Source organism: Silurus aristotelis (genome assembly GCF_946808225.1).
Source record: "Silurus aristotelis genome assembly, chromosome: 19".
Taxonomy (NCBI): domain Eukaryota; kingdom Metazoa; phylum Chordata; class Actinopteri; order Siluriformes; family Siluridae; genus Silurus; species Silurus aristotelis.
Window position 1 is genome coordinate 2725985 of NC_139592.1, and position 72089 is coordinate 2798073.

Genomic DNA, 72089 nt, shown 5'->3' on the forward strand with positions numbered 1-72089 from the left:
TTGAAGTTGCACAAGTTAAAGTAAAGATGTTTGGGCTCTGACATGTACATCAGTAAAAAGCATTAATTATTACTACCTGTTTTAGTGTCACGCTGGTAACTGAACCTCACGTCATATTAACATTAATATTAATATGACTAAATACAAAATAAAATCAAATGTTATTACTTAATGAATTTAACCGGTCTTAACATCCACCATATAGAACACAAGCAGAGAAAAGATTATGATGATCAGGTGATCAGGAATGTCACTGTTCTCAGTCATGTTTACATCACTGTCTCCCTCTGTCTCATCCACGGTAACCCCAGACTTCTTGTTGCCCTCTGCTTTGCTTGTTGTTTGCTTTGTAAACTAGTCAACATCTGTGATGTGTGACAGACAGGAAATGATACACCAGTGGATTAAAAAAGATTGTTTGGACAGTCATTAGAACGATTATATAATCTGGAAGACTAAAAACTGGTCCTAATATGTAAAAATGCAAAGAACTCGAATTCTAGATACTGTCTAGGGAAGAAATGTGGACACTAGACCTAATATAACAATCTGAATATAAATGGATTTAATTAATATAAATTTAAATCTTAAAATGAAAAATGCAACAAAGAAGACCCAGGACTGTTGAACAGCTAAAATTCTGTATCAGATACAAATGGGAAAGCATGCTTCTTTTAAAACTTTAGCAACTGCTTTTTTTCAGTTCCAAGATGTATATACAGTAGACTTGTGTTAAAAGAAAAGGGGATTCTAGACAGTGGTAAAAATCGCCCTGTCCCAACTTTTTTTGTGGGCATGAAATACATAATTATCTTTTTTTTAATGAAAATAGTTCATTTCCTCAGTTTAAACATTTAATATGTTTTCTATGTTCTACTGTGGTATAAGTTTTGGCATTTTGTTTTTATTTACGATTAAAAAAATTTCCCAACTTTTTTTGGAATTTGTGTTGTATAGTGGGGTGCAAAAGTCTGAGACTAAAAAAAGCTGTCTCTCTATGGTATTTTGATTATTTTCCAAGTTAATACAATTAAAATGTGATTGAACTTAGAACTTATTAGATCTTAGAAATGTACATATTGATCATATGATCTTCCTTATTGCTATTTGCACTTTTGGTTAGATGCTAACTGCATTTCAATGGATCTTATTGTCATCTAATTTGCTGAAATGTAGCAAAAAATTATGTAGAATCTTTTTTGCTTAAATGACAAACAATCCCAGATATTTGATGTGGTCTCAGACTTCTGGACCCCATTGTAAATCAGTTGTTCTTTGTTATAATGTAGTCTTAGATGATAGGTCTTCATTCGGAAAATCCAAAAGGCAGTGGGAAATCTTCTGTGAGATTCGGGAGGTGGATGAGAAGACTGGACTATTTCCGTCTAGAGATTTGCAAAAAGGGAATAGTAATATCTGGAGTTTCTGCACACTAGAACTAAAACAATCTTTTTTCCCTTTTCAGCAATGTCTAAATTTCATTTGCATCCTTTTTTCCTACACCTACGCATGCTAATTATATTTTATGCCATTTTCTATGATTTTTATGCCATTTTTTCTCCTTAATCTCATTATTCACCTTTACATGAATCTTCCCCATAGTGAGAGCCTTGTATACATGTACATTATCGTCAATAATCTATTAATTGTATGTTTAGATACAGCCAATAATTCGATTAAATCTCTGCAGAAAGATATAGGAGGCATTCCAAACAATACAGACTTCCTCAACATGAGCCTATCATCCCCTCATAGCATATTCTCCTATGAAAAATTGGCCTTGATTTTTATGCCCTTGAAACCACGTATTCACCGCTCGAAAGAGAATAAAAACGGGCCTTTTGATCAGATCAGATCTGATTGACCGACTGTGGTGTCGCCCTGTGTTTCAGGATCGCAGTACATGGGTCAGGAGGAGTTCTACGGAGAGCAGTATGGACACACTCCGAGCTCCAGCGAGCCTGTAAACCAGCAGTATTACCCAGATGGTAATCACACGAACCCCCACACTCATTTACACAAGCAACTTCCATGGTTATCCGCCCCCTAAAATATCTACCATACCTTCTACCTCTGCCTTTTTCCTATCTTTTTTTCTTTTTGTATCTTTTTTTTTTTATAACTGCTCACACTTATTTGCAGTTCATTAACGTCATTTCTTTCATATTTTATATGTATTCATTTTGTATATAAAATATCTCAGACAGTATCTTTTTTTAATTGCAAATGCCTTTGGTGTGTGGAAATTTCAGATCTCACCTTGTAATCGTATTACCTTTGTTTTAATTGATTTTTCTCGGATGGTTAGTGATCAACTGTACATTGTCGTATTTGCTTATCTTTTATCTGCCCAAGCGATCCTTTTGCCGCACTGTATGTCAGCTAGAAGTCTGGCTTTTGTAAGTTTGTCAGAAAACTAGGTCATGTTAGGCGAATTTTACTATTATTTTACATTTAAAAACTACAATAATACAATTATTTATAGGCGCCTCACATGACACTCAAGGACACCTTACATACAATAAAAAACTAACAGGATGAGGACATTGATCCGAGATGTATAAAACTTTTTTACAGCAAGAAAATTCGACTGATCATTTTAAATTGAAGCTCTATTGTTGGTGTCTGTTGACCGAGGACTAATAAAATTAGGTGGAAACATGTCAAAATAGTGTCCAAACTGTGAATATTGTGTGTGAGCACCATCGTTATCCAGCACTGAATTAATCCTACTGGGTATGGAATTCATCAGAGCTGCACAGGTTGCTTCTGGGATCCTCTTCTACTCCTCCATAATGACATCATGGAGCTGCTGGATGTTACACACATGATGCTTCTCCAACTTCTGCTTGAGGATCCCAACACTGCTCAATAGGGTTCAGGTCTGGAGGCATACTTGGCCACTCAATCACCTTTACCTTCACCTTCAGCTTCCTCACCAAAGCAGTTGTCATCTGTGTTGTGTTTTTGGGGTCGTTATATTGTTGGAAAACTATCGTTGTGCCCTGTTTCTAAAGGGTGGGCATCATGTTCTGCTTCAAAATGTCACAGTACATGTTGGAATGCATGTTTCTCTCAATGAACCGCAGCTCCACAGTACCAGCAGTACTCATGCAGCCCCAGACCATGATGCTACCACCACCATCTCCTCACTAGGACGTCACCACACATGCTGGACACCATCTGAGCCAAACAAGTTATTAGCCAAACTTAGTCTCTTAAGACCAAAGGACATGGTTCCAATAATTCCTGCTCTTGGACAGTAGAAAAAGCTTCCTTCTGGGACGGCGGCCTGCACTGACAAGCAGACCTTCCGCTTCTGCATCCTCTAAAAGCAACTGGCATCACTCAAGTATCTGTTTTTTTAATTGGGTCATTGGATCGGCATCACAAGTTTGGAGAATACCTGCGTACAATTAAAATATATGTCTTTTTTCCTCTACAGGCCACAGTGAATACTCATATCAGCAGTCCACGTATGGAGAGCAGAGTTATGAGAGATCTTTCGAAGATTCAACGCAACACTATTATGAAGGCGGTGAGCTGAAAAACGGGACACACATCGTGACACTTTACATGAATGTTGCAAATATTATATATTAGTTTTGGTGTTGTAGGAAACCCTCAGTATAGCCAACAGCAGTCACAATATCAGCAGAGCTCCGGTCAGCAGCAGACATTCAACCAACAGCAGTACCAATCACAGCCAGGATACAGCAGCCAAGGGCAGGGTTATGGTAAGAACACAAACACACACTAAAGACTAGAGGCAGAATGTATCCCAGTGAGTGAATGATTCAAATTTGTGTCTCTATTTGAGATTTTTTTACTTAATTTACTAGCATTTACTAGAGAATACACTTAGACACACATACATTTTTTTTCTCAGGTCCAGGACAGGGCACTCCATCTCAGTACTCTCAGTATCAGCAGGGGCAGAGTCAGCAGTATTCCTCATTTCGATCCACACAATCAACTCCTGGCTCTCAAACACAGAGATCTTACACTTACGAACAGGTACAGCATGCACTCGCACACATATACGGCATACTCACACACAAAATCAAGCCTGTGACACTTGAGTACAAGTACAAGTGTCAGCTGTTTCCTACATTATCAATTGTTTATGTCATGTTGATAAAAATATATTTGACTGTTTCTCAACTGAATAGTTTAACCCCCCAAAACGTCAATGCATCAGTTTATTGCAACAGTCAACCAGTTCTCATAATCTACCAAGCGTCTCTTCTTCACATTTCTATTAAACCTTTTTTATTTTTTTGTAAATGTGTCTTGAATTGATGAACTGAGCAGTCGAATCTTGAATGTCACTAATGAAGGCGAGTGTTCGGCATCAGATCAACCAATCGGTTCTCTAAAACAGGTCAATTCAATTGGTGACAAAACACCGAATTACAATTTCTGAAAATGGAGGAACAACCAGGAAATAAACGAACACTAGTACAGTACAGTAACAATGTGAATCCTGTTCGGTCTCTTGCAATCGATATACAGTAACGTGAACATGTCTGCTGGTAAACTTTAAAGAAATTCCATACAGAAGAACTTCAGCCTTGTGCATTTTCGATTCAAACCGTAGTTTATTTTTTGTAAACAATAACAAAAGGACTTGATACTTACTTATATATATACTGTATATGTGTAATTCAAAAAATGCACAATGAAGAATATTTTGGATGTTATGTTATAACCTTTTGTTGGACTTCTGATCAAAAGGTCATGAGTTTATGTCCCACCACAACTAAGCTGCCACTGCTGGGCCCTAGAGCAGGGCCCTTAACACTCTACTGATCATTTGTACTGAATGAGATAAGTGATGCTGGATAAGGGCGTCTGCCAATGTGCTGTAAATGTAAATGCATATGTATTGTGTCTTTGCAGGGTCAGTATGGAAACTATCAGCAGTAACAATCGACCAAGTTGACTACTGGACAAACCAATCAAATGAACGCGATCGTGTATACTGTGTTCTTGAGCTGACCGTAGTGTCGCGCTGACCAATGAAAGGAAAAACAATTGGGTAAAATTTAGCTTCCATCTTTATATGCGGACTGAGATTGAAAAGCACTCTCATTGTCTGTCTGTTTAACAGTTTAATATCCTGGCGACTTTCTTTCACCTACCTCCTCTTCATTATCTCACAGGGATTTAAAGCTTATATCTCTGTACAGAGATACGGTATCTATATATCAGACAAAACAAACCAGACTTAACATTACAAATTCTACAAAACAGGTTCAACGTCTGTTTATATTAAGAGTGTATAATAATTGTGTGTTAACATTCCTAGTGTCCATCAGATGGAGTTTTGTGTTACGTGTTAAAGGTGCAGGAGTTTTGCTAGTTTTGTGTACGGTTAGCAACACCTCAGTATTGTATTATTTTTTTTTTTTTTTTACCAACTTTTCTCTATGTAATTCTTTCTATTTTTATAGCTGTTTTTACGGTTTAAAAAATAGTAGTTTATGAGGGTGCCCCGAACCCAACAATGTACCAAAAATTTCCTCCTTCTCTTATCAAACATGCAACATTCACAATTGCACGCCATCGTCCACCAAACAACAGGATTCACCACCGACATCTAACAGGCAAACTCATTAAACAAATTCTCCATTTACCATCATTAAATGCCACAATTCTCCATCAGAAATCAATATTTTTTTCTCTAACAGCATCAAAATCAACACATTTGATGCCATGCTTCATTAAACACTGGTATTCACAATCCAACATCAATAAACTAAGTAAAAAATCTATTTTACTTAACTAACGGAATCGAAAACCAACATTCTTGAACTTAAATCTAATGTGCAACATTTACAATCACACAAGAACTTCCAGTAAAGACCAGTATTCTCCACTTACCACCAAGATCCTCATATTCAACACTTCAAACACCATCATTCACTAAGATTCTCCTTCGGGAAATCAATATTTCTTCTCTAACAGCATCAAAATCAAGACATTTCACGCCAACGTCCTTCATTAAACACTGACATTCAGCATTTCAACATATCAAACACCATTGAATTCCAATATTCACCATACAACACTTACTAAACACTAACATTTACACATCAAATTTCACCCAACAGCATCAAACATCAACATTCACCAACATTCTTCATCACAAATCAAGTGTGCAACAACCACAATCACACAAGAAGTTCCAGTAAAGACCAGTGTTCTCCACTTACCACCAAGATTTACCAATCAACATCTACTGAACATCAAAATCCTCGATCAGACATTATTTAATCCTGATATTCAACACTTCAAACACCATCATTCACTAAAATTCTCCATGGGAAATCAATATTTCTCCTCTAACAGCTTTAAAATCAAGACATTTCATATTATCGTTCTCCATAAACACCATTTTCTATCAAAAAATCGATTTTACCTAACTAACTAAATCAAACACCAACGTTCTTGATCTCAAATCTAATGTGCAACATTTACAATCACACAAGAACTTCCAGTAAAGACCAGTATTCTCCACTTACCACCAAGATCCTCATATTCAACACTTCAAACACCATCATTCACTAAAATTCTCCATCGGAAATCAATATTTCTCCTCTATCAGCATCAAAATCAAGACATTTCACACGAAAGTTCTTCATCAAACACTGGTTTTCACCATCCAACCCCATTAAACACCAGTAGTCACCATTATTCCTGCTCAATCACCAACATTATTCTACTGTATATATACTTTTACCTGTTCTAATTTGAAGTGAATGTTCAGGATATCTAAATGCCAAGTGAGAAACGCTGTAATGTACTGAGGAAATATGTTATATTGCTCACACTCTACATTAAAACTCGTTCGTCTCTGTTCCATAAAAATCTGTGCATAAAATGTGAAGAAATGTTGAAATATGGAGTTGAGTCATAGTTGAATTATCGCTCATATATACGTGCTTTATATGTCCATTATTGCTGATTCGGTGTTCTTTTGGTGTATTTAATGACAATATTACATTCTCTCAGCGGAGTATCCAGGGTAACGTTTCCAGGGTAACGACTTGCACAGGGACTTGTACAATGGATGTGGATGTTTATTTAGTATTTTTTCGAAGGCGTTTTCATGTGTCAGCACTTTGTAAAGCTGCGGCTTTGAGGTTTTCAGACACGAGGACGATCTCGACTGAGGACGCCTTTCGTAAGCGGGTTTGGGACGCTGTCGAGGAAACTAGAGTTTTGTAGCTGCTATTGCTTAATGTTTATGGAAATGGATATAATTATGAAATGTCATGCTTTAATAAATAACAATGCTGTGGTATATGAGAAAGAAAACCTCTTTAGAGACATGCAGTTATCAGGGAGTAATCAAGACTAAGGTGGTGATAGTAACAGCATGTGTTATATTCCTTCCTTACTTAATACATAACTACCTGCAACCAGATAAGTCTTTTTTTTTTTTTATCGATTTTTATTTACTTGATTGTTTTACACGTATCAATGTGACTCATTTCATTTGCAACTTATTTCAATATTATTAATGACTGAACGTATCTATGGAAACCAGACATTGTTCGGCGTGATCTCATATTTCAACTCTTTCCCAGTCTTTTTTTTCCCCTTATTTTAAATCTGTATATTTTGACATTATAACCGGACTCTTTTTATTGCTTGCTGGATTCCAGGGACACGAAACGTTATATCTGTGACCAAATATAGCCAAAGCTTTCAACCTGTATGTTTTATATTTTGTACATATTTTGAATTAAACATTCTTTTCCAATGTATTTTCATTTTAGGATTGGATTATTTCTTTGAATATACAGTTATATTCTGGTCCAAATCTAATATATATATATAAGGGAGACTAATGTAAATGTATTATTTACGTTTTGGAGACAAGGTGAGGGAGGTTTGATTGAGATGGTTTGGACATGTGCAGAGGAGGGACATGGGGTATATCAGTAGGAGAATGCTGAGGATGGAGACACCAGGAAGGAGGAAAAGAGGAAGACCAAGGAGGAGGTTTATGGATGTGGTGAGGGAAGACATGCAAGTAGTTGGGTTGAAAAAGACAGATGTAGAGGACAGGGGGCATGGAGATGGATGATCCACTGTGGCGCCCCCTAATGGGAGAAGCCGAAAGAAGATTATTTATTTTTATTTATTATATCCAATATAAGATTTATATGTAACAATGATTATGCATATAGAGTCAGAATATTATTATATTTCCAGGCTGTCAAATAACTAATGCAAGAATATATTTAAATATTAGGGATGTCTTGATAATAGGCAATGATGCAAAATATCAATAAAGCTGCATACACTTTAGGACCAAAAGTATGCAGACATCTGATTATTGACACCACATTTCTCTATAAAAATATCAATTTGGTCACTCTTTGCTGATCTAACAGCCACTCTTCTCTGAAGGTTTTGTACTAGAGATTGGATGTGGAAACCCGTTCAGACATAAAAAGTTGGTCGCTTTTGTCCTCCAAGAAGTCCTGGCACAAATGTCGTGTTTTAGTTCATCCCAAGAAGTTCAGAGCAGATCAGGGCTCTGTGCAGGATCCTGGATTTCTCCAATTTAGCCTCAACACACCTTCTTAATAGAACTGTTATGAATGGGTTTGACAGGCATTGCCTTCCTGGAACAGGATTTACTCTGTAAGTTCCAGTGAAGGGAAACAGTGATGATGTAGAAGAAAATTCAAGGCCCCTGGCCCCCGGGGATCCATTATATAATAATATCATAGTGTATTTCTGGGCACTGCGTCATGTTTGCAAGTATATACATTTCTCTGTTAAGGAGATAAACAAAAGCACACACACGAGTCATCTAACTGATAAACATCTATCTATCTATCTATCTATCTATCTATCTATCTATCTATCTATCTATCTATCTATCTATCTATCTATCTATCTATCTATCTATCCGTCTGTCTGTCTGTCTGTCTTGTCTGTCTGTCTGTCCGTCCGTCCGTATAAAAATAAAACTCAAAATCGTTTGCCTCTTTTTAGTCCCCTTTCGGCTGCCGTACTTGTAGCTCCGCCCACCAGCCTGTGTATTGAAACATGCTGCGTATGAATCAAGGTGATTTCAGTGGTTTTTTTGCCGAAATATTCCAAGAAATTGGCTGTAAATTTATCAGGAATAAAAATGTAGAAAATGACAAAGCTAAAACGGACAGTAAATAGTGGCCTACATTGCTAGATCCTGTTTAAACTATTAGCATAACGGCTAATATATTCGATGCTAACTCTTTTTTCCTACTTGTTGTTATTATAAAAGCACGATTATTTTTTGCGACTTTATGTTCAACATTACGATATAAAAGAGTTTCTTTGCTTAAGTCCGAATCATTTCGGTTTATAACGTGTAATGGAGAAGGTCAGTAGCAAAAGGACCAAAGGTTTGGATGATTATCGTGAAGTGCGATATTACCGCGATATTATCGTTCGATATCGGTACACTGGACTTTTTTTATTTACTTCAAAATTAACGAATCTTTTAATGAGTCATTTAGTTCATTGTGTTTCTTTGACTGGAAAGTTTTATTTTCAATAAGCAGATCCACCAACACGTCTACATACACCAATTTAGACTATAGTTCCATTAATGCAGTTATTGACAAATAGATAAACAGAATGAGTAGCTTCACCTCTCATATCTTCTGATTCATATCGTTGGTTTCCTTTTTCACGTGACTCCCGTAATTATTGTAACAATAACATCAAGATTCTGACCAAAATAAAAACTCGATCTATTGCATTGTGTTGCATCTTTGGGAGTCACGTGATAAAAGAACAAACTACTCAACCCTGCTTAATGTTTATAACCTACGGAGATTTTATTTTTTAACACTTAACAGTAGAAAAAGAACGAATCACTCTTTAAGACGACTCGTTCTTCTGAGTCACAATAAAGAATGGTCCTGTTTCTTCATCGACTCAAAATGATTATTTTACTTTATATTATTGAGTCAGTCTGCAGCGTCACAATACGAATTGGTGCCTAGTTTTCTAATTTGTTCTCTTTTGGTCATGGGACTAATTATTTTTTTTGTTTAATGTAGCATATAGATGAAATAAGGGGGGGCATGCAATAACATAAAAGTGGTGTAATATGCATATTAATAATATTACTATATATTATTATATATGAGATAATTTACTCATTAATTTGTAAATAATAAATATAAAAAATAATACATTTAAAAATCTTTGGTTTGTTTATTATTTATTTTTTTTTTATTTTACATTTTATTTGGCTCAACAAAAATGCAACTCAATTTAACCCTAACCCAGAAGAATTTTATTTATTTTAATTTTTTGTTAATTTGTTTTCTGCAGACTGCAAAAATGCAAATAAAATACAAGTTAAAACATTTTCATTCTTTCTGTGTGGCCCGTTAACAAATGCGCCCCCCAGTGGTTGCCTGATATAGTCTGTGCCTTCGACATTGTGCCGCTTCAAACGATATGTATAATTATTTTTTATTTTATTTTAATATGACTACTGATCTGTGAGTAGTTTTTTATAACACACTAATCTGAACATGCTTTGGTAATCAGGGTCTTGATGACAGGAATATCCTCTTTATCATTTTAGATTGAAACGTGAGTAACAGCCAGAATGAAGCCGGCGATCTGGAGGGTTCTGAGCGAGGCTCTGGCTGTGCCCTCGGGGAATACAGTCGTCGAGGGGAAACGCCTGCGCCGGTGTGCTGCACTGATCTTCCGAAACTTCTCGCTGAGCTGCCGGCTGTGTGACAAAACTCAGGGAGTTTCCAAGAAGAAGGAGATGTCTGAAAAGAAGCTGGTATGTGGAAAACGTCGGTTTAGATACTTCAGTTTAGAGGCTTCGAAAGAGTGCTCACGGTGATGTCAGGTGATCAGGCTGAATCAGAGGGTAGTGCTGTGACGGTGGAAAAGATCCGTGAGTGAAAAGCTAGATAAACTCCAGACAGAAATACAGTAGTTGTGAAAGGAAGGGAGAGCTCGCTAACTCCAGTTACAACAGAAATCATATAAGCACAGAGAGTTTTCCAAAACTCGTATTTTTTATTTTTCTTGGCAACAGCGTTACGGGTTAGTCAAAGAAACTTCGAAATCAGCATCAGAAAATAATGAGCACATAATCCTCAGTCTTACACGAACACACCCGTGACATGCTTTTCCCAAAATGCCGCTCTGCTCTTAAAGGAGCCACAACATATTTCACCCGTTACACTGTGTAACAGACACTGTCTTTCGGTAAAGCCTGTGTAAAGTTCATTAGTTTCAGTGTAGACCTGCGGCTTATACACAAGTTGCAGCTTATTTATGTTAAAAATAAAAATATTTGTAAAATTCTGCACATGGGACAGGGGGACTGCACTGTATTAAGGAGAGGATGACCGGGGCCATGTATTGCGAGATTTTGGGGAACAACCTCCTTCCCTCAGTTAGAGCATTGAAGATGGGTCGAGACTGGGTCTTCCAACATGACAATGACCTGAAGCACACAGCCAGGATAACCAAGGATTGGCTCTGTAAGAAGCATATCAAGGTTCTGGCGTGGCCTAGCCAGTCTCCATACCTAAACCCAATAGAGAATCTTTGAAGGGAGCTCAAACTCCGTGTTTCTCAGCGACAGGCCAGAAACCTGACTGATCTAGAGAAGATCTGTGTGGAGGAGTGGGCCAAAATCCCTCCTGCAGTGTGTGCAAACCTAGTGAAAAACTACAGGAAACGTTTGACCTTTGTAATTGCAAACAAAGGCTCCTGTACCAAATATTAACATTGACTTTCTCAGGTGTTCAAATACTTATTTGCAGCTGTATCATACAAATAAATAGTTAAAAAATCATATATTGTGATTACTGGATTTTTTTTTTAAGATTATGTCTCTCACAGTGGACATGCACCTACGATGACAATTTCAGACCCCTCCATGATGGGAGAACTTGCAAAATAGCAGGGTGTTCAAATACTTATTTTCCTCACTGTACAAGGGTGCGCTTTATAGTCCGGAAATTATGGTACTAGAGGTGAACTGTTTTTTTACCGATAGCTAAGTTAGATCGTACTTGCCAATAAACGATTAATCATATGATCGTTTTTTTAAAATGTGTACTGTTTAAAAAAAAAAAAAAAAAAAAAAAAAACTTTCCATGTAAAATGGTACTTTTTTTTTTTTTTTTTTTTTTTTACTTTATTACAAAAATAATAAAACAGATCTAATGAAAATGTGCTAAATGTGATAACTACGAATATATAAATTATATTAATTAATCTAACCAAAACATTACGCATTCAATCTGAAACATAACAAAAAACAGTTACATCCAAAATTAATAATAAAAACAAACTTCTACAAACAACATGCCAGTGATTCGCCTCTAGAGGCCGCCCTCGTACCTTATAATGACACCGGATCGTCTCAGCCGCTCCAGCAACCCGGAAAAACTATCGGTATTGATTTTCACAGTAAGCTGATAGTTCCAGCAATCATCTGCTGAATCGGGCGATCTTTAATATGTGGCAAATTTTGTTTTTTACGTTTGCATATGGGGCAAAAGATACATATGAATGATCAAAATGGGAAATGACCCCTTCAATATTTAATTCTTACTGATGACGAAAAGAAAGTGGTGTTAAATTCCTATACATACAGTAGCACGGACTGTATTTTTTCCTGCTTTCACACTTGGCAGATATTTGTAGCGGTGCAGGTGCTGGCTGAGAAGGTGTGTGTTGTTTTTTTTTTTTCCTGTAAGCACCAGTCCGAACTTGTATCAGCTGTCTAACCAGCTTAGCCTCCTGTTTACATTTATACCTTGTTATCCAAAGCGATCGCACTCATACAGCTACGAGGTTAATTGCCTTGCTCAGGGGCCCATGAGTGTCCGCTTGGCATGACCCGGGATTTAAACTCAGGATCCAAAGTCCAATGCCTTAACACCTAATCTCCCATAATCATATCACATCAAATATTCACATCGAAAGTTAAAAAAAATACGAATAAATTGACCTTTTTTATTATTTTTTTTCCCCCCTCAATCATGATCAGACACGTTATTTCGTGGACCAGCGCAGGGTGAAGTTCCAGGCCGGGTCGGGAGGAGACGGAGTCTGCAGCTTCCACAGCGAACCTCGCAAAGAGTGGGGTGGTCCGGACGGGGGCAACGGGGGGAACGGCGCCGACATCATCATAAAAGGTAATGCTATTGAAGGCTGCATTAATTTTTTTATGAGGTACAATAAAATGATACAAAATTAAATGCATCAGTAGCTCAGTGGTTAAGATGTTAAACCTCCGATCTGGAGGTTGTGAGTTTGAATCCCAGAACCACAAAGCTCCCACTCCTGGCCCTCAACCCTTAACTGCTCAGATATATAAAAGCGCTAACTGCAAGTCACTGTAAGGATAATTGGGGCGTCTGCCAAAATTCCATAATTGTATAAAAACGTCACCTAATGCTCTCATTTCTATTTATAACATTTTTTCAGTGTGAGTTCTGTAATCGCATTCACAGTTGATCAGCCATTTATTGGAGCACTTGTTCAGACATTAATATCATACTGACTGTCCTCCCGAGGATGCTCACGCAAACGCACTTTATAACCGTTAGTACGAATGCGTTGTTTTAATGGATTCGGCCAGTAGATGTCGCTAATGAGACATGGCGGTGTGTGTGTGTGTGTGTGTGTGTGTGTGTGTGTGTGTGTAACCCAGAAACAATTTTCAGCAAATGTTATTTGTGTATTATACATAATGTCATTGCTTTTTTTATAAATTTTTTTTTACTCTGCAGTGAACAAGCAGATAAAGTCGCTGTCCCTGATATCAGCTTCCTATCGGGGGGAAAACGGTGAATCTGGGAGGAGCAAGAACTGCTACGGAAGCAACGCAGGCCCCAAATACGTAGCTGTAAGCTTGCTTTATAACAAACACACACACACACACACACACACACACACACACACACACACAAAGTCATCATCCCTCTTGCCAATGCACTCGACTCAGCTTTAATCACCGCTGATGGAATGAATCTCACGCTAGCTGTTAAATCCGACGGTTTAAATGCCAGTAATGGTGTCATGTACATCAATGAAGGCTTCATTTACAGCAGGTGACTAATCAGTCATCGCTTCTTCTACGAAAGGTCACAGCTCTATCACACGCCAGTTGAAAACCTCGCCCAGTCTCCCGCGCTGTAACCATAGCAACATCAATAAGGACCATAAGGAACATGTTTTTTTTTTTTGTTGTTGTTGTTTTTTTTTTGATAACACAAATCTCGCTTTGACTCAAAACTCATCGCTTGTGTTTGTTGAATTGATGATCAGCGAAGTCGTGCGTGTTTCTACGTGTGTTCAGGTGCCCGTGGGCACGGTGGTGAAGGAGGAGGGCAAAACGGTGGCCGATCTCGCAAGCCACGGGCAGGAATACGTCGCGGTGCACGGAGGAGCAGGAGGAAAAGGCAATCGCTTCTTTCTCTCCAACGAAAACAGAGCCCCGGTCACGGCTACAGCCGGAGAAGTAGGAGAAGAACGAGTGCTCCAGCTGGAACTGAGGACGATGGCACATGCTGGATTGGTGAGGGAGAAGGAGAGAGAGAGTGTGACATTCATTTTGATGCAGTAGATGTTTTGACAGACTGCAAATCATCAATTTATTTAAGTGCCTTCTGACTTTCACACACGCCTTTGTAGTGCAAAAAAAAAGGTTTGGAGGTTTTGGAGGAGGGACATGGGGTATATCGTTAGAAGAAGGAGGAAAAGAGGAAGACCAAGAAAGAGGTTTATGGATGTGGTGAGAGAAGACATGCAGGTAGTTTGTTTGAAAGTGGCAGATGTAGAGGACAAGGGGGGTTATTTAGACAGATGATGCGAAGTGGCGCCCCCTAATGGGCGAAGCTGAAAGAAGGAAAAACTGTCTCAAAACCTTTGCATACAGGAGACGCATGTAACCACTTGATTTTCCGTGTTTGTTTTTGCGGACGCTTTCAGGTCGGGTTTCCCAACGCAGGGAAGTCGTCGCTGCTGAGATCGATCTCGAACGCTCGTCCCGCTGTAGCGGCGTATCCGTTCACCACGCTGAATCCGCACGTGGGCGTCGTCAAGTACAGAGATCATGAGCAACTGGCAGGTTCGTTTCAAGCAATTTCTTCTGCATGAAAATCATTTGAGCGTTAGTACAAAACGCGGTCATTTGGAATACCGACATTCCCGGGGTGATTCGATTGCGAGTTTTAATTGCGATATACAACATTTTCATTAGTAACTGAGATTTTGGACACATTTTAATTTGAAACGAATGTCACGCAAAGTTTTTTTTTCTTCCTCGTTCGAACCCAGTGGCTGATATTCCAGGGATAATCCGCGGCGCTCACCTAAACCGCGGCCTGGGCTTGTCTTTCCTGCGTCACATCGAGCGCTGCCGCTTCCTCCTCTTCGTGCTGGACATGTCGTCCCCAGATCCGTGGGAGGATCTTCGGTGTCTGCGCTTTGAACTGGATCAGTACGAAGCAGGACTCTCTGAGCGTCCACACGCCATCGTGGCCAATAAAATGGACCTGAGCGGCACGAAGGAGAAACTGAAGGAGCTGAGGAGACGAGTGGAGCAGCGCATCATCCCTCTCTCGGCTCTGAGCGGAGAGAACACCGAGGAGCTGATCGTCCACCTGAGAGAACTGTACGACGGCCAGACGGGACAGACACAGTTCAGCTGGTAGACGCCAGCGGAAAAACACATCGCAGGGTGAATTTTTTTTATTTTTTATTATTTTTTTTTATTATTTATTTAGATGATGTGATTCTACACTGGAGGCTCTGAGTCTCAGATTTGTTGGCTGTATTTGAGTTATTGCTTAAATAACAACAAAAAAAAGAAAACCAAAAAGCAAGTGTCATTTTTGATCGCTTGGAGATTCAGTACCAAGAACAAATTCTGCAATTTTTTAAGAAATATTTATTTCTTTTTAATTTCTCAACCACATGATGTTCTAACAAATTCTTATAATCAGTGATAAAATGATAAAAAATAGTGAGACTGATGGATTATTTTTTATTATTATTATTATTATTATTATTATTATTAATTGATTTAATTAGATACAGTTTTAGGTACAGTTACTTCTTTCTTTCTTTCTTTCTTTCTTTCTTTCTTTCTTTCTTTCTTTCTTTCTTTCTTTCTCTTATTTATTTATTTATTTATTTATTTATTTATTTATTATTAGTTTTTCCTTTTCTTCTCCCATTCTCTCAGGTCACAAGTTTACAAGACAGAACACAGTCATGATTTACAACATCGCTGCATATTTTACTGGCAGTATTTCAATTTTTTTTTTCGTTTTCTGGCCCTGAAGTTAACCAGAGAAACGACTTTTCTCATCGTCGTCTCGAGCTGCTTTTTTTATTTTTTTTTATTTTTTTTTTATTTTTTTTTTTTATTTAATAAGAAGTCAATGCAAATAAAAAAGGAGAGAAAGGGTCTTCACAGCAAATTAGATTTTATTCAGGTTCGATTCACCGACGCATCCAAGAAAGTTCATTAACATGTATGTCTGCATAAAGGGAAAAGTTTTGGAAAACCGAACATGGATTTATTATTTTTTTATTATTATTATTTGAAGACATCATTTAGATTCATTGAAATTATCAGTTTTGATTTGTCTTTTTTTTTTAAGAATTATTTCCTCATCCAAAGAGGTTGTAAGAGCAAATGTTGGAGAGAAGTGAAGAGAAATTAAAGGAAAATACAGCAAATTTTTCACCCATCTATCTATCTATCCATCCATCCATCCATCCATCCATCCATCCACTCAGTGACATAACATGTCTGTTCAGCTTAAGAATTTTAAAAGAAAGGAGCCTTTCTATAAACTTGAGGTGAAATGAACAAAGGAAGGAAGGAATGAAAACATTTGTTAAAGTCTGCTGAAATAAGTAGAGGAGTTACGTAGATCATTTTATATATGGTTTAAACAAGCAGCCATTTTATTTACAATTGTTGAAAAAACATGTAAAACTGTTGAAGTACACGAATGTTAATAATAAATCGCGTTAATATAAAATGACAATTGTGCCGAACTGTGACACGTCTGTCAGATTTGCAAAACTTCAGCTTTCTATTAAATGTTGACTAAATTAGTAATCACTTGTTCAGACATTAATATACTGATGGTCATCCTGAGGGATGTCCTTCACACAACAAGATTGGAACATATATTTTTTTTTTACTAATACAAATACAGAACGAGTTGAAGATGCTAAGATTTCAGTTGAAAGAGTGACGAGGATGGCGCAGGTAGGACGTTTTGGAGACAATGATCGAGAGGTTTTAGAGGAGGGACATGGGGTATATCGTAGGAGAAGGAGGAAAAGAGGAAGACCAAGGTTTGTGTGTGTGTGTGTGTGTGTCTTGTTTTATATACGTTTTAAGTGCTAGAGCTGAAAAAATTAAATAATAATAATGAATGAAATTCATAATACTTTTAATTATATTCAAATATTTGCCAAGGCAATGTAAAAAAAATAAAATAAATAATAATACAATTAAATGTTTCCACATTCTTTCTTTGTCTTAGCTGTCTGACATGACTGAGCTCACACTCAGGCCTTCAGCAGTGTCCTCCATCAATCAGGTCCACCTCTTAATACCATCATTATGACGCCACTGCTGTGGAAACCGTCAATATAATAGAGAAACGCAGTATAACGGAGCGCTGGGGATTTGAAATGAAGGGAAATTGTGTTTTTGTGCAAATTCTACAAAAAAGAAAAGGCAAAAGTAGAAACGGATTTGAACGCTTTTCAAAAAAACTCACGATGTCCAGCTTTCCTTGAAAAGTCCATCTTGTAAACTTCCTTCTTATATGTATCTGTGACCAAATCAATTTCTTCTCCTACGCCAGTTATTAATGTCTATGTTATTGTACGCCTGCCGGGTGGACCCCCAGTGGACGCCAAATTCAAATCTTATTGGTTAAAGCAACTGCCCTGTTAAATCTGAGGGACTAAAGCAGGATTCTTTGACATTGGCAACACTTGATGTGACGGCTGAAATCTGATTGTATGGAAGCTTAAATGTAGACATGCATAACCGAGAGAAAAGCTATGAAATGAAGAGAATAGGATATTGGGAATAATTTTATACATATTCATGGGAAAGATAAATCGATTATAACGTGTATAACGCTTTTAAATATTTTAACTGTTTTTCTTTTCTTTGAAAACATTTACTGCAGATTTCGCATTTCCAACATTTTTCAGTGTAAGACAAAGCTAACTAGCCACGAAGAAAGTTTGTAAAAAAGATGCACCCACATATGACGTCACATATGAAATGTAAAATGTAAACCTCTAAATTAGTGTCTTTTTCCTCCTGCGTGGTTTATAGAAGATGTTAACAAAGATGATGATTGGCTTGTGAAGCTCTGCTGGACGTGATCTGGTCTGCACTGTTCAGCCAGGCGCTGGAATTTGGAGATTTGTGCATTTTGGAGATCATCTAAACTGAAGTTGCTGTCTGTCAGAGTAAGTGCCTCCAGCTGAGCAGGTTCTCCAGGTTCCCCTTCGTTTTCATATGGGTGTGGCTTATAATGACACAACTCCTTCCTCTGGTCTTGAAGACTTAACATTTTCTGAAACCAACAAAAGTCATCAGTGATTTATTAAAAATGAGAATCTAATAATTGCAAGAACGTTCAGTGCAATATTTGATTTCATAGAACCGTAAAAAAAAATATTATGGGTCCTTTTTGAAGGATAATTATTTTTTTTTTGTAAATATTAGGACATAATCTGACGCCCAGTGCCTTAATACATGTATTTAAAGAAATCGAAATCCAAGACTGTCACTAGGAGGAACTGACCCAGTGATAGTAAAACCTTTCCTCTCCAATTCACAGTTAATGATCTGATGTTTTTTGATGTTTCTGATATGTAATGCGATAATTTACCTTCTCAATCATAGAGTTCAGTATCATCCATGTCTGAGACAGTGAGTCAGCAGAACTTGTGCTTTTCTTGTAAAAGGCCTGCTACATAAGTAAAAGTGAAATAAATGAGCTGAAAATATATATTTGGAAACATATTGTACATAACATTATGACCATTGATCATTAAAAGCATGAACATCTTCAGCGGTTTGAGCTACAGGAGCTCGTCTGTTGGCTCGGACCACACGGACCAGCCTTCGCTCCCCACTTGCATGCGACCATGTCGCCGGTTCACCACTGTTCCTTTCTTGGAGCACTTTTGATAGACACTGATCACTGCAGACCAGGAACATCCCACAAGAGCTGCAGTTTTGGAGATGCTCCGACCCAGACGTCTAGACGTCACAATTTGTCAAACTCGCTCAAATCCTTACGCTCGTCCATTTTTCCTGCTTCTAACATCAACTTTGAGGAACAAATGTTTATTTGCTGCCTAATAAATAAATCCACCCACTAACAGGTGCCATGATGAAGAGATCATCAGTGTTCTTCACTTTTTCAACCATTTAGAAGGTTCTTACGTCATAATGTTATGCCTGGATGGTGTATTTCATAATACATAAAATTTGAATATTGTGCACATGCTTCCCAGCTAACTATTTATAGGTTTCCCTGTTTGGTACTGTGACAGCAATGAATCTAATTATACAGATAAAAGTTTGTGGACACCGCAGAATAAGATTGATGTGTGTTTTCTGGACATCCTACTCCACATTTAGTGCCCATTTACAGTTATAACTACTTTCATCCTTCTGGGAAGATGTTCCACTAGATTTTTTGTGAGATTTGTGTGAGATTCATTCAGCCACAGTGAATGGTAGTAAAGTCAGGTAGCGATGTAGGTGAGAAGGTGAGGAGGCCTGGGGTGCAGTTTGGGTTGAGTTCTATAGCAGGGCATCGTCCACTCGAACACATTGAAAGTGTTTCTTCATGGAGCTGGAGCTTTGTGTACAGGGGTTTTGTCATGCTGGAACAGGTTTGGGTCTTCTAGTTCAAGTAAAGGGAAAATTGTGCCCCCAACAATTTGGGAAAGAACCTCATATGGCTGGAAAAATCTGGTGTCAAAACACTTTTGGCTAAATAGTGTATAGTGAATCTAGTTGTGATCTTAACTGATGAGCATCGATAACATTTAGATTTCAACCTCAACTTCCTATGATACAAAACACATTGTATTGTACCTTCTCAGCTGTTTCCCAGCTTTCCTTAAAATGAGTTCTCTTCAGGTGACTGAACTTCATGTGCGTTGTCTCTTGGTACTGTGAGAAACAAAAATATTCAGTCGCCTGTTTGTTGCACAACAAGGTACGTAAAAGTTTTTGGTTACAACATTTAATAGCCTGTTTTTATTTAAAACCCAAGAAAAATATAGAGACATCGGTTTGTGTTCCCATTGTTTTCCTGCTCGATGTATTTCCCAGTTTTATAGCTTTCTGGTTTTGTAGTTGTTGGATTAACCAATTTCTTGTTTTTTGCTTTTTTTTTCAGAGATTGTGAATTTCTAGCTATGTATCATATCCCTCTTTGTTAATTTTTGGATTTCAAGATATCATCATGTTTTTCACTGCCTTTGACTTTTTAATATGATATTTTCAGGGTAATTCCTACTGTATCTTACATCTAGCCAAGGATCTTTTTTTATTATAATTTTTTAAAATCTACGTAAAATAGGATGTTGTTGGATGCAAATTTCTTTAAAATAATAATAATAATAATAATAATAATAATAATAATAATAAAAATAAAACCTTTCAAGAATATTGTAGTTGCAAATTTTTTGCAGAAAAAAAAACATATTTCTGTTTATCTCATATTATATTTTATAGCATTAGCTATATCTTTCCAGCTCCTGTTATAGTTTCTAAAAAAAAACAAAAAACAGTCACCTTTCTTGAACTTCTTTGGTGTTAAATCTTTAAAATATATTTTGATATCATTCATCAACTACTGACAATTTTATACAAATTCATATCTGTCCATTTTTGTTTAATTTGGAATATACCATTACAGGTATTATTCAGTTAAATGTCTCATTACAGTACATTAAAATAATTATCTTTTAATTATGAACTGACATACCCTTTGATGAGCAACTTCATTTAGTTAAAACAAATTTTATTTCTGTTCTCATCGAACAAAACATTGTTTCTAGTCTCAATTTGTTTTTGTAGCTTCCTTATGACGTTCTGTATTTTATTTAACGTTACCTTCTTTCTACTGTAGGTTTTCTAACATCTTGGTTCCGTTCCTTCCTCAAATTTTCACAACATAGTATACTTTTACATTTATGGAATTTGGCAGACGCCCTTCTCCAGCATGACTTACACCGGAGCAGTTAGGGGCCTTGCACTAAGGGCCCAGCAGTGGCAGCTTGATAGTGCTGGGATTTGAACTTGTGACCTTCCGAGTCAAAGTTCAATGTCTTAACCACTAGGAAATCACCTCTGAAGCGCATACCGCTCCATACGCTTCCCGAGACATCCTGTACAATTGTGTGCCTTTAGATTTGTGACAATAGGAAAGAACCAGATATGGCTGGAAAAATCTGGTGTCCCAATACCTTTGTATATATTGTATATTTGAACAAAGACAATACTATACCCTGGAATTCGCGCTGTAACTGGAACTACTCTCAAAACTGCAGTTGTAGAAAACTCTAATATAAACTATTCAAAAATACTCTTGTGTGATTCCCGTATTCACTACAGTGCTTTGACTTCATCCCTGATCCTTTTGACTAAATAAAATGACTATAAATGTATTTCACGGCTACGCTTTATTAGGATCTTGTCATAAACTTTGAATCTAAACTAAACAAAAAAAAAAAAAAAGAGACTACATACCTGTCCATTAGTACCCAAGTGATTTTTTGGAGGGCGTCTCAACTCTTTTTGTAATTTCTCCTACAGAAACAAAACATCAAGCTTTCCATTAAACCTTTTTTTTTTTATTATTGGATATGGTTAGTATGGTATGTATCTGTTTTATCAAAATGGTTAAAAGTAGTAGAAATAATTGCTTATTTGAATAATAGCAGTCACAATAATTGAACATTTTGGGGGCAAAACATTGGCAAAATATAAAGTTTTTATGGTCTTAAGCTTAAATAATTGGTGAGTAAATTGCATGATCTTAAGTCTTTTATTCTCCAGAAATTTTACCTCAGCAATAAAGAAATTGGTGGAACAGGAACTCTCAGAACTTTATCAGATTCATTCGGATTTGATTTGATTTTGAGGCCATTGAAAGTGTTCTATTTTGGACTATTTTGCTAAGAATAAAATGTAGATAATAAGTATGAGGAAAGTAATAGTACTATGTTTCATACGATTTAAATCATTGTCTATAAGAGAATTACAATCGTGTCCTTAAAAAAGCATAAAAAAAAATACCTCAATGTCACATCCTGGTCCTTCATCGTTATATGAGCGCACAAACGCTTTTGAATCCCCGAAGTCAGGAAATTGTTTTTTTTCTGCATCTTTTAAACCCCTTGAACACGTGAAGACCATAAGTAGGACACCTGTTGTTTTGAATCACAAATACAATGTAAAATGAAACAGGTGGGATCTTTTCACTTAAGTGGAAAACAAAACCTCTAAAATCCTTGAAAAGCTTTGCTTACACAGCATCAACAGAAGGACTAAAAAGATGATGGCGGTCCCAGTGGCCCCGGCTCGTTTCGTGTACCCTTTGCGTTCTTCTGTGCAGTTATGGACAGTCACTGCCAGTTTTTGTTTCGAGGAAAGTCCTCCAGAGTCGGCAATATCCAGAATGAGCTCGTAGCTGCCTGAGTACACGCTGGCGTCTTTTACCAAACGTACACTTTCTCCTGTACAAACAAATAAAGATACAGAAATAATGGTTTAATAACATAAAAGTTCAGCTATATCCTCACTATACTAATGACTGTGTCTAGAAAGTTCACTAATCCACTCTTTTCCTGGCAATGGCAACAGTTTTGAAGTTATTTATTCATTTATTGTATTTATTTGGGGTTTTAGTTCCTTTGAATGTAACTTGAAAATATCCTAATTCGAGACATGGCCTACCCAGGAGTCTGGGGTATCAGTCTGGGGTATCAGTGTGGGGTGGTATACTGTAATTTATTATTAATAATAAAAAAAAATTACAGTACATAATTTAACAAATATCTATAGTCAAATATCTACCGTAATTTCCAGTCTTTAAACGCACCCAAATATAATCCGCACCCACTGAATTTTACAAAGATTTTTATTTTGAACATAAATATGCCGCACCTGTCTATAAGCCGCAGTCTACACTGAAACTAAATATAAAGAGTTTCATTGGTGCACCTGAACCCGTTCAGCAATTTCATTGGTCTAATGTTATGGGGCTCCGTGTTTTGACATGAAAGTTTGTGAAACCGGGAAAAACCCAGGAAAAATCCATAAATTAGCCGCTTCATTGTTGAAGCCACGGGGTTCGAAGCGACTTATAGTCCAAAAAATACGGTATCTATCTATCTATCTATCTATCTATCTATCTATCTATCTATCTATCTATCTATCTATCTATCTATCTATCTATCTATCTATCTATCTATCTATCTACTCTATAAACTATATACAGTTTATATTATCATTTTTATCATCATCGTAAGATTGAAAAATCGTTAGTCAAACCATCGTCACTCAGAGGACCAGCTGTATATTTATATAAACAATGAACATTAAACACAATTATCTTGTGAAAAAAGTAAATCAATATAAATACGACCCTAATGCAATATGGCTTCATTTTCAAACTTCATCTAATGCATCTAATTTGCTTTAACCTCTTGTTAAAAAATGTTTGTAGCTTTAAAAAAAAAAAAAAACATTTTACACACTTTATGCTTTAATGCTACTAATTTACTTTTATAAAAAGCCATTGCATTGTTAAATAAAAATAAATAAATAAAACACGATACTGATCACACTTAATAATAAAATAATGTTGGCCATGTGGAACCATGCCCAGTCTATAAGCCCTGATTGGAATGGATTAGTTTATCAGGGAGGTTGTGACAATTCTTATTAATGTCATTTCATTTTGAAATCAATTTGCAAACATAACAATTGCAACATAGCCTTTTTTTGTTTTTCCAGCCCAGAAACTTTATTATCTGGGGGAAAGTCTGTGATTCATGCTATTTATCTTGTAAGGACAGTGAACGATAAGAGATCAGAACTTTAGGGTGTGACGTCTCCAGAAATGGCAAGATGAGGAAACACTGATTATTGTTGTGAAGCAGCGTCTCATGTAAATAGACATACAATGGACATTTCGAAAAACATCTGCCATGTTTCCGTGTCGCTGCACCAATGAATACAGTTTATATTTGTATGTATAAAAATATAAATGTAATCCAGTTTGGTTAAATAAATCAGTTGTAAAATGAAGTTATTTGGATAAATGGAGTTGTTTGATTTACCCTGCGGCGGTTCGATCCTCCATCTTCCCTTTTCGTTTTCGTTTTCTATCTCGTAGGTGAAGGGAGCGCTGAACGGTGGAAGGTCCGGATCGGTGGCGGTGATGGTAATCATGGATTCAGCTAAGCAAACAGTCACCTTGTTGTTTACCAACAGTGGAGCGTTATCATTCTCATCTAACAAGTGGATGAACAACATTCCTGTACCTGTCTGCGGAGGTATACCTGTAGGTCAGGTCAATAAACAACCACATCAATACCTTGAGCATGTGTGATGTTGCATTATAAATGCAGAACGACCAGAATTGTGTGTAAAAGTTAGTATCAGTGGTGATTTTATAGTTATTAAGCGGATAGATAAAAAGAGGTAGAAAGAGATATACACTGGTTTACTACAAACTTAAAAACATTGTAAATATAGTTCACTTTTAAAGTCGTATTGTTGCTTATATTCATTCATTCATTTTCTCCCGCTTATCCGTAATTCGGGTCGCGGGGGCAGCAGTCTAAGCAGGCCCCCGCCTTCGACTGCTGCCCAATCATCACAGCACCGTCCCTTACGGTCCCTCCTGCAGGTGGTGAGCCCACGGGAAGGCGGCCCCACGTCACTCCGACGTCACGGACCTTGATATTTCCCTCGTAAGGGACCCCCGGAGCATAGAGGGTTAAGGGCCTTGCTCAAGGGCCCAAGAGTGGCAGCTTGGCGATACCGGGGCTTGAACCCCCGACCTTCCGATCGGCAACCCAGCGCCATAACCGCTGGAGCCACCACTCCCCCCTTGTTGCTTATACTGTCTTACAATTAAACCCTGACAAATCAAACAAATATTTTTGTTTGAAAACTTCCCCATGCTTCTGGTGTCATTCACATTCAGCAAAACCACTTCTCGAGTTTTCAGTGCAACCATGTTCAAATTTCATCACTTTTACAGCATTAACACTGTCGAACAGCTTACCATCATCAATAGCATGCAAGATGACTGTGTAAGTGTTGTTTGAAACAAACATTGATTCTCTGTCCAGAACTTTAGCTGTGGTCACTTCACCGGTCTTCAAGTCTACTGATACCCAGTTATCTATATCTTTCCCTTTAATGAATCTGAAGAAAAAGGGAGACAAGTGAATGAAATACGTGCGATACATTATCACGAACTAAACGGCCAATATTATAGACCTGATGATCTGAGTCGTTTCTTAAAATGGAAATATTAAGCTAAAATACCTGCTGATTAAAAAAATTTAAATTAATACAACTATCCTAAAGTGCAGACTTGTACTTGCCTCATAATGTTCTACAATTAAAAAAAAAAAATGTATTCATTTATAAAAAAGAAATTTTAAGCTTTAAATAAGAAATATTAAGCTTTTTTTTTATTTTTTTGCTTTTTACGCAAAAGAATCAGAATAAAAATCGGGTTTTTACACCAACACAAGTATGCATAATCCTCATGTAGTACTTGGATCTTCATAAATAGATCATGATTGTGAAGATGTCGGTTCATAGCTTCCTGAAAAACCAAGAAAACCAGCACTTCCATTTAACGATTGACGTGGCACAATTCAGGCCGTGCAGAGGGAAAAATGTTATTACTGTTAAATCTGAACATCTTACCGATGCGTGTTTGGTTGAATCTGGTCCTGGTCCGTTACATTGATTGTCCACAGAAGGTATCCAGGTGGTGTGTTTTCCATGACAGTGACGTGTTTAACTGTTTTAGTGAACTCTGGCGGCTCGTTAACGTTCTCCACGGTGATGGGGAAGGAAAGCGTCGAAAAACTCGAGCCGTTTCTCGAAAGCTCAACATCCCACAGCTGTCCATCGTAGCGCATTTTACGAACCGTACAAGAGAAGAACGGCTCTTCGTTTTCCACTTTAACTGTCAAGTTCAGCTCCTGAGTCTCTTCAAAGTCTAGTGGCTAAATAAAAGGACACAAGAGAACATACGCTAGTGGAAGAAGTGAATACAGGTGTCTTCAGAAGATCTTGTACCACAAGATTGGCACAATCTATTGTTAATTTGTGCTATTCATTTTTTACAGCCTTCAATGGTCCATCTTTTGGATCCACATCGAAGAAAAATGAAAACAGTGGAACGATTATTTTAGTATTTAGGGTACAGTAAATCTTTGTTTGAGCTAAAAATTTGTTTGATATATTTTAAGTGTAATTCTAATTTTATACAGTGCTGATGCTCAAATTTAGAAGAATGTAGACAGTTTATTATTATGGGTAGCATAAAATGGACTGGACTGCTGACCAGACATTCAGTTATGTTTGCCAGAACTCCGACTTAGTGGTGGTTTTTTCGAAGATATACACAAATGTTGAGCCAGAACAAACCAACTACCTTAATCCATCTGAAACCACATGCACTTGACTTTAATTATCAATACATTTTAAATCTTTTACCTTTACAACTGATATGATGCCCTCGTTAGTTTTGGGGTTTGTTTCAATTTTAAAGTTCTCAGCTTTTGCGCCATAAAGTTTGAATTTGGCCCTCCAGGCTGGAGATCCAGGACTGTCTTTATCCGACACTTGAATTCTGTAAACTTCAGCTCCAATTTCGCTTTCTTTCACCCATCCAGTGCCCTGTCATATAATACAGAGGGGAGAAAATGGAACAAAAAACGTAGAAATGTAAATTATTGAATAATTAATTGTATTTGGGTGTGCATATATACACACACACATACAGTGGGTACGGAAAGTATTCAGACCCCCTTAAATTTTTCACTCTTTATTATATTGCAGCCATTTGCTAAAATCATTTAGGTTCATTCTTCTTCCTCATGAATGTACACACAGCTCCCCATACTGACAGAAAAACACAGAATTGTTGACATTGTTGCAGATTTATTAAAAAAGAAAAACTGAAATATCACATGGTCCTAAGTATTCAGACCCTTTGCTCAGTATTTAGTAGAAGCCCCCTTTTGATCTAATACAGCCAGGAGTCTTTTTGGGAAAGATGCAACAAGTCTTTCACACCTGGATTTGGGGATCCTCTGCCATTCCTCCTTGCAGATCCTCTCCAGTTCTGTCAGGTTGGATGGTAAACGTTGGTGGACAGCCATTTTTAGGTCTCTCCAGAGATGCTCAATTGGGTTTAAGTCATTGCTCTGGCTGGGCCATTCAAGAACAGTCACGGAGTTGTTGTGAAGCCACTCCTTCGTTATTTTAGCTGTGTGCTTAGGGTCATTGTCTTGTCGGAAGGTAAACCTTCGGCCCAGTCTGAGGTCCAGAGCACTCTGGAGAAGGTTTTTGTCCAGGATATCCCTGTACTTGGCCGCATTTATCTTTCCCTCGATTGCAACCAGTCGTCCTGTCCCTGCAGCTGAAAAAAAAACCCACAGCATGATGCTGCCACCACCATGCTTCACTGTTGGGACTGTATTGGACAGGTGATGAGCAGTGCCTGGTTTTCTCCACACATACCGCTTAGAATTAAGGACAAAAAGTTCTATTTTGGTCTCATCAGACCAGAGAATCTTATTTCTCACCATCTTGGAGTCCTTCAGGTGTTTTTTAGCAAACTCCATGCGGGCTTTCATGTGTCTTACACTGAGGAGAGGCTTCCGTCGGGCCACTCTGCCATAAAGCCCCGACTGGTGGAGGGCTGCAGTGATGGTTGACTTTCTACAACTTTCTCCCATCTCCTGACTGCATCTCTGGAGCTCAGCCACAGTGATCTTTGGGTTCTTCTTTACCTCTCTCACCAAGGCTCTTCTCCCCCGATAGCTCAGTTTGGCCGGACGGCCAGCTCTAGGAAGGGTTCTGGTCGTCCCAAATGTCTTCCATTTGAGGATTATGGAGGCCACTGTGCTCTTAGGAACCTTAAGTGCAGCAGAAATCTTTTTGTAACCTTGGCCAGATCTGTGCCTTGTCACAATTCTGTCTCTGAGCTCTTCAGGCAGTTCCTTTGACCTTAATGATTCTCATTTGCTCTGACATGCATTGTGATCTGGAAGGTCTTATATAGACAGGTGTGTGGCTTTCCTAATCAAGTCCAATCAGTATAATCAAACACAGCTGGACTCAAATGAAGGTGTAGAACCATTTCAAGGATGATCAGAAGAAATGGAAAGCACCTGAGTTAAATATATGAGTGTCACAGCAAAGGGTCTGAATACTTAGGACCATGTGATATTTCAGATTTTCTTTTTTAATAAATCTGCAACAATGTCAACAATTCTGTGTTTTTCTGTCAATATGGGGAGCTGTGTGTACATTCATAAGGAAGAAGAATGAACTTAAATGATTTTAGCAAATGGCTGCAATATAACAAGGAGTGAAAAATTTAAAGGGGTCTGAATACTTTCCGTACCCACTGTATATCAGGCAAATTGGCACATCTAGACGACTGGGTCAGAGCATCCATCTCCAAACTTGCAGCTCTTGTGCGCTGTTCCTGGGCTGCAGTGGTCAGTATCTATCTATCGGCTAATGTTAGCGCTATGAATGTTTTAGAATTTTCATGCATGCACAAAACAAATCGTATTTCCGGTACTAGTTTAATTTTTAATACCCCTGGCATTTTCATGTGCGACGCAGAGATTAAACAAAAATTGTGGTCCGCCACTTAATATGTTCCTGAGGAAACTCAGATTTGAACTATGTTCCACATGCACAAAAGATCGCATTCGGTAAACTCTGTACCGAACGATTTTGGTATGAATTTGTGTACCGTTGTTTTTGTTCTTTGAATACTATATTTGTATACAACAAATGTTATATTTACTCACAGTTTTGCCTGTAATTACAGGTATATGGTCGTTTTTATCTATAATGTTGATCATCACCGTTGCCGTGCTGGAATGTGGTTTGTAAATTTCTTGGTTCTTCGCTTCAACCACTACAGCAAATTGTTTGTTTTTCTAAAATTAAAAACATGTATTATTTTTGTATTTTTATTAGCATTGCCAAACTTCAAACAGAAATGCTCCAAAAAGTATCAACGACACACAAAGAATCAGAAACGTGGAGAAGATTCTCATACCTCATAGTCTAGACATCCTCGGAATGACAATTCTCGTTTTTCATTTAAAAAAAACACAACATTATGCTGGTTCGGGGTCACTATAACATTGAAAGTTAAAGCTTCTTTTGTTTTGTTTGGTGCGGACATTATCAACAAATTTGTACCTGCGAAAACACGAGGAACAGAACATCATATAAATGCTATGTGCATATCAGCGTATGCAGACTGTATATACATTTGGGGAGTTTTTATATGAGCTGCATTTTATCCATTTGAGTGCAACTCTGGTCAAGTCAAGTCAAATTTATTTATAAAGCACATTTAAAAACAACAGCTGTTGGCCAAAGTGCTGTACAGAATTTAAGCATATAATAAAATACAAAAAATACAAAAGTCAACATAGGACACAGATATTACACTAAAGTTATGCCAGTGTGCTTATGATCATACGCAACAGTAAATAAATACGTTTTAAGATAGACTTAAAATTAGCGTATGTTGGTGCAGCTCTTATATAGGGTGGCAACTTGTTCCATAACTGTGGAGCAGCCATGGAAAAGGAACGATCTCCTTTCGATTTCAAGCGTGTCCTTAGAACAGTCAATTGAAGACTACTAGTTAAACGAAGTTCCCTTGAGACATTACATTGGAACAGAAGGAGATCAGAGATATAGGATGGAGCCAATCCATGGTTTCAGTCTGTGGAATGTAGTGCGAATTGTTTGCAGGATTGACAAAGACGACAGAAAGGCAACCATATATGCAGCTCCATGCATAGTTGCTTGAAGCAAACTGGGATAAAGCAGCATTATAGCATTGCAAAAATGACTTGTAAATATTTAGACTGATAAACAAAAGGAGAAAGTGAGCCCTGAGTATGATTCACAGAACGTATTAAACTATTTATCTTATAATTCAATATCCTATTTGGCACAGGATTTATAATGTTTATGCTTGGATGATTTCTTGTGATTTCAACACACATTTTTTAACTGCCAATTTTCAGTCATTGTATTTTATTTTCCATCAAATAAACAAAAGTTTTACAAGTATAGGTTTGAACCCAAGCCAAATAGCGAACAAATTAAAAGTATCCCATTTTGCTCCAATTCATTTTTGGCAAACTGTCATGAAATATAATGATTGCAATAAACGAGGTGATGAAATGATGATGATGAAAGTTTTCCCTTTAGATTTTTTTTCCATTTAGAGAAAGGGGAGCGTTGCATAAAGACAACAGATTATGAATCATCGTGTTCAGTTGTGCGGATTCGGTCGTTAGTTACCTTGCAGCATGGATTCTTCTGCGCTGATGACATAAGTTCCATTACTAAAATATGGCTCGTAAATCTCCTCGATTATAATCTCCACGGCAAGTCTTTCATACACGTGCTTCAGGGAAGCACATTCAAACACAAGCTACAAACAGACAGAATAGAATAGCCTTTAATTGTCACATATACATTACAGTACAGTGAAATTTGTTCTTAGCATATCCCAGCTTGTTTGGAAAGCTGGGGTCAGCCATGATACCGCACCCCTGGTGCATAAAGGGTTAAGGGCCTTGCTCAAGGGCCCAAAAGTGGCATCTTGGCGATATCAGGGGTGAAACCCCCAACCTTCCGATCAGTAACCCAGCACCTTAACCACTGAGCTCCAAGTCCCCAAAAGAAACCGTATTTTATGTAATGTATATTTACTTACCATTATTTATTTACTCTGAATATTCAAATGCATTAAAACAAACATTTCTCCACATCGACACCAGTTTGAACAAGATCTTTCAGATGAATGAGAATTTTTTTAGCTTATTATTTACATCACACTAGTTTTACTGAGTATCAAAGATAAAAGCAACTTTTACTCTCTACTCAACTACTCATCTACTTTTATGATTCAGTAGATGTTCCCTTTTAACTCCATTCTATTTGACCATTACCAGTAATGTTTTGCCATCAGTCATTTGGTTCTGAATATTGGTTTTAAGTGATCGAGCTAAAATTATTCACTTTAATTTAGTTTGTCCATTGAATATTAATGGTTCCTCTACTTTGTGACATAATACTGTCATTTTATTTGTTAAGGCGCTCTCACCGCTGCGGCCCGGGTTCGATCCCCGGTCAGGGAACCAACCCGAGCCACTCTTAGTGCCTGTCCCAAGCCAGGATAAATGGGGAAGGTTGCGTTAGGAAGGGCATCCAGCGTGATAACGTGCAAAATCAAACATGCAGATGATCTGCTGTGGCGACCCCGGATGGAAGAAGTCGAAAGAAAGTGAAGATCCATTTTTGATAGATTGTTCGATCTTTGATTCATTCTGGCATGTCTAAGAGGTTGTTGTGTTGATGGTCGAACTTATTGCGTACAATTCGATTTGTATTTGAGGAAATAAAACCTCACAAATCAACTTTTTTTTTTTCTTGTACTTGTACTCAGATACTTGAATATTTTAACTCGTTATATTGGAATCGGTGGTTGCAATGGAGTAAATTTTGCAGTAAAGCTATACTTTTACTCAAGGATGATTTTCAGGTCTCTTTACACCTCTGTCATTACACATAATGACTTTGATGATGAATGGTTTTAACCAGCAAAATAGTAAAAAAAATTTTATAGATGTTTTTTTACAGTACAGAGTAAAACGTGGCAATTATTTTTGTCAAAGTGCTTACCAAGAAATACTTCATATGATCGTAGTCCACATTCCCAGTTACTTTCATTTCCTTGGTTTTCTTGCTGATATCAAAAAGTCCCACTGGGGGCTTATCAAGACCAGGACCGTAGATGACGCAGTCGTCGATGTTAACGTAAAAGGTCAGCTGTATAAAGAAAAAAAATTATTTGCTGCAGTTGTGAAATAATCTCAAATATGTTCATTGTATATCATCATTTATCTCAGCTGTGACACTAACTTGCGAAATGTGTTTTCAATTGTTCCAGAATGCACAAAATTCACATGGTTTCATTCATTTAATTGTTCGGTTATGGACCCCCATTCAATCCAACTGATAAAGCCGTGGACATTTATTTGCATTTTTTGATGTAGTTTATTCTTAAAAGTAGAAGAAATGTAATAAAATTATACATACCTGTCCGAGGGATCCTTTAAATCCTCGTTTCATCTTTAATATGTCTACCACCCATGACCGCTTTTGCCGTAACTTGCCTACTGAAGAGTTAATCTCCAGAGCCCCAATCTGCACAAAGATCATCGCACATAATCAGGTTACATTACAAAAAATAAATAGTTACTAATTAAACACAATTTCTCTAGTGATTGAATTGGCTTTGAGTCACACATATTTTAAATGGTACCTCAGTGATCTTGAATGCTTTAATTTGATTGGTCGAAAAATGTCCTATATCAGTGCAGCTGCAAATCACGTATATATCGCACTCTTTATAAAAAAAATTATCTTTTCAGTATTGACAGCAAATTTACTCATCAGGGAATTGATGGATGATTCACAACACTAATGAACTTTTTCCAGGATTTTATTTACATGGCAGTTATATAAGACATTTAGGCTACTGCTTTAAATCACATGCATTTTTTTTTACTCTCTGCATTGTTGTATTAAATTTTTTTATAACAGCCAAAATATTAAAAATGTCACACGTCAACTAGCGAATGCATTGGTTTAAGCAACCAGTTTGCACAACCCCCTAATACATATATATAAAAATAGTGTTAACAGGTTGTTTGGAGATGGAGATCATGCACATGCACACATCATGCACACCTTAAATCTATTCAATCTATTAAAAAGTACACTAAAACTGCAACTGACATCTTTTTCCTCGAAAATTTTCAAATATTTAATGGTGATGATAATAATAATGAACAGTAATAGCCAGTATTGGATTATAATTCTTTATTTAATTAAAAAAAAAGCAATATTATTCAAGTATTCTGTTACTTTCATCAAAATTATAAATAAAACGAAAAGACTTCTGTGACTTACTGTTGTGATAAAGAGATTAATCAGTATTAAGATTATCAGCTTCATGCTGTCAGTCGCATTCCCTCTATAAAGTGTATAAGCAGCTTCCAGCCTTTTAAAGGAGGCAGAGGAGCTACAAAATTCATTCGAAATTCAGCGAGATGTTGTCAACACCCTTTCGTTCGCATGCTTTTTAGTACCTGCCTCATTGTTTTGTTTAAACCTGTTCTTGACAAATCAATGAGGAAATGTAGGACCTCACCCTAGACATTTGTCAGCCATTGAATCAGATAACAAGGACGGTATACACCGATTTTCCATTGAAATAGATTAGATTAGACAAAAAAACAGAAGAAACTACGCTGTCTCATCCTTATGGGAACTATTCATTGCAAAGTTTTTTTACATACACACTATGTAATATACACGGAAGCATCCTAGTAGTAAAAGTAAATTATGCTTTTGTAGATCCTATCAGAGTTTAAATGGTTCTGTCCTTTTCAACACCTTCATGTTTGGATTTTTGATACTCTTACATATATGCCAAATATATTTCAAAATATTACAAACATGGCCTTTTTTATATATGCAACACATGATATATATGCGTATAAAATACATGATCATATCTGGGTAAAGGATGTTTTTCCTTGTATTTGATTTAAGCTTGTGAAATGCATAAAATGTACTCTTTTTCAATAACTTACTGTTACTTACTTTATATAACTACCTTACATTAAATAAATGGTCAAAAACGTTTCATTTTCAAACATTTATTGTTGGTTTACAATTTGCTTCCACAGTAAAAAAAAAAAAAAAAGCAAGCAGCAGGTGATAATGGAGTACTTAAATTAAAGCAATTGTTTAAAACCTGTGTGCCAACAAGTAACAGGAACAACAAGAAAACAAATCGAACATTAAACATAATGTCTCAAAACTGTAACTTTGCAACTCTAAACATACATTTTCAACATAACATTGTGACATTATTGCATTGTACACTAATCAATTTTTGCACTTTCTTCTGAACTGAAACTTGAAACTGATTTTCCCAAACTGGAGTCAAAAATGCTGGAATAATGTCACTCCCAAAACTCACATATCAACCTTTTTACAAAGAAATGACACGACTAAAGTTAAGATTAATAAAACAAATTATAATTCAAAAATCAAATGACTCCCTAGGAGTGTTAAATCGTCCCAAATTCTACATTAACATCTATATGACACTGTTTTGACATAAGAACTAATTCCATAACTCAACAACAGGTATCTCCTATATTATGTTGTACTTTAATGTATCATAAATGGTGTTACACAATATAATAAAGTATATTTATCCTATATATCAGTGGTCCGCAACCACTCAATTGGTACCGGGTCGCACAGAAAGAATACATAACTTACATTATTTCTGTTTGATTTATTATCTGATTCTGAACGATGATTTATTTTGGAAAATGACCCGATTCTCTCCACCACATCTGTCTATGACTCACTCTTGATTCATGTCATGATGCCTCGGTCACATGTCTTACCTCCATCCGACTACCTTCTTAAAGGGGCTGCTCCGGGCGCCAACACATAATACATTACCACTTAATTAAAACCCCCAAAAACAACACAGTGTATTCACGTTTATTATTATATTTAGATAATACCAGTTTTGATCCGATCGTATCATTTTATTTTGCTGTATTTATCCGCCACACCTTAAAGGCCGGATCGTGAAAATATTGTCCGACAAAAAGGTTTGGGACCGCTTGCTCTATATGCATAGACACATTAGATAGTAAGTTTAAAAAAAAAAAAACGTTTGTAACTATACTAAATGATATATGGTTCAACAAGCAATAGAAGTATGAATATGTTCACATCTAATAACTATAATTTTATTTATACGGCCATATATCTGATTTCCATATAGGCTTTTTTTTTTTTTTTTTACAAAAAAATGGTAAGCATGCAAAAAATCTCACCCATTAGTCCACACCTTGTCAAACTTTCTGTTTCTGTGTGTGTCAAATATGCAGTGATTGTGGAGCTTGATAAGGCATGTATTGCCTGAGAAATTAATTGTACTTTACTGTAATTTAGTAGACACTCTGCTTAGGTTGGGTTCTGCTTGGCTTTTAGAGCTTAATTCTTCAACATTAATGCATTATTTAATTCAACTCGATTGAGTGTTATTTGTATGATGCGTTAAACAATCAGAGCAGGGATTTATTATAAGAGATACAGAGATATAATAAAAAATTATAAGTTCATCTATAATAAGTGAACAAGTGGCGTTTGTGACAAGGACAAATTTCTCGGAGACAATGAGGAAGACACCTTGAGAGGAACCAGACTGAAAGGGAGCTCCGGAACTGCAGAATGCAGAACTGTTCATGCAAACTGAGGTCCTGAGCCATTGTAGTAGACTGTTAATATTAATTACAGTCCAAATCCATCCACAAAGTTCTTGAGTTGCTCATCAACTCCGTGAATTCTAGGGGCTGTTAAGGTGGATTATTTACTTTTATTTTATATGTAGAGGAAGAGATTTGAAGGGAGCATGCTATGTGACGTAACGCAAATTTTAAACACAACATTTTAATCTATCTATCTATCTATCTATCTATCTATCTATCTATCTATCTATCTATCTATCTATCTATCTATCTATCTATCTATCTAACTAGCTAGCTAGCTAGCTAAGTAGCTATCTATCTAGCTATCTATCTAGCTATCTATCTAGCTATCGTAAGAAAGTAAGTAAGTAAGTAAGTAAGTATATACAGTGCAACCTCGATACTCGTGAGGGTTATCTTCTATGACCCCTCATCAAAACTCATCAAAAATTGTGAATTACTTGTCATAAATGTTTTATTTACTACTTTAAATAAATAATTCAATAATAAAAGTTGTTAAACATTTGTATGTAACTTAATTAGTACAAACTCTGTTTTAAAACGTTACTCCGAACCTTCCCGCCACCCCCCCCCGGTCCGGTTCCAAATGAAATGTCGCCAACCATCGAGGCCGCAAGTGTCAAGGTCACGAGTATCGCGGTTCCACTGTATTACATACAGGGTCATTCAAGTCAAACTGGGACTTATCATTTTACAGGTATAAAAACGAATGCTAGCATGGCGGTACTATAAGCAGTAGTAAGTGGCTAGTGTTTCCTTTTTTACATGTCGCGGGCCAGTCCAGAGACCGTTGAGCAAGATGTCTGACAACAGTGTTAGTGCATGCCTGGAACAGCATGTTGTGATGAAGTTTCTTGTGTTTAAAGGTGTAAAAACATGCGGGTATCTACAGAAGTAGACATTGCAGGGCGTGGCAGTGGGGGGAAACAAAAAAACCCTGTTGGGTTGGTTCTTGAGAATGCCTTCCTTTCCTGCATCACACCATGACTTTACTGGAAAAGTTTTCACTTCAAATTTACTGCTTATGAAATCTATTTTGTGTCCATGTTCAGACAGATGACTGCACTGCTCTTTCCCCCCCAGGCTTTTCTGATGCTTCTGTTAGGTAAAGATTATGGTTTCTGTCAGGTTTTCATAACACCTATGATTTTCATACAGCACATATAACACTGTCTGATCAGTACTGTTTTTGCATCAGTTTTCTGGTTGGTCACATTTTGGGATCATCAAAAGACAGAAAAGTGAGAGTTGTGCAAGTGGCTGACTTTGAATGTGAAAAGTTTCCATCGGTTAGTGTTTGAAATGATCTGATCAATGAGAGCAAAATGTCTTACAAGTCCATTGTTTCGACACGCGGTTCACAAACGACTATTCGAACGTTGCATTTAGAAATAAATCTTTATTGCAAATATGGTTGTTAGTGATCAGTAGCATTGAATTTAAAGCCCAGGTCAATTGCATTTAATGGATTAAAGGCATGCCAAATTATTCTCGAATAAAGAATGCATGAGAGTCTTTTGGAATAAAAACAACAACAATGTGTTTTTACTGCAGTACATGCCCACACTTGTCTCCAGCTTGTTCTGCAGTCTGTAAAGACGATGTTAATTGCGTTTTACCATACACTTATTATTTGTTATTTTATTTTTGAATGCGTCAGTAAACTCTGTAACCAAAACAGTTGCTGTGCTTTTTTTTACTTTCCTGTTATTGGTCTGCAAGCAACATAGGTTGGGCAACGAGTGTTTACACTGGCTGGTCTCCAAATTCTTTTCTCGCAGTCTATTACTTAGCATGATATGGCTTTAATGTGTATTTTTCATGTTCAGGAGGCTTCTTTTTACCAAATGACCAAATTCACTTCTTTACATGAATAGCTTGACTTTTTTCAGCTTGTTTTTTTTTTTTTTCTCCAGCGTGGTACAACAGAGAAAACGAAAACAGAATTGAATTCAAGCACAGCGTGAAAAAGAATGTGGGCTCTTTGTCAGTCTTTGCGCAATTTCATACACAAAGTTCAAATCAAAATCATAATTGTTCATACAGTGTTCACTGTTTATACCACAGAGAGTGGTAAGCCATCAGGGTCAGCAAGTGTCAGAATCACTGACATTAATTTCAATATGTTTTTATCGATAATGCATTAAATTATTCCAAACACTATATTCCCTTCATTTCATAGTGTTTCTACTTGCCACAGTGCACTTGAGTGTCTGTTTACATTGGAGTTTCAGTGGACTGGTTCTCCCCTGAAGACCTTGTTGTAAAATTAACGCCCATCCTCGCTAGGCCTAAACAAAAAATTTTTTTCACACTTGAATATTGTTGAATATTTGTTAATAACCCTGAGTGGTGAAGTGAATAATATCGATATTATTATAGAGGCACATGTAATTGGGTGGAATTATTTAGTCAACAAATAAGCAGTCGGTTCTTGAAATTGGAAAAGTCTACGGGTTTGATTGATGTTGAAAAGATCAGAATTGTGGGTCTTCCTGATATACAGTGGTTTCTACCTACCATTAACCTACCATAGGCTCACTGATACATGTGGGGACCGAAGTCTGGCCAAATGAATCTGATCTGTGTGTGGGTGTGTTGTTTTTTTTTGTGAAGAAAAAAAAAAATGTATTTGCCAATCAATGGTATTTTTATTAAACAAATAACAGGAAACATAAAAAAAATCACATTTGTTTTTTACATAAATATTCACAGCATCATATTACCCACGATAATACTAGTAAAAAAATATTTTCCTTCAATACAGATTTTCCACATAATATTAGATTTTTTTCCCCTTCCCTCTACTTCGCAGTCAATATCCAATATCATTAGCAATAAGCATGCTAACATGCTAACGACACAATGTAGCACCGTAGCCACAAGTTGTAAAGCGTACTTCTTCATTATGGCAGCTCAAAATTATTCGTAAAAGTAGAATTGAACACATTCGGGGCTTTGATTGTTAAATATCATCTTATCAAGTATCGGTCATAATGTCACCATTTTATTAGCTTACATGTACGTAGAGATAAAGTGGCTAGCTACATGACAGCAAAATTAATCACAGTAATGAAAATGTTTTTTCATGCATTATATATTAAGAATATGTTCCATATTGCATAAATGAAACTATGGAGTAAATACAGTTCCATGCAATATCAATACGAAGAGTCAGTACATACGTTGTAAAGCATTTAATGTTGTTTGGAAATGCTTTTGTACGTCCACATGCTGCTCTGTTTTGCTCATGTCCACATGAGTTATTTCACATGTGATTTTAGAGTAAGAAAACCTTAACAAAAAGAAAAGAAACTTGTTGAGTCACACTGTACAAACATTATAAACCATAATGTACATTCTGGAAAGATTCCAGAAATGCAATCATTCTTCAGTTAAAACCCATAAAACACTTGCAAAAAAACCAGTATTTCATATTTCGAGAGTTTCGAAATGAAACCCTTTCAAAACGTGAGAAATCCTGAAGAAAAAGATCTCTTAAAGAACCCATGACACCTTTTCTTAAGATCTTACATTTACCTTACAGTCTGTGCCAGGCATCTCGATGTTTGATTTCATGAGAGTCCCATCTGGAGCACCATCGTACTGAAAGATTACTTTTTTTCTTTGGGAGAATGCCATTAGTGGGGTCGCTGTTAAACAAAATGGTTTTTAGTGAATTTTTAGTTTTATCAGTGAAAGAGGGTTAGAGATGATTACATATATATATATATATATATATATATATATATATATATATATATATATATATATATATATATATATATATATATACACTATATTGGCAAAAGTATTGGGTCACCTGACTTTTCCTGCTATATGTGGTTCTTTAGATGGCGCTATAATAAAATTTAGCATTCACTTGAACTTGGAAACCCAAACCTGTTCCAGCATGACGATGCCCCTGTGCACAAAGTGAGCTTCTTGAAGATCTGGTTAACATGCTTTGGAGAGGAAGATCTTGCTGCTATAGAGCTTTGATCTCATCTCTACTAAACACCTTCGGAATAAATGTGAACGCTGACTGCACCCCAGGTCTCGTCACCTACATCAGTACCTGCCTTTCACACTTGCACACTCCACAATCTGGAGGAACATCTTCTATATATATATATGGCTTAAACTCTATGAGAATCACTGACTTGCGTTCCCATATATTTTTTGATGTCCATGAATACGTATTTAATTACTTCCACTAGTCTATTCTCCTCATTTCATAGCTTTTCTCTCAGGTGTGCTGCTGCAAGTAACAGCGCCACCATGGGTAATTTTATGTTAGAGTTTCAAACTAATCAGATTGTAAGGCCAGCCACTCCGAGGCCCCCTAGCAGGCATCTAGTCATGTCTGAATTTTCACATTCATTGATTGGATGGTCAGAGAGCACGCATGTCCGACCTCGCAAGCTGCATCTATAGAAAACTGCAGAAGCTGTTATACTTTTGCGTTTTCTGTTTCATAGAATTTCTACAAAAACACAAAATCACCCCAAAATCAAGTGAAAACCCAGAGTCATTTTATAAAGTTAATATCGCTTGCTTTAGTAATGGCATTCATTCCTGCTGCATGAAATTCCTCTCTGTGATGCAGCGCTCTGTGATACTGCATTACTCTATAATAATGATTGATTTAGAAAGGGCACTGCTGAAGGTCTGGGTATGAGATGCACAGACCATCAAAGTTATATTACTTACGTATACCATATTTATATTTTCCTGAACATTTTTATGTTGTTCCTATATTTTATTGGCAATTTGCAGTGCTATCTAAGTACTATATCTAACATTCAAACTAATGCTTTACTCAAGATACTTCATTTTTAAGGTTTTTTTTAGATACCGTATTTTTCGGACTATAAGCCGCTACTTTTTTCCCCACGGTTTATTTATGGATTTTTCCTGGGTTTTTCCAAAACTTTTCACAAACTTTCCAAAACTTTCCACAAACTTCAAGACAAAAAACTGAGACCCATAACATTAGACCAATGAAATTTCCAAACAGAAATGAAAAAACGCACCTCACCTGTTTTCTGAGCTGCACGGCATCGGGAGAAAAAACTTTTTTTTTAAACGCATGACGATGCCAAAAGATAAACTCCCGAGAGAAATAGTTGTGAAAGGAAGGAGGAAGACAGTGAACAATGACTTTCTTGGTAGGCTACTGTTTAGATACAAGCCGTTGTAACGTGTTGAGTCTGGGTGAAGGGAGAGCTCGCTAACTCCAGTTGCAACAGAAATCATATAAGCACAGACAGGTTTCCAAAACCCGTGCTTTTTTATTATTCTTGGCAACAGCGTTACGGGTTAGTCAAAGAAACTTAGAAATCAGCATTAGAAAATAATAAGGACATATTCCTCGGTCTTGCACACATGCAGTAATAGCGGAAAAAATGCAGTGGCACACTATTCCCAAAATACCTGCTAAAATGCTCCTAAAGGAAGCGCAACATATTTCACCCGTTACACCGTGTGTAACGTGTCTTTCATTAAAGTCTGTGTAAAGTACATTAGTGTAGACTTATAGACAGATGCGGTTTATTTATGTTTAAAATAAAAATATTTGTAAAATTTTGTGGTTGTGGCTTTATAGTCCGGAAATCAGGGTACTTATTTTATGTTTAAGCTGCATTTTTTAAAATTCTGAACTCTGCCTGCTCTACCTCTTCCCTGCATCCTTGAGATGAAAGCATACACAGACACACATGCACTTTAATTGTATCAGTATTGTTTCTGAAAATCAGCCTTACCTATTAAAACCAGAAAAGCAAGAAGTATAATCCCCATTACGCTAAGACTCGGTCGAGCCGTGAACGACCTTCGAACGTGGCAGTTGGGTGTGATGGTGCAGTTACACACAGTGACAGACAGGTTTTGGACCAAACCAAAGCCCTGGTTGTCCAATATTTTAAATTGAATCTCGTAATGGCCTGAATAGACTGTTTTTTCTCGGATGAGGCTCACAGTCGTCCCTAAAATGAGATATATTAAGAGAGCGAGATATTTCAGTGAGGTAATTTTTTCCTCACCCCCCCCCCAAAAAAAAAAAAATCCCAACAAAAACAGTAAAAAAAAAAAACAAACAGTATCACGTTGTAATATTTCATTTTGATTTTAAGTGTTGAACAGAATTACATTTCAGTGCACTATTGTAATTCATCAATATGAAATTACTGGTACATTGGTTTGGGTCTGAATAATTTTGCATGAGACTCTAACACGTGAGTGAGGTTTAGTTTAGAGTAACAGTACCATATTCTGGATCAATCCTCCATTTTCCCTCAACATCGCCCAGTAGCTTGTAGTGAAATGGTGCACTGTAGGGTGGCAGGTCCTGATCTACAGCGGTGATCGCTGTCATGGTTTCCTTCTCGGATAAACACATGCTTACTGTGTTCACTTTCAAAAGTGGTACATTATCGTTCTGATCACTTACATAGATGACCAATGTCCCTGTTCCTGTCTTTGGAGGTTGATCTAGATGTCAGGGGAGAGAAAAAAAAAATGTTTTAAGTAAATCTACCAACGGTTAAAAAAAAACGACTGCAAGAAAAAGAAAAAAAACGTCTTTTGTTCAGTTTTAACAAAGAATAAATAGCAAACTATTCACTTTTGTCACTGTTTGATACAAATGATATAAGCATAAGGTAATATAAATTAGCTGGGTATATTTATATTTTATTTATTTATTTATTTATTTATTGGGGTTTTATAAGTTTATTATTATTATTATTATTATTATTATTATTATTATTATTATTATTATTATTATAATTATTATTATTATTTTATTTGTATTCATTTTAAAATACCAAAATGGGTCAATGAAAGACGAATTTTGGTATTTTAGAATGAATAATAATAAAAAAAAAATTATAATAATAATAATAAAATATATATATAATTATTATTATTATAGGACAAGGTTTGAAAACAAGGTGAGAGAGGTGTAACTGGGCTTGGGTTTGGTCATGTGCAGAGAAAGGACATGAGGTAGAAGAATGCTGAGGATGGAGGCACCAGGCAGAGGGAAAAGAGGAAGGTCTTGGAGGTGGTTTGTGGAGGTGGTGAGGAAAAACATGCAGGTGGTTGTTTTGAAAGAGACATATGTAGAGGACAGAGTGATATGCAGACAGATACCCACTGTGCAGCTGAAAGAAGATGAACAAGAAGAAGTAGAAAAATCTTTTGCAACTGAAGCCACTTTCATGGTTATAGTAAGTAAGCAGGGGATCCTTCAGAACATTACAGGAATCACATGTAGTGTGTCTTACCATTATCAACAACGTACACAGTAATATTGTAAGTATTGTCTTTCACATATGGTGATTCTCTGTCCACTGTTTTGGCCATAGTAACCTCTCCAGATTCTGGATCTACATTCACCCAGTTGTCCTTATCTTCTCCTTTAATGAAGCTGGAAAAGAGAGTGAGTGAGTAAGAGAGAGAGAGAGAGAGAGAGACAGAGAGACAGAGAGAGAGAGAGAGAGAGAGAGAGAGAGAGAGAGAGAGACTTTTGAATATTTGTATTTTAAGTATTTAAACGTGTAAAATTGTTTATGCTTAAAGTTGATCAAGTTGCTTGTGAGTAAATGCAATAACAAAAAACCCCGAAAAAACCCGATCCTGACCTGTCCAGTATGCGATATACCATTACATTGTTTAGACAATTTGTGTATTAATGACAGTGGCAAAATATATAATCAACCTATAAAAATATATTAATAATATGATTTAGTCTTTTCAAAAAACTTTTTTTTGGTCCTTTCTGAACTGACATGGTTTCTACTGCTTTCTTTTTAGCAATAAGCAGAATTGAACATATTAGCTAATTAAAGGATATAACCAGTTATACTTACTGAAATGAGTTGTTATAATTCCTATCCGGGTCTACGGCTGTAAGGGTTTTCAAGGGGGTTTTTATGTATGTGTTCTCTTGGACCACTATCTGTATAACAGGTGATACAAATTCTGGAGGCTCATTGGTGTCCTCAACAGCAATGCTCACTGTGTAAGGTGCACTTATGCCAGGTTCTTCTCGACTTTCCAAATCCCATAATCCATTCGAAGTACGGGTTTTCACCTTGCAGGAGAAATAGCTCTCCTCGTTTTGCACAGTGATGGACACATTTCTTGAAGTTTGGATCTCATAATCCATCGCCTGTTTGAATAGTGAAGAAAGCAAACAGAGATTGAGGTGTAAAAATAAAAATGTGTGATTGGACCTCAGCAATTATTTAATAATTGTATGAATTTTTTATTGATTTATTTCCACAGAATTTCAGAAAATATATTTGATGGAGTTTTATACCTTTACAACTTTCAAAATTCCTTCATTAGTGTTGTGGTCAGTGTGGATTTCGAAATAGTTTTCCGGATCTCCGTGAAGACTAAACTTAGCTGTGTAGGCTAGTGATTGTGGATTGTCTTTGTCACTGATCTGCAAGCGAAGAACTTCCACCCCAGTCTCTAGTTCTTTTACCCTTCCAGGACCCTGGAGAGCGTACAAATATAATATTACATCATCATTGAGCACTGGACATGTACCATTTTTCCAATGGTTCATTGTAGAACATTTCATGAAGTCTAAAATATTAAACGTTTGTAATGGTACTGCATTTAGACATTTGGTGGATTTTCAGAGCTCTGTTTGATTAGGCACTGGATTTCCCGCTATAATGCAATACAGGCTCCGGTTTATGGTTTGGACAATAAAACCAGTTTAGCGTTTTTTTTCTTGATGCCACGAATCTTTCACTCTTCTAAATTTCTACCTGGTCAAAATAAGCAATGTTCTATGTCATGAGAAGTCGCTTTGCTTCATGTACATTTATTGTAATAATCAACAGTACTCACTGTTTGACCGATAATTTCAGGGCGGTGATTGTTTTTGTCCACGATGTTTAGGACCACTGTGGTCGTGCTGGACAGCTGTATTTTGTCTCCATAATCTTTGGCTTCGATCAGGAGGATATAGTTCTGTGCTTTCTGGAAAAATAATTGGTTCAATTGGATTATATTGACTTTTGTTTTATTTAATGTTATATTACCATGAATAATATGTTCAAAGTAATCAAATGTATTATCGAATAAGCAATTATTAAAACAATAAGATATAATTATCAAATTATTAGCACACTAACAAACTAATTTCAGGGGGAAACTTGGCTTCAATGCGAAAGTGTCGTTAAGCGTTTCAGGTCGATTTGGGGTAAAAAAAAAAAAAAAAAAAAAGGGTCAATTTCAGTAGATTGCCTAAATGAAAGAAGTTATAAATAATTTTACAGTCTTCGCCACCAGAGGGTGCCCTTTCATTGACTCCAAAGCCTACTTCTCTGGTGGTATCTCTCATTTGTTTAGGAATTGCCATATTTAAGTAAATTAACTTTAACTCTTTGACTGTGTTTTGAGTACTGAGTCAGGTTTATGTGGATCAATTCTCTGTGTCTTAGAAACAAGAATGTGGTACCACAGTGGTTAAAATTTCGGCTGTCTGATCATAAGGTCATGAGTTCAAATCCTAGCATCACCTAGCGCCACAGCTGGGGCCTTGAGCAGGGCCCTTAACCCTCAACTGCTTAGTTGAATAAATGGAAAAGGTGTCTGCCAAAATCTGTAAATGTAAAGGTTTTGCATTGTGCCATCTTCCCTTAATTTTGTTCTATTACCCTAACATGATGCTGCTTGGTGTCAGGATCTGTTCTTGGTGATTTTTGTATTTATTTAAACGTTCTTTTAGGTTTAATTATGTGCCCTTTGCCTTTAAACCAACACTAATACATATTTGTTCGAATAGGTTCTAGATAGTTGTTTCCTAGCTAGCATTTTTGCTTTCTTCATGTTTATATTTCTTCCCGTTGGTTCACCACCTGCAGGAGGGACCGTAAGGGACCGGTGCCGAGAGGATTGAGGAGCAGTCGAAGGCAGGGGCCTTGACAGCCCGATCCCTAGACACGGAGAAATGTCTGGAGAATCTGCTTAGACTGCTGCCCCCGCGACCCGAATTACGGATAAGCGGGAGAAGATGGAATGAAATTAATGTTTATATTTTTCCCCACCAGATGTCACCAGAGAGTTTCCCTCGTTGTCCTATTAAGTTTTGCCTGTTGTGTATTTAAGTTCCACTTTTGTGCCTCTTTGTTGTTGGTTCATTGATGTTATAGGGGCTGTTTTCCTGAGCATCCTGCCCATTTTTGAGTTGTTAGTATGTCTTTGCATCCGATTTTGTTTTTAGCTTTGTTTTGTTTGTCTCCTCCACAAGGTAAGTTCCTGAGGAGTTTTAGATTTTTACCCTTTTTTTTGTTTGAGTTTTTGGGATATTATATTTTTGGATACTGCGTTTTTTTTTTTTTTTTTTCATTTTGTGTTTTTTAATTATTTAAATAAAATTTTTTTTTTTCTTATTTCTTAATTTGACTCTACATTTAGGATCACACACCTTCCAGTGGCAGACTGTAAGAGCTCCTGTCTCTCATGCAGTTGAACCCATTGTGAGCCCCGAACCCTGACAATACCAAACAGTGTAGTCTGGTGCACTCATTCAAGACCAAGACTTTCAGTTAATATAGAAGAAATTTGGTTTGAATAGATTAATAATAAAATACCACAAGCAACAATGTTTACCTCATAGTCCAAACAGCCTGTAAAGGAAATACTTCCTATGTTGTGGTTCTGTGTGATGTAAAATTCCACATTATCTGTTTCTGGTGTGACTGAGACGAGTGTAAATGTGAAGATCCCATTGGCTGAATTTGAGTCGTCATCATCTGAAGCGAAAACTCTTGTAACAGTTTCGCCTGTATTATAGAACAAATCAACATTGGCACAGTTTGTCATGTTTTTTTTTTTAATATTCCTTAAAGCCCATATTATTAAATCATGAAAATGAATTATTGTATTGTAGCCTCAGGAATATTTCCAGTACACTCAATTCATCATTTGGTTCACATTTAAATGCTATAAACGCATCTACAGAATAATGTTTATTAATGTTTTATACATAGAAAATAGAGACTATTTATTATTTTAATTAAATATTTATAAAAAGAATAGGTATTTGTATTAAAAATACAAAAAATATAACAAATTGACTACATTTTAAACACACATGTATTAGTGAAACCGAATAAACGTACTGTATTTTCCGGACTATAAGCCGCTACTTTTTCCCCACGCTTTGAACCCCGCGGCTTAAACAATGAAGCGGCTAATTTATGGATTTTTCCTGGGTTTTTCCGGTTTCACAAACTTCAAGCCAAAAAACTGAACCCCATAACATTAGACAAATGAAATTGCCGAATGGGTTCAGGTGAACCAATGAAACTCTTTATATTAAATCAGATGCGCTCCCACTGAATCGGGCCGCACCACATCATAAATATGGATGATGTTCCTCTGACGTTTGACCTGCCGCTCACTCGGACTGTCTACAGGAAATGAGAATCATTCGTCACGCTGAAAACAACCGGGCATGAAAACACACTTCACCTGTGTTCTGAGCTGCATGGCATCGGGAGAAAAGCTTCACCGATGGTGATTTTTAAACGCACGGCGATGACAAAAGAAAAACTCCCGAGAGAAATAGTTGTGAAAGGAAGGAGGAAGACAGTGAACAATGACTTTCTTGGTAGGCTACTGTTTAGATACAAGCCGTGTAACAGACACTGTCTTTGGTTAAAGCTTGTGTAAAGTTCATTAGTTTCAATGTAGACCTGCGGCTTATATACAGGTGCGGCTTATTTATGTTCAAAATAAAATCTTTGTCAAATTCAGTGGGTGCGGCTTATATTTGGGTGCGTTTAATAATCCGGAAATTACGGTAAACAGCACATACAAATTCCATTAAAAGTTATTCCCCCTGTAATATATTGTACTATTAATTATATACAATTATACAAAATATGTTCAATAATGTTTATACGGATATTATGGTAATATTATGTGGTAAGTTAGTAGTGAAAATGAATTTATTTAGCATGTAGTGTAAAATCACCTTGAAGTGCAGATTCATCAACATTCGTCTCGTAGTGGTTGTTACTAAAAACCGGATCGTGATCGTTAATATCCAGGATCCTGATTTCAATACCGAGTTCCGTGTCCACGTTGTCTTTTCTATCCCTCGCTTCAAACCTGAGCTTTAATACAAAAATAGATTATTATACATCTGTATTTAAAGAAGTATTACGAGAGATACGTTTAGAATGTGGAATCTTTTATATAAATATGATACAATTAATGAAAAAATGAAACGTTGATTTATTTGCTTCACACTGTGTTAGTTTGTTGTTACTGTTTCCACCCTAATGTTGATTTTCATGTCTCTGTTCTGTATGTTACATTATATTGTAGATCTTAATTTATTTAAGATCAACTGGATTTCAAAGTTTATATTTGTTTACTTTGTTTTGCCTGGAAAACTATATTTATTGTAATATCAATCACTTGCATTGTATCAGCTAGAAACAGTTGTTTCCTCATCGGCCTCTTTCCTTTCACTTTCACACTCTCTCTGAATGTAGAGCATGTACCGTCTATTCTTGTGATGAACCTCTTACTTATATAACAGTAAAATAAATAAAGGATGTTAAATGATCAATTTAACGAGAGTACCGAGAGATATGGGTACATCTCATAGTCGATCTTCTTATGCACAAAAACTTCGCCGGTGCTATGGTCAATCTCCAGCACGTCTTTAGGCTCCTCATCAACACCCATGCCTCTGAGGTAGAACTTTAACAAATGCTCTTGCTCGAGGTTGACCTGAAACAAAAGCGCACCCAAGAATCCAACATATTTAGTGTAAAAATTTTAGCTTTATACTGTAGTCGATCACTTTGTGGTCAATTACAGCAGGATTGTAGGCGAACTGTAAACGATACTAGCAAGCGAAAAATTCAGACTAAACTAAACTAAAGAGGTGGAATAAAAAATGCTCCATATATTTAGGAGATTGTGGTATATCTAGAAACCAAATAGAAGCTGACAAACGGTTATGAAAGCAACATCAATGTTATTAGGTACGTTTCCATGCAAATCTGGATCAGAATGGAAAAAGTCCCTGTAGCCTCTTTTTTGTCTGCTCCCGTTATGGGTCACCACATCGATCTCCATACCACTCTACATCAGTTTTTTTTTAAAACCAACCACCTGCATGTCTTCCCTCACCACATCCATAAACCTCCTCCTTGGTCTTCCTCTTTTCCTCCTTCCTGGTGGCTCCATCCCCAGCATTCTCCTACCAATTTACGCCATGTCCCTCCTCTGCACATGTCCAAACCATCTTTCTCACCTTGTCTCCAAAACGTCCCACCAGCCCGGTCCCTCTAATAAACTTTTTTCTAATCCTGTCTATCCTCATCATTACTGATAAAAACCGCAGCATCTTCAACTCTTCCTTCAACAACCTCCAGCTCCACCTCCTCCAATGCCACTGTCTCTAATCTATACAACATCTCAGGTCTCACCACAGTCCTATAAACTTTCCCTTTCACTCTCACAGATACTCTTCTATCACAAATCACTCCTGCTATCACTCTTCTCCACCCACTCCACCCTGCCTGCACTCCAGGGACCCCTGGGATTTCAACTCATCCACCAGATGAAAGTTATTTCCATTGCATTATCCAGTATACCAATAAACTATCTGTATGGAGATGAAGCTAATGAAGGTTGGTTGATGTCAAATAAACCAATAGAATGTAATGAAAAAAAATACATTAACTGTATTTTTTCTACTGATATGTTTGATTATAATACTATCGATACTATATATACATTGTGAAGAGTATCTGTGAGAGTGAAAGGGAAAGTTTATAGGACTGTGGTGAGACCTGAGATGTTGTATGGATTAGAGACAGTGGCATTGAGTAAAAGACAGGAAGTGGAGCTGGAGGTAGCAAAGCTGAAGATGTTGAGGTTTTCGTTGGGAGTGACGACGACGATGGACAGGATTAGAAATGAGTTTATTAAAGAGACAGTGCATGTAGAATGTTTTGGAGACAAGGTGAGGGAGGTGAGATTGAGATGGTTTGGACATGTGCAGAGGAGGGACATGGGGTATATCAGTAGGAGAATGCTGAGGATGGAGCCACCAGGAAGGAGGAAAAGAGGAAGACCAAGGAGGAGGTTTATGGATGTGGTGAAGGAAGACATGCAGGTAGTTGGGGTGAAAGAGGCAGATGTAGAGAACAGGGGGGTATGGAGATGGATGATCCGCTGTGGCGCCCCCTAATGGGAGCAGGCAAAAGAAGAAGATATACTATATATACATATATACTATATGCACTAATATAATCGGATTAGTGTTTATATATAACTATGTTTTAAAAGAGCCTGTGCTTGTGGGTATTTTATATATTTATCACTCTTTACCAACTATACTGGTAATAAAATACAATTCTTTCATCTGGCATAATTTTTGAGAGGTGAGAGATTTAATTTATATAATTACATTACATTAAATGATCACTGTACAGTATATACTGCATACATGCTGATTTTCGAGATGATATACTCACTCTGCCAAGTATATACGGGAAAGGTCCAGGGTTTTCTTCCTCTATTATGAACGACTCAATGATCCATGATTTCTTCCTTCTGATTTTTCTTTGCTCTGAACCAAAAAGTTCACCCTAAAAGCGAGAGAACGGTTCTGTAAATTTATTTGTATGTGTAATTAACATGGAGTAGCAGAATAAGTGGAAAAATAAAAAGGACAAAGAGGAAAATACGTTGTAAGTGTTTACACACTAATATAGAGCAGAGAATCTGTTTGAGATGCTGAATAATTGAATAAAACTGGTTGTTGTTATTCTCTACATTTACATGCATTCCAAACTTCCAATGTTTTTGTTGACTGCTTACACTTTGAGTAAAAATCAAATGCATTTTATTTGTGATCAACTTGGAACCGTTTCAATAAAAAAGCTTTGTATGTTTTTTTTTTGTTTTTTTTTGACAAAATAGTCATGACAATATTGTGAAGCAGTGTAACAATTTCATAATAATCAGAAGTGGAATACAGAAATTAACTAGATATAATTATGTAAATATAAGTGTAATATAAATTACATATGTTTAGCATTTAAATCGGTCTTCTTTTGATCCTATTTGAATAAATTGGTCAATTTAAAAACATTTAAGCGAACAACCTATAATCAAAGACAACTCAGATTTGACATATAAGTGAAAAATAGAAACAACTATTTAAATAATACAAATATCTCTAATAAATAAATCATATCTATAATTATTTCTTTAATTCATGAAAATTATAATAAAAAATTTAAAGTTTATATATATAAATATTATAATTATAATTATGTAATATAATATAATATATAAAAAATAATATAAATATATAAATACTGTATAATAATTTATAATCATATATGTAATATAAAAATACAAATATATAATTTACAATAATAATATATATATATATTTATAATTTCAATACTCAGTAATCACAGCCTAGTTAGTAGTTAGATGTTTTACTGGTACTCATTTGTTTCTACATCCCCACACTAAGATACAGTATAACTTAATTTTTACATACAAATTGTTCACAATCATTTAATTTTAGAACTATAAAATGAAGTCACGTGGGTATGAGATAACATGGTGAAGAGATGAAGGCAGATGAGTGTCTAGCATCTTGGTTTCCATTCATGATCGTTGAAGACGTTCTCGATTGTTCGAATGTGTGTCTTGAAAATCATTAAATGAACCTTGTGTATAAAAGTGTAAAAAAAGAAAGGATCTGCTCATGATGCAAAGCTCAGCAGCAGCATGATTTCAGAAATCTACAGTAACACTGTGTCTGTTTAGAAAAGCAGCCGATCGATTTTGTAGGACGCTTATCATGCAAGATAATATCTGAAGCACACAAACTGAATGAAAATATGGTTTTAGACTGGCCAGGTCAGTCAGCACACCTTAACCCAACTGAGCGGCATTTTTACCTCGTCAACAGGAGCTTGAAATAAGAAACATCCCAAAAAAAAAAACCACAAGCAAACAAACGAAACTGCTTTGCATGCCTCTAAAAGCTTAAAGAAAAGGATCTATACTCAGGTACAAGATGTTATTTAATTATTTGGAAAGACGTTCTGAAAAAAATCAAAGGCTACTTTTGATCTTTTGAACTATATATATATATATATATTCGAGAGCAGAAAATATAATCTTATCTTTTTGACGCCTTCACACGAATCTCTGAACAAATAAACGCACAAGGAAGCAGTAAGACTTTGTGCAGGATGATTTCAGTTTCTCGTGAATAATAAATACATTCCAGTGCACACCTTAAAAAAAAATTAACTTCACTTACTGTCAATATAAAGAGGAAGACCGTGAAAATCATCGTCCTCATGTTGTCCGCAGTGAGACTACAATCTGGTAATAGGAAAAAAAAAAAGTCTTTGTATGTAGATATGTAGAAGGTGGAAAGAAGGTTGAGTTTATTCTGGCTTGCGATAGATGTCTTGTTTGTTTGTTTTTTAAGAAATTTCCTTTATAGGATATTATATGCTATCAAAGTTTTCTTTCTCTTTTCGGTGTAAGTAGTCCTCCTACTTGCTTTCCTCTTGTATTTGTGTTTGGCTTTCCAGTTCTTGGCCTTCTTTTATACTGTAGCTGTGGTGGGAGGAGGATGAATTTCCAGTGTCGGAAGAAATTCTCCTGAAATGAGCTTCATCTTAGATAATGCCCCCATGGCATGTGTTTTAGTTTCAGTGCCACTGTGTAACCTTAAACCAGCACTCGCGCAATCATCTGCTAATCATATAAAGGTCATTTCCATTCAATCTAGTCAAGTGTCAGTGTTTTTTATTTTTTAATAAAATAACCTTTAGACTTGGTCTTTTGTAACATTTCTAACTAATCAGAATTACAGGTTTGTATGTTACCAAAGTGCAAAGAAGCCGAAATTTCCATTGACTTCCATTGAAAACCATTAAACCATAAAATTCTTCAAGCCGTCAAAACTCCCACACTTTCATACTCACAGCTTAAACCACTTTTCTATTTCTTTCATTTTACCTGTAAAACAAACTCTCACTCTCATCTATCTTTTTATAAATGCCACAGTATGTTTATTTTTATACTGATAACTGCATCTTTCTTTCTTTCTTTCTTTCTTTCTTTCTTTCTTTCTTTCTTTCTTTCTTTCTTTCTTTCTTTCTTTCTTTCTTTCTTTCTTTCTTTCTTTCTTTGATAACTGCATCTTTCTTTCTTTCTTTCTTTCTTTCTTTCTTTCTTTCTTTCTTTCTTTCTTTCTTTCTTTCTTTCTTTCTTTCTTTCTTTCTTTCTTTCTTTCTTTCTTTGATAACTGCATCTTTCTTTCTTTCTTTCTTTCTTTCTTTCTTTCTTTCTTTCTTTCTTTCTTTCTTTCTTTCTTTCTTTCTTTCTTTCTTTCTTTGATAACTGCATCTTTCTTTCTTTCTTTCTTTCTTTCTTTCTTTCTTTCTTTCTTTCTTTCTTTCTTTCTTTCTTTCTTTCTTTCTTTCTTACTTTCTTTCTTTCTTTCTTTCTTTGATAACTGCATCTTTCTTTCTTTCTTTCTTTCTTTCTTTCTTTCTTTCTTTCTTTCTTTCTTTCTTTCTTTCTTTCTTTCTTTCTTTCTTTCTTTCTTTCTTTCTTTCTTTGATAACTGCATCTTTCTTTCTTTCTTTCTTTCTTTCTTTCTTTCTTTCTTTCTTTCTTTCTTTCTTTCTTTCTTTCTTTCTTTCTTTCTTTCTTTCTTTGATAACTGCATCTTTCTTTCTTTCTTTCTTTCTTTCTTTCTTTCTTTCTTTCTTTCTTTCTTTCTTTCTTTCTTTCTTTCTTTCTTTGATAACTGCATCTTTCTTTCTTTCTTTCTTTCTTTCTTTCTTTCTTTCTTTCTTTCTTTCTTTCTTTCTTTCTTTCTTTCTTTCTTTCTTTCTTTCTTTCTTTCTTTCTTTCTTTCTTTGATAACTGCATCTTTCTTTCTTTCTTTCTTTCTTTCTTTCTTTCTTTCTTTCTTTCTTTCTTTCTTTCTTTCTTTCTTTCTTTCTTTCTTCCTTTGATAACTGCATCTTTCTTTCTTTCTTTCTTTCTTTCTTTCTTTCTTTCTTTCTTTCTTTCTTTCTTTCTTTCTTTCTTTCTTTCTTTCTTTCTTTCTTCCTTTGATAACTGCATTTTTCTTTCTTTCTTTCTTTCTTTCTTTCTTTCTTTCTTTCTTTCTTTCTTTCTTTCTTTCTTTCTTTCTTTCTTTCTTTCTTTCTTCCTTTGATAACTGCATTTCTTTCTTTCTTTCTTTCTTTCTTTCTTTCTTTCTTTCTTTCTTTCTTTCTTTCTTTCTTTCTTTCTTTCTTTCTTTCTTTCTTTCTTTCTTTCTTTCTTTCTTTCTTTCTTTCTTCCTTTGATAACTGCATCTTTCTTTCTTTCTTTCTTTCTTTCTTTCTTTCTTTCTTTCTTTCTTTCTTTCTTTCTTTCTTTCTTTCTTTCTTTCTTTCCTTTCTTTGATAACTGCATCTTTACATTTTTTTGTTGCAAGAGTCCTAAACTATGCCTTCTTATGTCATGAAGATGAAAATAATTTATTTGGCGGTTCATTTCACCATATCAGGATGAACTTTAAATGCATGAGCTATTCTCATGAGCCATTAGGAAGAAAGAAAGACGTTGGAACCTGTTTGTTATGATGTAGAAGTCACACTGGACATTTTCGCTGCTTGCGTGAGAAGGAAACAAATAACAGAAACGACCAACCGATCAGCCGTGTAATACTGAAACGTTCCGCTGTTCAGATTGTTTTCGCCACTGTTTTTAGATTTTTACATAATGTTTTTACGTGGGCACGTGCGCACGTGTGTGTGTGTGTGTGTTTTTTTGCAACTCCCCGATCTCACCTCGTTTAAGTAAAGCCAATATTTACCTTTAATTCTATCATCTGATATCATCACATGAATAATTAAATAAATAAATATAATTAAAGCTATTTTTTATAATATACATTGAGTGTCCAAGTCAAAACGGGACTTTGGGGCTTAGAAAATAAAATAACAAATTTAAAAGGAGTGGAAACTGCATTTATTGTTTAGATTTTTATTATACTCACCTGATACATTCATACACTTATCCTAGCGTTTAACTAATGCCTGGAAAGCTTCGACATAGAACGATTTGCCGGTACGCCTGAACTGTAGGGTCCATTTCCAGAATTTTTGGAGGACTGCTGTGGGCTGAGAACCACCACGACAGAGATCATCACTGACAGACGCACAGCCATCTTTAAAATGTTTACACCATTCAGATATCTTGCTGCAGTTGAGCTTCTCATCACTGTATTTTGCTTGAATTCTTTTGTAGATATCTGCGCCTTTGTTCATAAAAAACTTCAGCACCACACTGTTATATGCAGACACTAACTCTGTTGTCTGCCTTCTTGATTAACGGCCTCAGGACCAGCCCACGTCACGGATAGGACATCAGTAATAGGACACACTGGCCATTTACAACTGCATGTAATCCCGCCACGCCAGCATCCATCTTTAAACGTGTAAAAAAAAAAAAATGTCCCGCTTTGACTTGAACGCCTCTTGCTAGCTCTAGCTCTATGGCTAGCTCTATAGCTCTTGCTAGCTCTAGCTCTAGCTCTATGCTAGCTCTATTGGACTTTTTAGAAGGTTGTTAGTTTGAAGCTGGGCCATTGCTGAACCCTTACACAAATCCCTTAACACTCAACTGCTGTATAAATGAGATTATTGTGAGTATAATAAATACCGTATTATATTAAATACCGTAAATGTGAACGTTTTCCTAGTGAGATTTTAACCGTGGGAATGATTTTTATACGTAAAAAATCTTAAAAATCAAAATTTTAAAAAAGATTTCTAAGCCACGTTGATGAAAAGTGTTTCTTTCCACTGATGGGCCCCTAAGCAAGGCCCCTAACCCTAATTTCCTCAGCTGTATAACTGAGATAACTGTACTGTCAGTCCAAATGCTGTAAATGGAAATTTCCTCTATGCATGTAGTTGCATTGATACTCAGCGAAGGTCTAGACTATGTAATTACTTTATATACGACTGGCTTTTATCTGTTTTATCGGCTTTCTTATTCGATTATTTAAAATCCATCATTATTAAGCAGCATTCAGGTACGTTTTTGTTCTGTACATCGATACCTTTCTCATATCTTTACCTCCAGAATGTTATATTAACACTGACATTGTCACTGATATTGACGATAAAATTGAATCAAACCTGATTCTATATAAAAGTTAACTCAGGTCGTCTCACTGATATTGAAGTGAAAATACAACTTCCTCTATGATCACTGTCACCATTTCACCACCTGTGTGTGTGTGTGTGTGTGTGTGTGTGTGTGTGTGTGTGTGTGTGTGTGTGTGTGTGTGTCTTTTTTTTTTAAAGCCTGACGTGACTGTCATTACTATGTTTTTTTTTTTGTGTATTCGGTTCTACAGAAGGGATGTAATTCAGGATTTCTCATGCGGAAACTTTTTCGTAGAGCTTCCTAGACCTGTTTGTAGCATGTAGAACTTTCTAGACCTGCTTATTCTATCCATCCGAATCACATAGTAACAGATCGGACATTAGTAGCTTGATAATGCGACTCAGACCTGATGGAAATAGCCTGTGTGAGTTGTGTTTTGTCATTTTGTTCAAAGTGAATGCACACTATTTTAGTGTTTATTGTTACACTGTACTTCTAGGGAGGATTTGCAGCATTAAAGTGACAATAATAAAACATCTCAATATAATGCAGTGTAGTTTGGAAGTACTGAGAAACCGCTCATGACGTTGATTATATGTTGCTCATTTAAGAGGGTAGTGCTTACATGACAATAAGGTGTACCGGCTTTGGCATTGTGTGAAACCTGTCCAGTGAGTTCCTCAGAAATCCCTCATCTACCTCATCCGATGCCAGATATAGAACATAAATCTGGTGCACAGGACCTTCCATTTGACCTACCATTTGCCTTGTAAATATACTAATGCTCTTAGTAAAGCTCTTCAAAATAAGTTTGATTAATGGACTTGAAAGATGCAGCAATATGCTGGATGTAGTTCTCGGTATATGAGCTGTTACTATAGAATAGATAACATATTAGAATGAGGAAACTAATACAAATACTAATGAAAGTGGAAGATCACTGATTAAGGTTCTGGCGTACTGATTGGAAGGTCATGGGTTTAAGACTCTGCCACTTTTGGGCCCTTGAGCAATGTAATTAACGCTCTGTGCTCCAGGGGGCGCTGCATCATGAATGATCACAGCTTCCTAACATTGCTGAGATATGCAAAGATAGAATTTCACTGTGCTGTAAGGTACATATGAGAAGTAATTTGACTGAAACTGGTCTGCAATCGGGCCAGTTTTCACAGTTTTTTGTTCTGCGTGCTGAGCTCCCAAAAATTTTTCTTTTTTTTAATAACGAGGTTGTCGGTCAATGCGATCCAGAGCTATTTGTCGATCGATGCACGATTCGGATTGATGATGTTGCAATGTCTCCATGAAAGAACGATCGTTCTACGTATTTTGTTTGCAAAATTGTGACCTCTGGTGTTCAAACAGTGCAACTGCTTTGGATGCATTACGAATCATAACTTCCTGTTTCAGTCCTGTATTCGGACTGTTTAACCTCATGTCATGCATTAAAATTAATGCAAAAAAAAAATAGACACGAACAGCTTCCTTGCGAATGACATTTTAATGAATCAGCAGCATTTTTTTTTTAAGATTTATGTACAAAGCTCAACTCAGACTCCAGTGTGACTGCGTTTTTACAGAAAAAAACTATATCCAATCGGTAAATTTCAAAAATACTAGAACTAAATAGAAATCCCTAAAAAATAAGAATGTTAAAGAACAAACGAAAAGGTAACAGGAAAACTAGAAATAATGTCAACGGAAGACAAAGTTTACGGACACGCAACACAGCAGCATCCAGACATTAAAAAACAAACTAAAAAAGCTTCAAGTGTAAATGATCTTGAAATGATGCAGCGAGAACATATTTGTAATGAAAAGTAGTTGTTTGATTCGATACTTTTTTGTTTTTGTTCGATTTTTGAAAAAAGTACCGCAACCTTTCGTTTTTTTCATTATTCATTATTATTATTCTTTTTTAAATTAACTTCGGTTTCTGTGGTTCGAAAATTCATAGATGAAATTTGTCCTTTTTTTTGTTGAATTCTTCTTTGTTTTCTTCTCGAAGATGAATTTTTATAAATTTTTTTTGGCTCACTGCATTTGTGTTTGTTCTAACTGCATTTTAAGACAATATAAGATTCATTTTATTTAGTGAACGTCCTCGTGCGTCTTCGCACTGGTAGCAAATTCAGATATAGAACACACTATATAAGAATTGACCCTAAGTCTTTTGGGGCGATGACATTAAATCAGGTCTGCACACAGTTGCCAGGCTGGTGAAGCGTAAATCCAGATCAGTGAGGATGTCCGGATGAAAATCAATCTCAGGAATGGAGATGGTATCGGGGTTTTCATCGGGGTTTTCATCGGGGTGTTCGTCGGGGTCTCCTTCATACTTATAGCAGTGAGGCTCGTAATCGCCAAGCTCCTGTTCTGGAGCCTGGAGCCTGTGCAGGATCTGGAGTGAGCAAGTAAAAATGCATGACTATTTTTTATATGATTTATTAGTTACTATAAAAATCTTCTAAAAGTAACAACACCGAATCTGAAAATATATATTTTTTAATTGTATTTGTTTGTATTTCTGCAGTTCTTCAGTTAGATTAGAAGTTTTTTTAATGATACACTACAAAGAGTATTAAACTTGTATAGTATAAAATCCTCTTAAATCATGCTTTTCTTTCAGCTGATTTAACCATCAACTGTCTCTTTTTCTTTCTTTCTTTCTTTCTTTCTTTCTTTCTTTCTTTCTTTCTTTCTTTCTTTCTTTCTTTCTTTCTTTCTTTCTTTCTTTCTTTCTTTCTTTCTTTCTTTCTTTCTTTCTTAACTGCAGATAAATGCAAGGGCCGATGCATTTTATCAATTAGTTATTTCCAAACTAATATTAACCACTGTAATTTATAAAAACTAACCTGGTTTTTCAATTTAGAGTTTTATATTTGTTAGTAGTAAATGTTAATTAATCAAACATTCATTTAAACAGTTGTTTGGTGGCAGTTTTTTAGTTTAATTGCGGAATTGTTGAACGCAATAATTATGATTGAATCTATAAATCTCCCATTTTGCTACATTTTTCTGCGTGACCATCCGCTGTGACAGAAACATAACAATACACTGCTTTTTGCTGCTTTTTAAAAAAGGGCCTTAATTCGATCTCCATTCACGCAGCTTCCTTTCATATAAAGTATGACTTTGGATGAAAGCATAAAGGATTATAAAGCATTATATTCCAGAATTGTGACTTTAATCTAATTATGACTGACTTTCCAATCACAGTTATGTAATAAGTTGTGTTACATTGTTACAAGTGATCGCAAATGTTGAGCTATTTTATGAGTTGCTCAGTAGCTCCTGGTTCCATAACCTCAACTGAGTGTAAAAGACTGTAGAAAGATCATCACTTATAATCTTACACTCCAGTGCTCATGTTAGTTCTCACTCTTCAGTGTTCTGTAATGTTTAAAGACTATAATCACACTCTTGATATCACACAAATGAGGATGGGTTCCCCTTTTGAGTCTGGTTCCTCTCAAGGTTTCTTCCTCATAACATCTAAAGGAGTTTTTCCTTCTCACAGTCGCCACGGCTGCTCATCAGAGATAAATACACACCGTTCACCTTCACTGTTACATTCTGTAAAGCTGCTTTGAGACAATGTCTGTTGTGAAAAGCGCAATAGAAATAAACTTGACTTGACAAGATACTTTGGTTCCAATGTAGAGCAATAAGCAATAATGTTTAGAATTCAGGTGTGTATTTTTGATGTACTCTTCATGCTATTTTATGATACGCACAATTTTTTTTATTTCATATGTAATTCATTCAGTCTCAAAAATCCTGTGAAGTCTCATAAAATTTAATAAAAACGACGAAATAGCAAACCATTACCTGATCAATTTGTTTTGACAGGACTTTGGAGAAATTATTAAAGTCCTCTATGTTGTGAGTAGCAAAGTTTTTGCTCATTGATTCCTGTTTGTAAGAAAAGACAAAAATAAAATTAATACAGAGATTTGCAAACATCAGCAAAAAAACCCCCAAAAAAACAATAATTTACCAACAACATATAACAATTAAAATATATGTTGATATATATGATACGATTCACCCCTTTTCTATGATCTAAGTGTTTCATTTCATCTTCTCCCGCTTATCCGTAATTCGGGTCGCGGGGGCAGCAGTCTAAGCAGATTCCCCAGACACTTCTTCGTGTCCAGGGATCGGGCTGTCAAGGCCCCCGCCTTCGACTGCTGCCCAATCCTCTCAGCACCGGTCCCTTACAGTCCCTCCTGCAGGTGGTGAGCCCACGGGAAGGCGGCCCCACGTCGCGGTCCTTGATTTATTTTTCTCGTAAGGGTCCCCTGGAGCATAGAGGGTTAAGGGCCTTGCTCAAGGGCCCAAGAGTGGCAGCTTGGCGATACCGGGGTTTGAACCCCCGACCTTCCGATCGGTAACACAGCGCCTTAACCGCTGGAGCCACCACTCCCCCTGATCTAATTGTATTTTATTTAATAATAGATCATTTTAAATAATATTGCAGCTCTACCTCTGCCATGTTAATCTCTATTCTACATGACTCTCAGGACACGCCTCGATCTCCGTAGTGTGAGAAATCAATCTACATAAAAATATAATTATATAATTGCTATAAAAGAATAGCACATCAACTAATAATTATATATAAAAAAATTTTTTTTACCATTTGTTACTGATAAAAATATGTAAAAAATATATTTATCAATTGATTAAAATAATGAATATTAAATATTTTATATTTAATAAATATTTTAAATAATCATGATTATTCACATGATTGTAATAAGTTAACAACATCTTAATTGCATGTTTTTGTCCGTTATAAATTAAATCATTTAAGTTTTTAATTCTCTATTTCACATGCGCATGGAAAAATATTGATGCTTTATGCAAATGTATGTTTATTATTAGTGAAACCAAACTCAACATAGAGCATTAAGACAAAATATTCTTGTAAATGATTTAAAGTAATTATGGTGTTTAAAATTGCGTAAATCATCAGAACACCAAACTGAACTTTTTAAATGTTTCCACACGGACAGTTTTAATTGCCGGATGTGCGCATCATGGCGAATTTTGGTGCTCGATTTGAGACGTGGCGCATCAGTAAAACAAAATATTTCATGATTAAAAATAATTATTTGCTAGAGTTTATTTATTTATTTTTATATCTGAGTAAAGAAAAGACGACGTGAATCAATGTGTGTTGCTTTGAAAGGTTTCCTTTCGCCTTTTTATATTTATATATTTATATTTTTTTCTAAAAAATGGTCAAACAAATATCCGCACTGCATCATTCACGAGTAAAAGAAATTGGTGCTGTTAAAATGAATTATTAACGCATTCATTCAAAAAAGGTGGTGCATCACATCGCTAACTTTTATGCTGATGCACTGATTTGGTGAATCTTATTGTACAGAAAATTAGGTTTCAACCTGATAAACGTTGCACCTGAAAAACTGTTTCTGAAATGTTCTTGTTTTCAAGGATTAATTACATCTACTGGTCTGATTTTTTCTTTTTTTCTTTTCTTTTTCTTTATATGCTTTTTTTTTTTTATCAAAAATGGCATGTTGTCGAGTTATTGTTCTGATATTAATTTAACATAACATAACATTATGACATAATTCATTGAACATGTCAATACTTTAGGGTCTTACCGCCATGCCACAATTTTTTATCAGCCGATACGAATGTTGTGTAGAACCCTGAAATGTGCAGACAGAAGAAATAGTATGTCAGATAAAAAAATTAAAAAAACAACTAAGGGTTAAGGGCCTTGCAGTGGCAGCTTAATGGTGGGGGGAATTGATCTTACAACCTCCTGATCAAATGTTCAACATCTTATAGATCTATCTATCTATCTATCTATCTATCTATCTATCTATCTATCTATCTATCTATCTATCTATCTATCTATCTATCTATCTATCTATCTATCTATCTATCATCTCAGAGTGTACAAATGAGTAAAAATTCAAACATTAAAACAGTTGAAATTTAGACTAAATCTAAATTATATAATAAGATTATGTTGCAATATTGAAATACAGAATTTACCCTCCAGAGTGTTTTTCCCAGGACTTGATTTTCAGTTGGTGTTGCAGAACCTCCCTGGAAATCCCAAAAGAGAAAAAGAAAACAAAGACTTAAACAAGACCACAATGAACACAGTTTTTATAAAAAAAAAAGTGCTGCCTGCTGTGTCTCCTGTTTTAATCGGGCTCTGGCTCCAGTCTACTTCCAGTTTTGTCATTTCTGTCTGCATGCACCGATCTCATTATCATGGTGTAGTTTTCAATGGAAATGCACTCAACTTAACTAGAAGTCTAAAGAGAGTTCTCGCAGCCCTTCGACTTCAAATGAACCGAATTTTTGCTATTTGATTGATAATGTCAGATATTTGAAATCTGCAAAATAACTGTAGTGACAAATATCAGGTAGCTTAAAAAAAAAATCTCTGTGTGTTCAACAGGTTTGAAATCAGCTACCGGCCAATCAGAATGAAGCATTCATTATGCAATACATCAACTTGTTAACAATGCACAGCTCATTGCACACTAAGGGGAAGTGGTATTTAAGTACAATTTACATTAATGTTTGCAAATGTTTTCTTTTTTGCATAAAGTTACTTACATACAGAGAAATCGGTTGGTTTTATAACCGTCATTTAAAACACAGTAAACCAATTGTAGCTGTTTAATGTTGAATGTAATTACATACCTTGTTCATTGAGTGTTTGGAAAATGCTTCAGACATCACACTGTTCTTGTTTATGTGTAATTGGTCAAATGGGACCTGTATGGGAAACTTTATCAATATGTCTAATGCAATATCCAGAAAATATACATATATATATGCATTTCGTTTCCTTGTACTTGTACATGTGTAATGACAAAGTTTAATCTAATCTAATCTAATGTTTACAATTTACAACAACCGTTCAGCTTCATGGTTTCAGTCTATAACATATATATATATATATATATATTTTATATTTTATATAAAATATAAAAATTAATTTTTCTTAATAAATAAAACCTACTTTGAAAACACAGAATATAAGATTATTATTTCCAAGGACCCCCCCCCCCTTTTTTTTTATTTATTTATTATTTTCGTACCTCACAGTCTGTACCAGGCATCTCGATGTTACATTTAATAATATTCCCAGAAACATCATCATGCAGGATAAAAATTTTCTTTTGTTTTATGCACTGCGGGAAAGCCATCAGGAGTATCGCTGTCAGACAAAAACACATTTTTAGCCATTTCATCTGTTAGAAACAACTTTTGCAGATTAGATTTTTATGGTAATGTATGTTTTCATTTGCAACATTTGTATTCTGCACCTTCTCTTCTGCTCCTTTTTCCTTTTTTACTATGTAATAAAAGACTAACAGAGATCTAATCATTTACATCAATCCACAAGAACAACCTCATAAAACCTGCATATTGCATTGGGTTTAATATTAAAGTTGTGTCAGTATACAGTAAGTCATGCATATGAGTCTTACCAAGAAGAAGCAGGAAAGCGAGGATCATCATCCCAATGGCACTGAAATTTGGTCCAGCCGTGAAACGTCCAGCACTGCACTTGGGATTGGTGGTGCAGTTACACACACTGATTGACAGGTTTTGAACTGATCCATGTCCTTGTTTGTCTAAAATTTTGATCCTAATGTTGTAATTGCCTGTGTAGACTGTGTTCTCTGTGACTAGGTTTGCAGTTGTCTCTACAGGAAGACAAAAAAAAATCCATCTTTTCTTTTTTATAGTTACAGAATATTGTTTTTTCGTTACATTACATTCATTTGCGGTGGTATGGAAGCCCATTTCCGTGACATTAATATTATATACTGTAATTTCTGGACCATATAAGCCGCACCCACTAAATTTTACAATAATGTACTTTACACAGGCTTTAACGAAAGACACGTTACACACGGTGTAACGGGTGAAATATGTTGCGCTTCCTTTAGGAGCATAGTGGTATTTTGGGAATTTGCCACTGCATTTTTCCGCTATTACTGCGTGCGTGTAAGACTGAGGATTATGTCCTAATTATTTTCTGATGCTCATTTCTAAGTTTCTTTGACTAACCCGTAACGCTGTTGCCAAAAATAATAAAAAAGCACGAGTTTTGGAAACCTGTCTGTGCTTATATGATTTCTGTTGCAACTGGAGTTAGCGAGCTCTCCCTTCACCCAGACTCAACACGTTACAACGGCTTGTATCTAAACAGTAGCCTACCAAGAAAGTCATTGTTCACTGTCTTCCTCCTTCCTTTCACAACTATTTCTCTCGAGAGTTTATCTTTTGGCATCGTCGTGTATGAAAGGTTTTTCTCCCGATGCCGTGCAGCTCAGAACACAGGTGAGGTGGGGTTTTTTTGTTTCCGTTCGGAAATTTCATTGGTCTAATATTATGGGGTTCAGTTTTTTGGCTTGAAGTTTGTGAAACCGGGAAAAACCAGGAAAAATTCAGAAATTAGACGTTTAATTGTTTAAGCCGCTGGGTTCAAAACGTGGAAAAAAGTAGTGGCTTATAGTCCAAAAAATACGGTACATATTTTTCAATTTAATTTATTTCTTGGAATTCTGTTTTTATTTCTCGCGATCGTTACTTGTTTCTCATGATTCTGATTTTGGCAATTCCACCTTTTTTTTTTCTCGCAATTCTGACTTCATTTCCAATTAATCTTTTATTAACTACCAATTCTGAGTTATTTTTCTTTTTCAAAGTTCTCTCCAGGGTTCGGAGGTTTAGTTTGATACCATGCAATTTTCCCAGTAAAGCACCACACCTCAAACAGTCCTCTTTGAATTATAGATCGATCTATAAATTGCAGCCCAAAGCTTTCTTGCAAAAAATTAGCAAAAAAAAGTCAGAACTGCGAGATAAGTCAGAATTAGGCAAAGCTTTTTTTTTTTTATGTGGTAGAAATTCTAAATACATTTATTTTATTTATATAATAAGATTTTCAGAAATCAGGAGACTATACTTTTACAAATATTCTGTTATATAGGTTCATTGATAGTTTAAGTTACATTGGCAAATGAAATGTTTAGAAAATGTTCAGAAACTGTACCATTTAGTTTCAGAATCTTCCATTTCCCTTCTACTTGGTCATTCTCCAGTAGCTCAAATTCGAATGGTGCACTGTATGGTGGAAGGTCCACATCTACAGCTGAGATTTCAGCCATGCTTTTCTCATCTGATAAACACATGCTTACTTTATTGTCCACCAACAGTGGGATATTATCGTTTTCATCTATTAAGTGGATTTCCAGTGTCCCTGTACCGGTCTGTGGAGACTGAGCTGTAGGAAAGAAGAATAAAGGGCTTAAAAAAATAATAAGTTAATACAATAACTATTTAATAATACAGTAAATAAAATCTAAATGTATTTAGTAATAATTATGTAATACAATCATTATTTAAGAAAGCAGGAAATGTTACAACCATAAAAGCTTGTATAGCTTGTCCTTTGGAGTTATTTGAAGCTGCTCATATAAAATGTGTATGTATGTATATACTGTATATCTATCTATCTATCTATCTATCTATCTATCTATCTATCTATCTATCTATCTATCTATCTATCTATCTATCTATCTATCTATCTATCTATCTATCTATCTATCTATCTATCAAAGTTACTAAACGTTAAAAAAAGTTACCATATGTTATACATATGTTCATACTTAATTACGTTCCATACAATTTGTACTTTTGCGCATTTAAATCTATTTAATCATTCGTAAATAATTCATATATATTTATAGTTCCTTTTATTAAATGCACAATTTTCTAAGCAGCCAATCAGAGTGACATTTTACTACAAATTGTATTCTATAACTATGTAACAAAAATCTTGAATAGTATCAGTTACCAAAGTTGCATAGAGGTGTGATATTCTTCTGCCCAGCAGGGGGGGTATACATTTGTTTTAAGTTATTTTTTTTAAAAGTAAGCGTGGCATTGCCAAAAAGACTGCTGGAGGTGAAGATGCAGTTGAAGATGCTTAGATTTTCATCAGGAGTGAGAAGGATGGACAGGATGAGAGGACTTTTTTTTAAAGACAAAGTCAGATGTGGACATGTGGAGGGACATGGGGTATATTGGTAGAGGAATGCTGAGCATGGAGCCACCAGGAAGGAGGAAAAAAGGAAGACCAAGGAAGAGGTTTATAGACATGGTGAGAAAGGCTTACATTGCATAGGCTTACATTTCAAATCAGGCAGAAGTCACAACCAACTATCAACATTTGGCAGAAATTGAAGCTTGAAGCCACATCGACCATTTTTATCATTTTGAATGAATAGCATTAAATAGGAAGTGAATAGGATTTAAGATTAATTGTACAATGTCTTACCTTTTTCCTCAGCATACACGAGGACGGTATAGGGGGCGCCGTTTACTAAAGGTGATTCTCTGTCCATAACACTGGCCACATAAATCTGACCAGTGTCTGTTTCAATGTTTACCCAGTTACCTTTATCTTCTCCTTTAACAAAGCTGATGATGATAAGAGATATATATAGAGAGTTATAACAACATTCCCAAAAATCCCAAAAAAGAGATTAAATTAAATAAAAGCCTCAAATTTATTGCAGTTTGTATGAACCTCACACACTTTCAACTGAACTATTTCTTACACTTTCTTACAATAATCTTAATGAAAATATTTCAAGGGTCAAAGACACAACACGAAGGCGGTTGCACTTACCGAAATGTGTCCCCAGACGTTTTATCAGGGTCAATTACTTTGAATTTGCCGATGAGGGTTCCTATGTTCGTATTCTCCCTTATATATATTTTTTTAACCGGTGGTATAAATTCTGGAGGATCATTCACGTCTTCGACAGTAATGTTGACAGGTACGGTTGTGCTGGACCTTTTGGGAAACATGTCTACTTTCCATAAGCCCCCCGGTGTACGAGATAGAACCTCACAGTAGAAGTAGGGCTCTTCATTCTCTAAACTGATCGTCATGTTTCTTAACGCGTTCTCCTCAAAATCCATCGCCTGCATATTTAGTAGACCAAGAAATAAAGTTGAGTAGCATTGCATTTGAAAGGTGCCTTAATTGTTCACATTTCCGTAAATGACTGAAATAGCTGAAAAGCTGCAGAATTCATGAAAGGCTGATCTTTTTCCTTTTCTTTTTTCTTAATCTTTTTTTTGAAAGATCTTTGTAGTAGTAGTAGTAATGTTGTATCGCCACAAGACGACGTAGTCAGTTTTCCAAAATGCATGTATCCTTCAGAAAAACAAAGAAATACCTTTATAACAGTCAGAATTCCTTCATTCGTTTTGGGATCTGTCTGGATTTTTAAATTGTTTCCCGGATCTCCATGAAGAGTGAATTTCGCTCTCCAAGCTGGCGAATGTGGACTGTCTTTGTCCGTTACATGCAAACGCAGAACTTCCACTCCACTCTCTCTTTCTTTTATTCTTCTCGGACCCTGAAAAATGTATAGATACACTAAATGGACAAAAGTTTTGGTATAAATTGATTTCTCCAGCCACATGTGGTTCTTTCTCAAACTGTTATCGCAAAGCTGAAGGCACACAATTGTACAGGACGCCTTTGGATACAGAAGCATGACATTTTTACCTTCACTTGAACTAGGAAACCCAAACCTGTTCCAGCACAACAATTTATTTTCCTTGTTTTTATATTCTTTCATATTTTTATAGCACCAGCACACCATGATTAATTCATTGTACATGGTACTTTCCAATAAAGATGATTCTGAACATTTCTAAATTTCCGCCTGCCAATTCATGGTGTAGAGAACCTGAATATCTAACCTGAGTAAAAGTTTAGATACTTTTTCTTCTTAAACTTTTGGCTTCTCCCATTAGGGGTTGCCACTGCGGATCATCCGTCTCCACACCCCCCTGTCCTCTATATCTGCCTCTGTCACCCCAACTACCTGCATGTCTTCCTTCACCACATCCATAAACCTCCTCCTTGGTCTTCCTCTTTTCCTCCTTCCTTGTGTCTCCATCCTCAGCATTCTCCTACTGATATACCCCATGTATCCTCATGTCCAAACCATCTCAAACTCGCCTCCCTCACCTTGTAAGACAGTATGCTTAGCTACAGACAAGCGCTAAAAGCTGCTAGAGCGGAACACCTGAGCAAACTCATAGAAAATAACAAAAACAATCCCAGGTTTCTTTTCAGTACAGTCGCTAAATTAACAACAAATCAGGGATCTGAAAAATATGTTCCATCACAGTTTAGTAGTGAAGACTTTATGAATTTCTTCACTGAAAAAATAGATAACATTAGAAAAACAATTGTGGCAGTTCAACCTCTGACAGCATCTCCCGACACAATCGTACTTACAACCCCACAACTACACTGTTTTACATGTATAGGACAGGAAGAGCTGTATGATGCTATTATGAAAGCTAAATCAACAACATGTCAGTTAGATCCAATTCCCACTAAACTACTGAAGGAAGTGTTATATACAGCTGGTGAGCCTCTTCTCAATATTATTAACTCCTCACTATCGTTAGGTCATGTCCCTAAATCCCTCAAGTTAGCAGTTATTAAGCCCCTCATTAAAAAACCTAATCTGGATCCAAACACGCTATCGAATTACAGACCAATTTCAAATCTTCCGTTTATGTCTAAGATTTTAGAAAAGATTGTCGCTGCCCAGTTATGTAACCACTTGCAGGAGAACAATATCTTTGAAGAGTTTCAGTCAGGTTTTAGGCCCCATCATAGCACAGAAACTGCTCTAGTTAAAATCACTAACGACCTGTTTTTAGCTTCAGACCAAGGCTACATCTCAATATTAGTTTTACTAGATCTTAGGGCTGTGTTCGACACTATAGATCATGATCTTCTCCTCGATCGCTTACAGAATTACATCGGTATTCAGGGACAGGCATTAAGCTGGTTTAAATCCTACCTGTCCAATCGTTACCATTTCGTAGATTTAAATGGAGAGCTATCCAGGATAATGCTAGTAAATTATGGCGTGCCACAAGGGTCAGTTCTAGGACCACTGCTTTTAACAATATACATGCTTCCGTTAGGAAATATTATTAGAAGGCATGGAATTAGCTTCCATTGTTATGCTGATGATACCCAGCTATATATTTCATCCAAACCAGGCGATACAGCTCAATTAGCTCGCATAACTGAGTGTGTGGAAGAAATAAGAGATTGGATGACCCATAACTTTCTGCTATTAAATTCTGATAAAACAGAGATTTTGCTCATCGGCCCAAAAAATAGTACACAGAAGCTCCAGCATCTCAGCCTGCATTAAGACGGTTGTTCTGTAACTACTAGTTCAACGGTGAAAGACCTGGGAGTTATTTTAGACAGCAACTTATCTTTTAAAAATCACATCAATCAAGTTACAAAAACAGCCTTCTTTCAGCTTAGAAATATTTCTAAGCTAAGAAATATGTTATCTATATCTGATGCAGAGAAGCTCGTCCATGCGTTTATGACCTCTAGAATAGACTACCTAGTAACTACTGTTACTAGGTGGATGTCCTACATCATTAATAAACAAGCTTCAGTTAGTTCAGAATGCGGCAACAAGAGTTCTTACAAGGTCAAGAAAATACGATCATATAACCCCAATCTTATCCTTATCCTACATTGGCTTATCCTACAATCTTATCCTACATTGGCTTCCTGTTAAGTTTCGAATAGACTACAAACTACTGCTACTCACTTATAATGCACTAAATGGTTTGGCTTCCATGTATCTCTCCAGTCTTTTAACACGCTACAATCCGTCACGCTCCCTGAGATCTCAAAAACTCTGGGCTTCTAGTAGTTTCTAGAATAGCAAAGTCCACTAAAGGCGGTAGAGCATTTTCACATTTAGCTCCTAAACTCTGGAATAGTCTTCCTGACAGTGTTCGGGGTTCAGATACACTCTCCCAGTTTAAGTGTAGATTAAAAACATATCTTTTTAGCAAAGCCTACACATAACACACATCACACACATCACATCACAACCTTGTGCTCCAGAATATATGATCACATGCACATTATCAACTTGTGCTGTTAATATCATGAACAGCAGCTACGCTAATTCCTCTCCACTGCTTCTCTTTCTCTCCCCATCCCGAGGCATCCTGAGGTTTGGCCAGCTCCAGTCACGTCCCACCTCGTGAAGATTATGGACCTATGGATGATCATGGAGAAGTAGATGGCGAGTGTTTAAAGGCCCTGGCATGGAGAAGCTGATGCTGGATCTATGATGATCACAAATGTTGAGCTTTTTATACCAAAGACTGTAGAAAGAACATTCACTTATAATCTTATACTCCAGTACTCATGTTAGTTCTCTCTCTCCAGTGTTCTGTATTGTTGAAAGATTTATGATCAAACTCTTGATGTCACCCATATGAGGATGGGTTCCCCTTTGAGTCTGGTTCCTCTCAAGGTTTCTTCCTCATATCATCTAAGGGAGTTTTTCCTTGCCACAGTCTCCACGGCTGCTCATCAGGGACCAACGCACACCATTCACCTTCACTGTTGTTTTCTGTAAAGCTGCTTTGAGACAATGTCTGTTGTGAAAAGCGCTATACAAATAAACTTGACTTGACTTGACCTGTCTCCAAAACGTCCTACATGCGCTGTCCCTTTAATAAACTCATTTCTAATCCTGTCCATTGTCGTCACTTCCAATACTTCCGTCACTACCTCCAGCTCCACCTCCTGTCTTTTACTCACTGCCACTGTCTCTAATCTATACAACATCTCAGGTCTCACCACAGTCCCATAAACTTTCCCTTTCAGTCTCACAGATACGCTTCTATCACAAATCACTCCTGCTGTCACTCTTCTCCACCCACTCCACCCTGCATGCACTCTTTTCTTCACTTCTCTAACACACTCTCCATTACTTTGCACTGTTGACCCCAGGTACCTGAACTCCTTCACCTTCTCCACCTCTTCAGCCAGAAACTGCATAATTCCACTGCCCTCCCTCTCATTCACACACATGTACTCTGTCTTACTCCTACTGACTTTCATTCCCCTTCTCTCCAGCGTGTACCTCCACCTCTCCAGGCTCTTCTCAACCTGCTCACTACTCTCACCACAAATCACAATATCTGAAGGTTTAAATACATTACTGCAAAAAAAAAAAAAAAATAGTCACCAATGCCAAAAGAGTAAAAGTCTTAAAGTATCTGATTTTAACAGTACTTTAGTATTTGGCTCATACTGTACGTAGGCTCAAAGATGTGTTAGTCCTCGACACCAAGAACATGCGTTTTTTTTACTTTCTAAAATACATATCAAATTGTACGCCACAACAGCTTCTCCAACATACCAGAATGAAAGAAAGATCAAACATATTGGTCGAAACAGAACTTAGTGAAACTAAATAGTAGCAAGAAAAATGACTTCAATACAGTAATAAAGTATATTTACTGGTAAGTACTCACCGTTTGACCCGTGATTTCAGGGAGGTGATTGTTTTTGTCGATGATATTCAGGACCACGGTGCATGTGCTGGACAGCTGGATTTTGTCTCCATTATCCATGGCTTTAATCAGGAGAGTATATTTCTGTGCTTTCTAAAAATATTCAAAATATGTAAAATATATTCAGAATGTTTTTGTTTACCGAATTTAGCTTATAATAATAATAATCTTTTCATTAAAGTCTTACTTTTAATGCGCTACAAGACTAGATGTATCAGTTATACATCTGTTGGCATGTATCAATATACAGCATCCTAAAATTAGCTGCATTTGTGTATTCTTTGTTACTTTTTTGTGTATTTTTTTATTCTTTGTATTACTTTATTTAAATTTGTTTAAACAGTGTAGTTCAAGATATATGGTTGTGTCATACTTTTCTTTAAAAAACATACACAATGTGAGCTTAATGTATAAATCTATAATTTATTATGTGTTTAATGCTTAATCTATTGTTCATGTAACCAATATGTAAAAAAACAGAGGTGCCCAGAATTTCAACCTATAAGGAGCCAAAATTCAAACTTGACTGGGTGGAAAAAAATTGATAAAAAAGTCAGGAATCCTGTATATAACTTAAAATAACTGATATATTAAAATGAAAGCTGCCATTGTTCCCTTTTATTTACAATTTCTTTATACTTAAA

The 72089-nt window shown here is 36.2% G+C and overlaps 5 protein-coding genes across 9 annotated transcripts in view; 2 read left to right on the forward strand and 3 right to left on the reverse strand.

Annotated features, from left to right (window-relative positions):
• The window catches only part of LOC310714907 (calcium-responsive transactivator-like), a 12400-nt gene extending 6753 nt beyond the window's left edge, over window positions 1-5647 (forward strand). For all 3 annotated transcript variants that reach the window (XM_083520972.1, XM_083520971.1, XM_083520973.1), the window contains 5 exons: window positions 1893-1988; window positions 3446-3538; window positions 3618-3737; window positions 3890-4017; window positions 4903-5647. In XM_083520972.1, coding sequence (XP_083377098.1) covers window positions 1893-1988; window positions 3446-3538; window positions 3618-3737; window positions 3890-4017; window positions 4903-4929 — 464 coding nt within the window. In that variant the 3' untranslated portion in view covers window positions 4930-5647. The remainder of the gene's footprint in view (window positions 1-1892; window positions 1989-3445; window positions 3539-3617; window positions 3738-3889; window positions 4018-4902) is intronic.
• A 3371-nt stretch (window positions 5648-9018) lies between these two features.
• mtg2 (mitochondrial ribosome-associated GTPase 2) lies at window positions 9019-15889 on the forward strand. 2 transcript variants are annotated; one of them, XM_083520962.1, is made up of 7 exons: window positions 9019-9091; window positions 10610-10819; window positions 13052-13199; window positions 13797-13912; window positions 14366-14584; window positions 14998-15136; window positions 15346-15889. In XM_083520962.1, exons 2-7 carry the CDS (start codon window positions 10634-10636, stop codon window positions 15720-15722), a joined length of 1185 nt encoding a protein of 394 aa, XP_083377088.1. In that variant the 5' UTR covers window positions 9019-9091; window positions 10610-10633; the 3' UTR covers window positions 15723-15889. The 2 variants fall into 2 exon arrangements, with proteins under 2 accessions (XP_083377088.1, XP_083377089.1); XM_083520963.1 differs by having other exon boundaries at window positions 13073-13199.
• Window positions 15890-20520: 4631 nt separating this feature from the next.
• On the reverse strand, window positions 20521-33490 carry LOC310714883 (cadherin-like protein 26). Its single transcript, XM_083520914.1, has 13 exons — window positions 33374-33490; window positions 32498-32605; window positions 32081-32227; window positions 30695-30827; window positions 29427-29572; window positions 29173-29304; window positions 26837-27019; window positions 26039-26343; window positions 25383-25525; window positions 24430-24651; window positions 22615-22821; window positions 22382-22512; window positions 20521-21892 (listed from the first exon to the last, which is right to left on the reverse strand). The coding sequence occupies exons 1-13, from the start codon at window positions 33416-33418 to the stop codon at window positions 21800-21802; spliced, it is 1995 nt and encodes a 664-aa protein (XP_083377040.1). The 5' UTR covers window positions 33419-33490; the 3' UTR covers window positions 20521-21799.
• Window positions 33491-38360: 4870 nt separating this feature from the next.
• On the reverse strand, window positions 38361-52388 carry LOC310714885 (cadherin-like protein 26). Its single transcript, XM_083520916.1, has 13 exons — window positions 52112-52388; window positions 50298-50411; window positions 48391-48540; window positions 47774-47915; window positions 46405-46577; window positions 44638-44769; window positions 44093-44275; window positions 43641-43942; window positions 43056-43198; window positions 42034-42258; window positions 41532-41753; window positions 39307-39419; window positions 38361-39061 (listed from the first exon to the last, which is right to left on the reverse strand). The coding sequence occupies exons 1-13, from the start codon at window positions 52151-52153 to the stop codon at window positions 39047-39049; spliced, it is 1956 nt and encodes a 651-aa protein (XP_083377042.1). The 5' UTR covers window positions 52154-52388; the 3' UTR covers window positions 38361-39046.
• Window positions 52389-57990: 5602 nt separating this feature from the next.
• The window catches only part of LOC310714865 (cadherin-like protein 26), a 21959-nt gene continuing 7860 nt past the window's right edge, over window positions 57991-72089 (reverse strand). For both annotated transcript variants that reach the window (XM_083520882.1, XM_083520881.1), the window contains 12 exons: window positions 71407-71538; window positions 67245-67427; window positions 66689-66987; window positions 66335-66477; window positions 65048-65278; window positions 63474-63692; window positions 63081-63199; window positions 62680-62754; window positions 62017-62070; window positions 61617-61664; window positions 59809-59892; window positions 57991-58378 (listed from right to left, as the gene is read on the reverse strand). In XM_083520882.1, the coding sequence (XP_083377008.1) occupies window positions 58142-58378; window positions 59809-59892; window positions 61617-61664; window positions 62017-62070; window positions 62680-62754; window positions 63081-63199; window positions 63474-63692; window positions 65048-65278; window positions 66335-66477; window positions 66689-66987; window positions 67245-67427; window positions 71407-71538 (1824 nt within the window). In that variant the 3' untranslated portion in view covers window positions 57991-58141. The remainder of the gene's footprint in view (window positions 58379-59808; window positions 59893-61616; window positions 61665-62016; window positions 62071-62679; window positions 62755-63080; window positions 63200-63473; window positions 63693-65047; window positions 65279-66334; window positions 66478-66688; window positions 66988-67244; window positions 67428-71406; window positions 71539-72089) is intronic.

Bases quoted from the DNA above. Each gene is read 5' to 3' on its own strand.
- LOC310714883 (XM_083520914.1), bottom strand. From the start codon at position 33,418: ATGAAGCTGATAATCTTAATACTGATTAATCTCTTTATCACAACA. The intron at 32,606-33,373 runs GTAAGTCACAGA...ATCTTTGTGCAG, and splicing joins TTAATCTCTTTATCACAACA to ATTGGGGCTCTGGAGATTAA. The intron at 22,822-24,429 runs GTAAATCAAACA...TTGTTTGTACAG, and splicing joins GAGGATCGAACCGCCGCAGG to GAGAAAGTGTACGTTTGGTA.
- mtg2 (XM_083520962.1), top strand. From the start codon at position 10,634: ATGAAGCCGGCGATCTGGAGGGTTCTGAGCGAGGCTCTGGCTGTGCCC. The intron at 13,200-13,796 runs GTAATGCTATTG...TTTACTCTGCAG, and splicing joins CGCCGACATCATCATAAAAG to TGAACAAGCAGATAAAGTCG. The intron at 14,585-14,997 runs GTGAGGGAGAAG...GGACGCTTTCAG, and splicing joins CGATGGCACATGCTGGATTG to GTCGGGTTTCCCAACGCAGG.
- LOC310714885 (XM_083520916.1), bottom strand. From the start codon at position 52,153: ATGAGGACGATGATTTTCACGGTCTTCCTCTTTATATTGACA. The intron at 50,412-52,111 runs GTAAGTGAAGTT...TCTCGCTTTTAG, and splicing joins TCTTCCTCTTTATATTGACA to GGTGAACTTTTTGGTTCAGA. The intron at 47,916-48,390 runs GTACTCTCGTTA...TTTGTATTAAAG, and splicing joins AGATGTACCCATATCTCTCG to CTCAGGTTTGAAGCGAGGGA.